This window comes from Rosa chinensis, chromosome 2 (genome assembly GCF_002994745.2).
Source record: "Rosa chinensis cultivar Old Blush chromosome 2, RchiOBHm-V2, whole genome shotgun sequence".
NCBI classification, from domain to species: Eukaryota; Viridiplantae; Streptophyta; class Magnoliopsida; order Rosales; family Rosaceae; genus Rosa; species Rosa chinensis.
Genome location: NC_037089.1, coordinates 73,185,428 through 73,248,733, shown reverse-complemented (window position 1 = coordinate 73,248,733; position 63,306 = coordinate 73,185,428). Strand labels below are relative to the sequence as shown.

General features: G+C 38.4%; 9 protein-coding genes across 16 annotated transcripts; 2 read left to right on the top strand and 7 right to left on the bottom strand.

Moving 5' to 3' along the window:
• Positions 1-8,106: 8,106 nt before the first annotated feature.
• On the bottom strand, positions 8,107-11,199 carry LOC112186915 (OBERON-like protein). Its single transcript, XM_024325479.2, has 3 exons — positions 11,052-11,199; positions 9,170-10,332; positions 8,107-8,900 (listed from the first exon to the last, which is right to left on the bottom strand). Exons 2-3 carry the CDS (start codon positions 10,302-10,304, stop codon positions 8,281-8,283), a joined length of 1,755 nt encoding a protein of 584 aa, XP_024181247.1. The 5' UTR covers positions 10,305-10,332; positions 11,052-11,199; the 3' UTR covers positions 8,107-8,280.
• Positions 11,200-12,588: 1,389 nt separating this feature from the next.
• LOC112190189 (heat shock protein 90-6, mitochondrial) lies at positions 12,589-18,082 on the bottom strand. The gene is made up of 20 exons (XM_024329609.2): positions 17,923-18,082; positions 17,386-17,577; positions 17,224-17,297; positions 16,909-17,034; positions 16,716-16,809; positions 16,548-16,631; positions 16,204-16,347; positions 15,973-16,086; positions 15,818-15,877; positions 15,613-15,687; positions 15,412-15,516; positions 14,975-15,115; positions 14,769-14,861; positions 14,591-14,668; positions 13,989-14,243; positions 13,787-13,889; positions 13,501-13,675; positions 13,303-13,408; positions 13,114-13,203; positions 12,589-12,947 (listed from the first exon to the last, which is right to left on the bottom strand). The coding sequence occupies exons 1-20, from the start codon at positions 18,013-18,015 to the stop codon at positions 12,759-12,761; spliced, it is 2,391 nt and encodes a 796-aa protein (XP_024185377.1). The 5' UTR covers positions 18,016-18,082; the 3' UTR covers positions 12,589-12,758.
• A 4,697-nt stretch (positions 18,083-22,779) lies between these two features.
• Positions 22,780-30,098, bottom strand: LOC112187582 (pentatricopeptide repeat-containing protein At5g65560). 3 transcript variants are annotated; one of them, XM_024326443.2, is made up of 3 exons: positions 26,939-30,098; positions 26,559-26,673; positions 22,780-26,152 (listed from the first exon to the last, which is right to left on the bottom strand). In XM_024326443.2, exon 1 carries the CDS (start codon positions 29,882-29,884, stop codon positions 27,104-27,106), a length of 2,781 nt encoding a protein of 926 aa, XP_024182211.1. In that variant the 5' UTR covers positions 29,885-30,098; the 3' UTR covers positions 22,780-26,152; positions 26,559-26,673; positions 26,939-27,103. The 3 variants fall into 3 exon arrangements, with proteins under 3 accessions (XP_024182211.1, XP_024182209.1, XP_024182208.1); XM_024326441.2 differs by lacking the exon at positions 26,559-26,673 and having other exon boundaries at positions 22,780-25,712; positions 26,089-26,152; XM_024326440.2 differs by lacking the exon at positions 26,559-26,673.
• Positions 30,099-30,973: 875 nt separating this feature from the next.
• LOC112187583 (pentatricopeptide repeat-containing protein At1g08070, chloroplastic) lies at positions 30,974-37,948 on the top strand. Its single transcript, XM_024326445.2, has 3 exons — positions 30,974-33,166; positions 34,062-34,990; positions 37,094-37,948. The coding sequence occupies exon 1, from the start codon at positions 31,004-31,006 to the stop codon at positions 33,062-33,064; it is 2,061 nt and encodes a 686-aa protein (XP_024182213.1). The 5' UTR covers positions 30,974-31,003; the 3' UTR covers positions 33,065-33,166; positions 34,062-34,990; positions 37,094-37,948.
• On the bottom strand, positions 34,083-35,469 carry LOC112187585 (chlorophyll a-b binding protein 151, chloroplastic). Its single transcript, XM_024326447.2, has 2 exons — positions 35,260-35,469; positions 34,083-34,931 (listed from the first exon to the last, which is right to left on the bottom strand). The coding sequence occupies exons 1-2, from the start codon at positions 35,403-35,405 to the stop codon at positions 34,280-34,282; spliced, it is 798 nt and encodes a 265-aa protein (XP_024182215.1). The 5' UTR covers positions 35,406-35,469; the 3' UTR covers positions 34,083-34,279.
• Positions 36,974-38,302, bottom strand: LOC112187584 (chlorophyll a-b binding protein 151, chloroplastic). Its single transcript, XM_024326446.2, has 2 exons — positions 38,067-38,302; positions 36,974-37,771 (listed from the first exon to the last, which is right to left on the bottom strand). Exons 1-2 carry the CDS (start codon positions 38,210-38,212, stop codon positions 37,120-37,122), a joined length of 798 nt encoding a protein of 265 aa, XP_024182214.1. The 5' UTR covers positions 38,213-38,302; the 3' UTR covers positions 36,974-37,119.
• Positions 38,303-39,891: 1,589 nt separating this feature from the next.
• LOC121048785 (chlorophyll a-b binding protein 151, chloroplastic) lies at positions 39,892-41,291 on the bottom strand. The gene is made up of 2 exons (XM_024326448.2): positions 41,078-41,291; positions 39,892-40,725 (listed from the first exon to the last, which is right to left on the bottom strand). Exons 1-2 carry the CDS (start codon positions 41,221-41,223, stop codon positions 40,074-40,076), a joined length of 798 nt encoding a protein of 265 aa, XP_024182216.2. The 5' UTR covers positions 41,224-41,291; the 3' UTR covers positions 39,892-40,073.
• Positions 41,292-52,803: 11,512 nt separating this feature from the next.
• LOC112187742 (cyclic nucleotide-gated ion channel 1) lies at positions 52,804-57,469 on the top strand. 6 transcript variants are annotated; one of them, XM_024326651.2, is made up of 10 exons: positions 52,804-52,900; positions 53,164-53,205; positions 53,310-53,448; positions 53,534-53,856; positions 53,977-54,171; positions 54,463-54,743; positions 54,884-54,995; positions 55,134-55,406; positions 55,562-56,032; positions 56,606-57,469. In XM_024326651.2, exons 3-10 carry the CDS (start codon positions 53,394-53,396, stop codon positions 57,212-57,214), a joined length of 2,319 nt encoding a protein of 772 aa, XP_024182419.1. In that variant the 5' UTR covers positions 52,804-52,900; positions 53,164-53,205; positions 53,310-53,393; the 3' UTR covers positions 57,215-57,469. The 6 variants fall into 6 exon arrangements, with proteins under 6 accessions (XP_024182419.1, XP_024182415.1, XP_024182416.1 ...); XM_024326647.2 differs by having other exon boundaries at positions 53,310-53,856; XM_024326648.2 differs by having other exon boundaries at positions 52,830-52,900; positions 53,144-53,205; positions 53,310-53,856.
• A 104-nt stretch (positions 57,470-57,573) lies between these two features.
• On the bottom strand, positions 57,574-61,559 carry LOC112187739 (putative calcium-transporting ATPase 13, plasma membrane-type). Its single transcript, XM_040515045.1, has 4 exons — positions 61,507-61,559; positions 60,790-61,026; positions 60,527-60,703; positions 57,574-60,424 (listed from the first exon to the last, which is right to left on the bottom strand). Exons 2-4 carry the CDS (start codon positions 61,015-61,017, stop codon positions 57,719-57,721), a joined length of 3,111 nt encoding a protein of 1,036 aa, XP_040370979.1. The 5' UTR covers positions 61,018-61,026; positions 61,507-61,559; the 3' UTR covers positions 57,574-57,718.
• Between the last annotated feature and the right edge of the window lie 1,747 nt (positions 61,560-63,306).

The window sequence follows — 63,306 nt, the reverse complement described above, 5'->3', positions numbered from 1 at the left end:
TTTCTTAAATTTAAAACATCCATTTTAAGCCATTATGTAATTTATAAATATTTTTTTCCATTTAATAAATGGTATATAAAATAAAATATCTAAAAAGGGGATATGAGATCAAAAGAGAAATTTAGAAAAATAGCCTCTTTTGGGACCTTGAATTGATTTATAACCCAACTTTCTTTATGACCTTTTTAAAGTGTCAAAAGACATAAATACTCCACAGTTCATCCTATGGTTTTATTTGGAACACTTTCGACTAATTTTTTTTTGAGAAATTTTGATGAATAACCATTATTTTGCTTCTGAATTGACTTTTGACCTCCAATTTTGAAAAGAATGAAAAATAACCTTCAATGGTAGAGAAAAGACATGAGTACCCTTAATCAATCACCAACTGTTAAAGCCTTGTCTTTTTCCGAATCCCCATTCAATTTCGCATTTGATTATCTTCAACTCTGAAACCCTTTCAAAACAACCCGCAGTCCTATGAGTTCTTTCTATCTCATTTTTATTTTTTTATTTTATTTATATATATTTTATTTAAGAATAAAAGATCATGTGATATTAGATCCTTGGAGGCACCATTGGTTATTGAAAGGGTAAGATTCTTTTTTATTTACCACATTGTTATCGAACTATTATAATTTTCTATCCAGTTTTGTTAATTAGCATTTACGTTATCCTTGCTTGACAGCTCAAATATTAACTTTATATCATATATCAGGTTGAAAAACTAAGTTAAGGAGGGTACAGATGTACATTGCTTTTGCATGGAATTTGTAGTTGTACTACCTAGATCTTCTACGAGCTTTCCGTTGCAATAACAAGTATCTAATTTTTTTTCCTATTTCGTTACAGGTTTTTTTGAAGGATTTAGCAAGCTTATCCCGTTCCCGTTTGACATGCATCATTTAAGTGTATCTCGTCAAGATATCTTGTTGGTAAAATTACAATAAAATTATAATTTCTATATGAGAAACTCGTTGACAAAAGGCTGAGGCGCGGGTATCTCGCTCTCTTTAAGGAGATTCAAGCCCTCTGCGGAACAATGCCGGTGCACCAGAAATCTCTTGACTTGTCCCCTCCAGGATACAACAGCCCAACAACAAGTTGTGTGGCTCACACCAATCTGCACAAATTGGAGGAACCCAAAGCTCCACCAAAAGAACACCTTTCTCTGGCCAAGAAACACACAAGACTTTTTTGGGGGATTTTGGAAAGAAAGTTGATGGGTGAATAGTTGAGTAAAAGTTTGATGTAAATTAGCATGCAACAAATGGTGCTATTTATAGGCTCTTAGGACACTCCCTACCATTAATAGGGTAGTAACCAAAAGCCATAGGTTACAAGAATTAAAACCCAAAATAAATCAAAATAAAACACCATGAGTTACAAAATAAAATTCAAAATAAAGTCTGAATTTAAACACACAAATAAATTCAGATTTTAAACACAAAATAAATTCACCCAAATTTAATTTCAATAATAAATAAAATATTAAAATGTAACAACATTCCCCTACTCATTTTAATATTTAAAAAAAATATCAACCAAAGTTACCGGCCAAAGACAAACCATTATGCATCATGAAGGTGTGCTCTGCATTGAACCTTCACTTAGTGAAACAGCAATCCCTACTCCAGAGTTGATAGTGGTCTCAGACTTGAACTACAACTGCTTAAGGGAAAATAAGAACTACTGCTCACACATAATAATTCTGGTGTTAATATGAGCTTTATTAGCCAGCACGTTACGGCCTTGTGCTTATCTCGGTTTTCATGAGTGTATTTCAAGAATAAGCCCAATTCTTATAGAGAGCGGCCCCACTCTCACACTCATATAGGTAAAATCCGTCAAGGATGCTCTTGTAACTATGACATCCCACTCATATGAGCTACAAATTTTATTAAGAGTTTTAAGTAAACTCAACCTTCATATACGTTACAAAATTAATGCACTTACATCATAGGGATGAGTAAGAAAATATAGTGCATTTTTCTTACGGCCACCTTATGATTCGTTTTTCCCATTGAACCCAGTTTTTCGGATCTCTAATCACCGGGTTGGGTGTCCTCATATATGGCTCATGATGATATGGGCTTCAATCCCATCCCCCTCGATGTATTCCAGACCTTTTCTCTTGCCAAGCCCTTAGTTAAAGGATCTGCAAGATTATCACATGATTTAACATAATTCACATTAATAATTCCATCACTCAAATATGATCTCACAGTACTGTGCTTTCTTCTTATAGGTCTGGATTTACCGTTATAATAAAGGTTATTTACTCTACCAATAGCTGCAGTGCTATCACAATGAATCAATATAGGTGGTATAGGTTTTTCCCACAAAGGAATTTCATGCAATAAATCTCTCAACCAATTTGCTTCTTCACTTGCTGAAGCTAGAGCAATAAGTTCAGCTTCCATGGTTGAATTAGAGATTATTGTTTGCTTCTTTGATTTCCAACAAATAGCACATCCACCTAATGTAAAAATATAACCAGTGGTAGAGAGAGAATCACCTGACAGAGTATTCCAATCGGCATCACAAAAGCCTTCAAGTACAGCAGGATATTTTTTATAAAATAATCCATAATTTTTAGTACCAAGCAAATATTTCATAACACGCTCAATTGCATGCCAATGTTCTTTACCTGGTTTACTTGTGAACCTGCTAAGTACTCCAACTGCATATGCAATGTCAGGTCTAGTGCAGTCAGTTGCATAGCGCAAACTGCCAATTATGCTAGCATATTCCTTTTGATTTATCACATCATTTTCACTTTCAACAGGAAATAAGTGAACACTAGAATCAAAAGGAGTAGACACATGCTTGTGGCCAACATAATCATATTTCTTCAAAATTTTCTCAACATAATGTGACTGATCAAGAAAAATATCATCACATGTTTTTGTTATTTTCATGCCCAAAATAACATTAGCCTTACCAAGATCTTTCATATCAAAATTGCTCTTAAGCATAATTTTTGTCTCATCAATTGCATGCAAATTTGAGCCAAAAATTAAAAGATCATCCACATAGAGACTAATAATAACATATGAATTTTTCCAAGATTTATAATATATGCATTTGTCACATTCATTTGATTTATAACCATTTCCAATCATGCAGGAATCAAATTTTTCATGCCACTGTTTAGGAGCCTGCTTTAAACCATAAAGGGATTTAGATAACTTACATACCTTGTGCTCTTGACCAGGTTCTATAAAACCTTCTGGTTGGTCCATATAGATCTGTTCATCTAAATCACCATTTAGAAAAGCTGTTTTCACATCCATTTGATGAATAATCAAATCATGAATTGCAGCAATAGCAATCAATAATCTAATTGATGTAATCCTTGTAACCGGAGAAAAAGTATCAAAAAAGTCTAGATCATGTTTTTGCTTAAAGCCTTTAGCAACAAGTCTAGCTTTATATTTATCTACACTTCCATCCGGTTTGAGCTTTTTTCTAAGGACCCATTTACACCCAATGGTTTTAAAACCTGTTGGTAAATCTACTAATTTCCAAGTATTATTAGAAATTAGAGACTCCATTTCATCATTCACAGCCTCCTTCCAAAAAATTGCATCTGGTGATGATAAAGCTTCATGTAAAGAAATAGGATTTTCCTCAACATTATAAGCATAATAGTCAGGGCCAAAATCTTTTTCAACTCTAGCTCTCTTACTTCTTCTAGGTTCATTTTTATTAGTTTGTTGTATATGTAAATTAGAAGAAGAAGAACTAGGTTGTGAAAAAATATTTTCTCTAGATTCTTGACCCCCACTATTTTTTTATTTAAAAGGAAATTTTTCTTCATGAAAAATTGCATCACCAGATTCAATCACAACATGATTTTCAACATCAAAAAATCTATAGGCTGTACTATTTAAAGCATATCCAATGAAAACACAAGTAGTAGCTCTAGCACCCAATTTTGGTCTTTTAGGATCAGTTAGCCTCGCAAAGGCTAGACAACCCCAAACTCTAAGATAACCCAAATTTGGTTTATGCCCCTTCCACACCTCAAAATGTGTAATTTTTGTATTTTTATGTGGCACTCTATTCAACACATAACAAGTAGTTAAAACTGCTTCACCCCAAAGATTAGAGGGAGCACCTGAATCAATCAACATGACATTTGTTAACTCAATCAAAGTTCTATTTTTTGTTTCTGCCACACCATTAGATGCAGGTGAATAAGGTGGAGTAACTTCATGAATCACTCCTAAAGATTGAACAAAAGAATTGAATTCAGAAGAATCATATTCTCTCCCTCTATCACTTCGGAGTCTTTTAATTTTTCTACCGAATTGATTTTCAACCTCAAGGAGGAACTCTTTAAATTTGGCAAAAGCATCACTTTTATTTTTCAACAAATAGACATGAGCATATTTAGAACAATCATCAATAAAAGTGATAAAATACCTGTTACCTTCACGAGTTAAAATTCCCTCAAATTCACACAAGTCTGTATGAATTAATTCCAATAGCTCGGTATTCCTTTCAACATTTTTGTGAGGCCTTCTAGTAATTTTTGCTTTACTACAAGTCTCACATTTTTCAAAATCTTTTTGCACTGAAGGAATTAAACCCAAGCTACTCATGATTCCCACATATCTACTATTTATATGACATAAACGTGCATGCCAAAAATTCAAAGAAGAGAGCATGTAAACTGAAGTAGATGCTTTATTATTATTCTCAACATTTAATTTGAACATGTCATCACAATCATAACCTTTGCCCACAACTAAACCTTTTTTGGTGATCACATATTGGTCAGATTCCATAGTTTGTTTAAAACCAGCCTTATTAAGAAGATAACTAGACATCAAATTTTTTCTCATGGAAGGTGTATGCAACACATCTTTCAAAGTTAGCACCCTACCAGAAGTAAATTTGAGTTCCACCTCACCAGTTCCAAGCACATGAGTAGTATGTGAATCTGTTTTGGGCTCCTTAAAATGAGTGTATTTCTTGAACCAATCTTTATCATAGCAGATATGCCTATTAGCACCACAATCTGCCCACCATCCTTCAACACTTTGAACCATATTTACATCAATTATCATTGCCACATATGGTTCTTCAGTGATGTGAGCTTGAGGAACAGCCTCACGCTTTCGGTAATTGCAATTTCAAGCAATATGCCCACTTTTGCCACAAACATAACAAGCATATTGTTGCTTATTTTCTGAAGGAGGATATTGGTTCTTATTCACATAGCTTGGTTTGCCTTTATTCTGTTGGTGAGGTTTACCAACTTTTTTCATATTTTTCTTCTTTGGCTGCATAAGAGAATTTGTATGAAAATGACCATTGGGCATATTATTATTGGAAGATACTAAATTTACCTTGGAGGTGTTATTGTTTGTATCTTTCGTAAGAACATCTTGACCTCTTACTTCCTCCTCAACTCGGATGCGAGTCGTCAAGGTCTCCAAGAAAATCTCCTTTTGTTTGTAACGCATGGATTTTTGGAACTCTCTCCATGTTGATCTACAATACCTCTCAACATTTCTTTGAATAACAGTGAGTAGTTCATTATAATCATAAACATTACATGAGAAATAAGTCAAGAGATGAAAAAGAATAGTTATACTCATCTTTCTCAAGTTGAGATTTCCCATATTGTCGAACGGTTTCTCTTGTGCATGCTCCATGTTGTTGAATCTCTTTAAAATTGTTGGAGAAATTACAATAAAATTATAATTTCTATATGAGAAACTCGTTGACAAAAGGCTGAGGCGCGGGTATCTCGCTCTCTTTAAGGAGATTCAAGCCCTCTGCGGAACAATGCCGGTGCACCAGAAATCTCTTGACTTGTCCCCTCCAGGATACAACAGCCCAACAACAAGTTGTGTGGCTCACACCAATCTGCACAAATTGGAGGAACCCAAAGCTCCACCAAAAGAACACCTTTCTCTGGCCAAGAAACACACAAGACTTTTTTGGGGGATTTTTGAAAGAAAGTTGATGGGTGAATAGTTGAGTAAAAGTTTGATGTAAATTAGCATGCAACAAATGGTGCTATTTATAGGCTCTTAGGACACTCCCTACCATTAATAGGGTAGTAACCAAAAGCCATAGGTTACAAGAATTAAAACCCAAAATAAATCAAAATAAAACACCATGAGTTACAAAATAAAATTCAAAATAAAGTCTGAATTTAAACACACAAATAAATTCAGATTTTAAACACAAAATAAATTCACCCAAATTTAATTTCAATAATAAATAAAATATTAAAATGTAACAACATATCTTATATTTTTTAATTGTCAATTCTTGGTGGCCAGCGGGAAAGAAGCGTTCTGACAAGATCCCCCGAGCACAGATTAGTCTCTGGACCTAGGAAGCTTTTCAGGGCACCGTGTAATTGAACAATAAATAAATAAATAAACAATTCTTGAGGGAATAGTTAAATTTTTGAACTACCATATATGCCCTCACATAATATATATATATATATATATATATATTAATAAATAAATTATTTCTATATGAGGATAAGATAGTCAATTGACTATATCATATTTCAAAAGATTGCAATACCTCCTATGAAAAAATGAGAAACTTTGTCAAAATGAAGAGATAAACTACTATAACTTTTTTTTTTAATTTAAAAAAATAAAAATAAAAGCCAATTGACATGTGCAGAGCACATGTTAAGAGGCTAACGAGACCAAATTCACCAAAACTCACTTCAACGTTTAGATTTGAGTGTAAATTAAGCCAATTCTTGAGGGAATGGTTAAAGTTTTGAACTACCATATATGCCCTCACATAATATATATATATATATATATATATATATATATATTAATAAATAAATTATTTCTATATAAGGATAAGATAATCAATTAACTATATGAGGATAAGATAATCAATTAATAAAAAGGAGAAACTTTGTCAAAATGAAGAGAGAAACTACTGTAACTTTTTTTAATTTAAAAAAATAAAAATAAAAGTCAATTGACATGTGCGGAGCACATGTTAAGGGGCTAGCATACCTGATGAGATTGGCCTCTTAAACTCACTTCAGCGTTTAGATTTGAGTGTAACTGTCAACATTGCACTATTGAAACTCAGGATCAGTCTTGATTTTGTGCAGTAGGTAGTAAAATAGGGTAAAACTAAGAAACCCAAATAAAGTTAGAAGTACTTCATCCTCAATTCCGCATGCTTAAACCACCTTCCAACTAAACCCCAGCCTGCACAAAATGCATGGAGCCAAACATTCCATCTATCCTCTTTGGTTGAGTTGATGGTAAAAAAAAGCATGAAAGGCAAACTAAGCTATATGTTACGCTGGTGGCTCAATGAGTTGAACTTATATTTGTACCAAATGGCTTTCTGGTTTTTCGCCCTATTACTATTTGCAGTTGGAGATTCTAAGCCTGCAAATCCAATCAACCAATCTCATCTGCAGTCAGCCATGGCTGACATGAGAAAGGGGTCTTACCACGGTTTTGTTCTCCTCCTGAAGATCGTAAACAGCAGCATCCCCGACTCGCTGGAGGAATTCAGACATAACTTTCTTCATGCCAAATGATGAGGAATTATCAGAAGCTACCATCACTTCAGACCATCTCCCAGAATTCATCTTCAGCCATTCAATGCCAACTGCACTGCACCTCACGCATTTGTTACATTTACCGAATGGAACTCTTGTTCCATCAAATATCCCAAGCAAGATCATCAACGTAACCAATTCCAAAAGATCAGGCCTGTTTGTAAACAACGCCAAAATTGTAACTCCAGATGTGTGTGGAAGCTTCACAATTAGGTGTCATGGTATTAGCACAGCTATGAGATTTGAGAATTTCATGGTTACCACAAAGAAATGTAACAGATTTGATCCACCTACCGACCTACAGATGACCCCAACACAGCATTGAGCCTGAAGCAAGTTCGCCCAGAAAAATGCTTGAAGAAGCTAAACTTACTGATCAATTCATCAGGTAATGAAGACGTCAACAATAATAAACAGAATAAAGTGCCTCATTCTGTCCACTACCAAATTTTCTTTAATAATAGAAAGATGTGCATGTGTGTGAAAGAAAACACCATCAAACATGTACTTTGATACACACAAGGGAAAGTAATCCGGTGCACTTTACTATAGCATTAGTAGATGGACAAAACACAAATGCTCGATCATATTAAACAAAAGTCCTCACATTCACACTAGTCTTCACCAATGAAAGTTACATTACTAGTTTGCTACTGTTGAGAAAAAATAATACAGAACATACTAGAAAAAAACATTCCTCAGGGATTTTTTCTGAAAGGATGGCGTTCATTTGGCAGGCAGTCCGTCTTGGGAGCACCACTGTAAAGAAGATCGTGCATTTTCGAATACATCAGCATCTGAGAAGGGTCAACACTACCACCACTGTTCTGGGATACCCGGGAACTTTCTTGGAGTTTGATCTTCTCAAACAGATACTGCTTCTCAGCCTCGGCTTCACTCAATCGTTGTTTCAAGTAACTACTAGCATATTCTTCCTCCGATTTATCTGACTTGGCAAGAGCAATCCTCTGGAGCCTGTCAGCCTCTCGTTTAGCCTCATTGGCCTTGAGTTGGAACATATCAGCCTCTGCGTTTTTGAGCCTCACAATTTTCTCCAGCTCTTCGACTTGTTGCTTCTTTTTTTGCCTCTCAAGCTTTAGTTCTTGAACTTCCCTGGCCTTGTCCTGGAGTTCCCTGTCACAAGCGTCTACAGCCATTCGGGCTTTCTTGTACATTCTCATTTTCTCATCAGCCACCATTTCCATCTTCCTTATGGCCTCCTGCACCACTTCAGCAATTCGATTACAAGCCTCCTGTGGCGCTATCAGCCGTCCACCTTCCCCATTTTCCAGGCTCTTTGGAGAGTCGACCTCAAGCTCTTCATTAAGAACATCAAATCAGGACAATAAAAGTAAAAAAAAAAAAAACATTAGAAAAGAAACAGAAAAAAAGATGTAAATTCAGTATGCAGACATTGGAAAACAAATCTAAGTTCACCAAAGAATTGGGGACTTTAATTAGTCCTTTAACCTGAATAATATTCCACAAGAGTTGAAAGGACCAGAACAGATGATGAATTACCCAGAAACCAAATCAAACTTCACCACATGCAGGAGGTGAACTAAAATGCTATAAACCAATAAGTACCTTGGAAAAACATCAATATTGCTCTGCAGGCTGCTGTTGAATCTGCAACTCCATTTTTTATATTTTCTTTGAGCTCCTCACATTTCCAGTAGAGTTTTCGCCCTCGGGGATCTTCACTTCCACGAAAAATTCTACTAACAAAATCAAGCTCCCTCATCAACGCCTCCCGTTCCCAAGCAGGTGCACAGTGTTGAAACACATCTTTGACCCAACCCAGTAGCTCAGATGTTCTATTACAAGCTCGGCACCTAAAAAGCATTTCAGTTGGCCCTGCTCCACTCTTAACAGAAGCACCCATGCTGATTAGTCCATCACGAATGGCACAGTCAGTGTGAGTCCAATGAGAACACAAATCACAACCAACCCAACGGCAAGTGTTCACTTCAAAATCAAACTTGTTACAGACTACACACATACAAAGGTTGCAGAAACCATTTCTTTTGGTGCATATCTCACAGGTGCAATCATCAGCTGGAATCTGGTTTTGGCATGCTATATTTCTGCATCTCTTGTACACGAAAACTTCAATAAGGGAAGTTTGCGAGAGACTGATATTCGGATGCAAGAATGCCAGAATCCCAGTATTTATAGCAACAAGAATTTCAAGCTGTACTCGATGTGCTCTAATCAATGTCTTGGCAGTTAAATCAGTTCTACTCTGAACAAGCTTTTGCAAGATAAAAAAATCCTCCCTTTGCTGTGAACCACCATTCCCATCAAGGATGGCTCTGAGGTTGTTCTTCAATTCTTCCAGAAACTCATCAGGTAGGTGATTCATCTTTTCACAGACTATATCAACTCCCTCTCTTGCTATGTCCCGAAGAGATATCTTATCAGCACTGGAAAGACGGCGAATGACCGATTGTTCAGGAAAATCATTTTCTACTTTCCCATTCTCCATCTTCTTAGCCATTATGGCCTCTGCAGTAGGCCAAGTTTCTCGAGAACTAGCACTCTCAGTTGGGGACTCGTGTATGTGATCAGAATTTGACCTGGGTTCTTCAGGGGATAGCCTAGCATCTGAAGAGACAAGGGAGAGTGATGTTTGTAATCCCCCAGCTCGTGGTTGCTGACGTGGAGGAAGCATTCTTGATGAAGGTTGTTGGTTTATATTGGAACCAGATGATGTACCCATCCACCAGTTCTGCCAATTCCTGCAGATGCTGAAAAAAAAAAAAAAAAAAAAGGTATCAACAACCAGTACTGTAACAACTACATTGTTCTGGAAGCTACCCTAAATAACAAACATTCTGAAATCCAAAAGATTCAACTTCTTCAAAACCAACTGGTCACAATCACATTACAAAGATCGGCTGGGAGGATTTCAGTCACATTAAAATAGCTGGAATTCGGAATCTGGTAACAGAAAAGATATCCACTAGTTGTCTACTGCATCTATTAAACACAGATGCTCATGCCAATTGACCTTAATGATAAATTCTCCGGAAGCATTACCATTTCTATTCAGAAAACGAAAATTAACAATACTATATAACCCAAAAGACTTACAATCACAGAAAGACCCAGTCTTTAAATGTATGGGTGCATCATGAAACTCCATAAATCTACGACTTTACTTTACCCTTTCTGTATCAATTTGAAGTTGAATCCTAACCTTTGCTATGGCCAATTACTCCCCAATCCTCAAACTACCGAAACAAAACCCCTAAACAAGGCAGAGATTTACTAATCAAACTATCAAAAAACCCAAAAAGATGTAAAATTTCGGTTGAATCTGGGTGATTAAATTGAGACAAGAAAACCTATTGACTTGGAAAACTATACCACACAGTGAATCACAGCAACACAAAATTCAATACTACCAAAAGTGAAATCTTTCATTTCCTAAAGTGAGAGAGAGAGAGAGAGAGAGAGAAGTCACCAGAGGAATCCGCAGAGGAGATTGACGGGAGCAGAGAGACAGCGGACAACGGAAATCGGAAGGCAGACGCGGGTGGGACTTGGCTTTTATTTTATTCATTTTTTATTTCCCTTCCGATTTTGCCCCTGGAGTCCGCAACGGGATTTTTACCGGGGCAACAAGTCAACAGCGGTGGAGACTCAGAAATGAGCTGCGGTGACGACCGGCTCAGCCGGTTTGGGTTGGGAATGGGACCCGGCTTTAGCACGTTTCTTCTGGTTTCTTTGCGTCGCTTGACCGGTTATGACGCGTACGACACGATGTGCTGACGAGGGTAAAACTGGTTTTTTGGACCAGGTCTGCTTTGACTCTAGGACCACGGCACCACGCCTTTTGACAAAATGTTGCGGCCGGCATGAAAAAAGATGAATGCTTAATCATGATTCATGAAATGAATCTTACTGCTCATAATTTTTTTTTTTAAATATAAGAGACCAGTGCATCTAATGCAAAAATTTTAATTGTTATAATTTCAAGATTTTCAGCATTTAAATTAATATATATGATTAAAATACACTTGTTTCTCATAATTTCTTAAAAGGGAAAAAGTTAGAAATGGTACTTATGATTTGGAGTGATACTCAAAATTAATCTTGTGGTTTCAAAATGTTTAATTTTACTCTTGTGATTGGCGAAATTGATCAAAGTTGGTCAAAAAGCTAAGTTTGACAAAAAATTTATCATGTGTGAGGATAAGTTTGTCATCTCAATAAATTTTTTTTTTAATTAATTAATTAAATTTTTGATAAGAAATGAAATTAAAAATAAATAAAAACCAAAATTCCACAACCTCCTATTTTTTGTTTCATTTTTCAAATAATATTCAATTTAATTTCTTTTATTATTTTAAATTAAAATGACAAATTTATCCTTGCACATGAGGGATTTTTGTCAAAAATAGCATTTGAACCAACATTAATTAGTTTCGCATACCACAGAGCTAAAATTAAATATTTTTAGGGATCGTCTATAGTATATTAATATATCGATACATTAAGTAGACTAGCTCAGTACATAAGTAGACATGCATGGAGTTAGTCTACCCTTGTACCGAGCTAATCTACTTATGTATTGAACCTAGTCTACTTAATGTATCAGTACATTAATGTATTAAAGTATTTTCCATATTTTTAAACCACAAGATTAATGTTGAGTATCACTCTAAACCACAAGGACTATTTATAACTTTTTACCCGTCTTAAAATTGTCCTCTTCTAGGTGAGCAAAACTAATGAAATGAATTGAACAATGTACAATTTTCGGATCTAGATTATACACAAAAAAGACAAAATTAGAAGAGAGAAATCGTTTCGCAATGAGCATATCAATGACCTAAGAGATAAAAACGTGTAGATCACAGTAGATGTGTAACCCATCGAAATTATCAAATTTTTAAGCTCTACAAAGGATGAATCATTGAATCTTGTTACCAATAACGGAAATGGTACGAGGATTTAGAAAATCCGATACTAGTCGTTCAGCCACCACTTCACCAGAAAGAAAGAAAGAACTAGTCAGAATAATAATTTATTATTAAATAAGGCCATGGCCATAGCAGTGCCTACTCTCGAGAAATACATCATGATACTCTTATCTCTCCAGACATAAGGAAAATTTCTTTGTGCACCCCTAAACTCTAACCAAAAACATTAAATTGCTTTGTGCTCCTCATTTTTGGCTACCAGCTTGGACTGGCTCAACCACCTCACCCTCTAATATCTCCGTGCTGTTGTGCTGTGGTGCGGCTTCTTGATGCTGAACCTCCTGGACCTCGGCAACAGGTGCAGACCATTTCCCCGAAAGAGCCAACCCCATCATCTCATAAATCTTTCCACCCAGCTCTGCTGGATTCTCAGGCTGCATCAACATGTCGAGTGTGTGTTAGAGGATCACAGACTGATTAAACAACATTTTTACTATTGACTACTATATTCTCTCTCTCTCTCTCTGCCCTAGATGGTCAAGTAACACTGAATGATTTTTAGAGCCTAAAAGCAGGTTTCAAATGAGAATGAATACTCACAGTAAAACCGCTAGAAACCAAAGCTGCATCATACAAAAGATCAATAGCTCTCATTGCATCTGCATCGTCTGGATTAACTCTACTTGCAGCCTGCAAAACAAGTCTCACAGAGTCATTGTACGTCCTATATAACTGTCAAGTTTCAGTGATTGGAAGAGTTGGGCAGCTAAATTTCTTTGCGCAACATACATTCAAGTTTTGAATGATTGGGTGCTCAGGATTAATCTCAAAGACCCTTCTGCCTCTCATGTACTCTAAGCTAGAAGTATCCCCAACAGTTTGTGCCTTCATCAACCTGCAAAAAGTTCAACCACATGTTTAGGCGGATGACAATCAGGTCCTGTTTATATCAATTCCTACATGTATTTAACAACAAAAGGACTGTACCTCTCCATGTTGGCAGACCAACCGAACTTCCCAGATACAAGAACGCAGGGTGATGTACTAAGACGGTTTGAAATCTGAACACTGGCAACTTTATCACCCAAACGCTTCTTGATCCAATCACATGTTTGGCCAAACTCCTGCTTAATCTCCTTTTCTTTTTCCTCATTCTTATCCCCTGCAGAAATGCATAAAATCTCGGTATCAGCTACGCCATGTAAGATATATAGTATCCATCCACCTTCGGTGGAACAGAAAGTTCAACTTAGATAGAACTCAATAAACTAACCTAAATTCAGATCTTCCTTGCTAATATCAACAAAATTCTTTTCCTTGTATGATTTTAGGTTTGTAATGGCAACCTCATCAATAGGATCAACTAAATACAGTACCTGCAAGAATGGCACACCACAAAACGCTCATCAACACATTAGAAGAGAACCTAAATAGAACACATCAAGGACATTACTTATGTAATACTATACACATACTTCAAGATCCTTCTGAAGAAGTTTCTCCAGGAATGGCGTATTACTTGCGCTTGTCACACTGTCAGCAGCAATGAAATAGATATCCTTCTGCTCAGGTTTCATGTTCTCAACATATTCATCCAAGCTGATCATAACATCCTCACTTTGGGAAGAGAAAAATCTAAGCAATGGGGCAAGACGTTTATGATTTTCACGATCTTCAATGCAACCCAGTTTCAAGTGTTTGCCAAAATTTTCCCAGAACTTTTCATAATCCTGCATCAACCAACAAGGATAAGTTTAAAGAACATAGGCGATGATCAGGTTCAGGAGGCAGATGTGATTTCCAAGAGGATGAATGCCTGAATCTATTATGAAGTACATCAATGCATGCATGAGGTAGGGCTTGAAGTCTATTATGAAGTACAGCGGAATTTAATCTAACTTCAAGGAGGGAGGGAGCGAGGGAGGGAGAGGGAGAGAGCGAGCTTAGTTCAAGAGCTGCACTAGAGGTTGTCATAATCCTTGTGAGGAGTAATGTCCAAGTCCTTTTGACAATATGTCTAAGAGAATACAAATTAGACAAGACAAAGCAGAACAAGAATAGACAAGCAGAAACATACCTCTCTGTTTTCACTCATGGATATTCCCAGAATCATGTCAAAGGCCTTTCGAACTAAACGCTTCCTCATAATCCGCACCTTCAAGTAGAGCAGAGGAACAATAGTTTATTAAAATAACTAAATTAAACTAACTGCAACCTGAGATAGTTAAAAAGACAAGTGTGCTGTCTGTACGTACAATGCGACTCTCCTGAAGAATTTCACGTGAGACGTTGAGGGGAAGATCATTTGAATCCACAACACCTTTGATGAAGCTCAAGTATCGTGGGAACTATTCAGGCCAATGCAAAAACAATTAAACCCGATAAGCTCGTGTATAAGACAGCAATGCTTACTGTGGCACCAAATAAAAAAATTAAAAAAACGTTTCACTATTTTGTTTACCAGTTCTCCATCAAAGTCATCTGAAATGAACACCCGTTTCACATAAAGCCTTATATTTTTTGTCTTGGGATTGATCATGTCATCCTTTCCCATAGGAGTAACAGCTGGGACATATAATATAGACCTGAATTCTACTTCACCCTGCGAAATAATAACCACTCAAGCTTAGATACAAAATCTCACATTCTATCTAAACTGTAGGGTATTAATACCGTTCTTTTAATTGCCAGTTAATTTAGAATTGTAACAAAACTTAATCAGATATGCTGACAATAGTCAGGATACATGATTTAAAGCGATGAAAATACTACCCAAAAAAAAAATGATTATGAAACTTAGGTGCTATTATTTTAAAAGCAGAAATCATGTCAAGATTTACATGCAAAAGTATTGGGAGGGACTTAAGGTTATAACAAGGGAGTAATAGTCGTGAATACCTCTGTTGTAAAGTGTGAAGAAGCCAGTGGATCCAAGTATTCATTAAAAGTATTCTTGTAGAACTCATTGTAATCCTCTGTAGTGACTTCTTTAGGATTGCGAAGCTGCAGATACCAATTTGGAATAATGTATGATCACTACAAGAGTAGCTAAGGTACAAAGTACAGCACATAACTTAATAAGAAACTTCTGAGACTCACCCATATTGGTTGTGTTTCATTAGTGAGATCCCAATCCCAGTATTTCTCAACAACTGTCTTAGTTTTCTTCTTCTTCTGTTACAGTTAATTCATACATCGGGCATCAGTCATACATAAAGAGCTATACTGAAAATTTGCTAGCAGAGGGAACAACACTAGTGAATGGTTGATAGAGATCAAAAGATATTGAAAAGCATAGAAGTACCTCAGTCTTGTTATCTTGCTCATCTTTTTTGGATTCAGCTGGATCCTCATCAACCTCAACCTGAAATGGAATAGTCTCAGTATGTCTTCAAACTCATACATTCCAAACTTATGACAAACACAGAAGCGGTGAGAAGATAGGATAAGAACCCTTACCTCTTTAGTGTATCCCTTTTCCTGCCACGTGTATATAGGAAAAGAAACAAACTGTGAATAGTTTTTCACAAGCTTCTGAATACGTTCTGGATGAGCAAAACCTTTGTCGTCACGCTGCAAGTAGGCACATAGGTAAAAAACAGAGAAACAAAAAAACTTGATCAGCTTGGAAATTAGGAGTCATAGCAACTTCTGATAAGTTACAATATGTATATACATATACTAACTGACCTTCAGATACAAGGTCAAGCGGGTTCCCCTAGGGAGAATCTTCTCAGGGTCAGTCTCCTCCTGAATCGTATAAGAGCTAGCATTTGCCTCTCCTTGCCATACATATTGTTTGTCAGATTTCGGAGACTTTGTAGAGACAACAACCTACACCCAACACGAGATACATAACAATCAACTGATCAAGAACTAAACTGATGAATTGTAAGTTGTTCGTGGGGCTGGTGGACCATCACCCCTCCTAACTAAGGGATATGTCACCATTATTTAAGGAAAATGTAACTCTTCAACTCTCCATAGATAAGTAGTACTATAAAAGAGTGGAGACCCCAAGGTTAAGGGCTTACCCGATCTGCAACCAGGAATGCGGAGTAAAAGCCAACACCAAACTGACCAATTAAATTGCTGTCACCACCAGCATCTTTAGTATCCTGCTTATACAAACTTTGTCAGCATATAACATAACTAAATGCAGTTTTTGGAATAAAAAATTTATGATTTAACTATTTTTAGACCTTTAATGCCTTCAAGAACTTTGAAGTCCCACTTTGTGCAATTGTTCCCAAACAATCCACAAGCTCTTCCCGAGTCATTCCAATGCCAGAATCACTTCACAGAAAAGGAAAGGCAAACCCATGATATGAGTAACAAGAACTATTAAGGAAATGGACAGAGGGAAAACAAATGGTAAAAAGCAGTAAAGCTTACGTGATATTTATGATTCCATTGTCAGTATCAGTCTGGATACGGATATCAAGCTCACCTCCACCCTTCAAAAGGTCAGGTTCTGTAACACTAAGAAACCGGAGCTTGTCCAAGGCATCACTCGCATTGCTGCAGAGAGACACATAGTTTAATCAAGCCATACCATCAAAACCATAACTTAGTGCCACCAAAACTTCAAAGTAAAATCAATTTATCGTGTGCCATTGTCTGTTGGTGAACATTATATAATATGAAAGTTTGCGCAAGCACCATTGATGCATCAATATTACATATAACATTAGATACGACGAATAGTACCTGACAAGCTCTCGAAGGAACACCTCCTTGTTGCTGTACAAGCTGTTAACAATGAGGTCCATAAGGCGACTAACCTGGCATCATAAAGAAACAGGAGAAAACTTTAACAAAAACAAAACCTCATACTTCAAACTTAAAAAGCCACAAGTTCGAATGACATACCTCAGCTTGATACTCGTATTTCTCAACAGGTGGTGCGGCTGTTGCATCCGAGGCTGCAGCAGTGGACTCATACCGGTTGCCGAAATAGAGGCCATTTTTCAAGTTTATTTGAGTTGTGGATTTGGCAGGGTTACACTTCCCACCGACTAACACCGAGTGCCATCTGACTTTGGTATCCGTCTCTCCCACCACCTAAAATTCAATGCAAAATAACAAAGCTCGAAACTCAGTCTCTCCCACTCACTCACCTAAGAAATAAATTAACTTTCACCTAAGGATTTACAGTCTCTAATATCACACATGAACCCAAAGTTAAACCAGTAAAGGCCATCCAGAAACGAAAAGTGCATCGAGAATTGACAGTAAAAATGAAAATTGACAGCACCCAGAAATTTGAAATTTAAAAAAAAAGTATTGAAATTAAGATTCATAAGTGAAAACCCACTAACATAAAGAAGAATTTCAACGACGAAAAGCATAAAGATTCAAACTTTTCAACTCCATTTTGTACTAAAGCATGGGGTTATGAAAGCTCACCGAGGCGGAGTGAGAGATTGGGGCGGCGGAGCTCCGGTAAGGTGCGGCGTGGCGGAGGAGAGCGGAGAGAGATCGGCGAGAGATCCTGTGCATGGTGGCTGAGATTGATCGAGAGAGAGTGATCAACTGTGACTGAGGAACAAGGGCTGGGGTTTTAGTAGGGTTTCTGATAAAAGAGAGAGAAGGATGGGTTGGGAAGCTTCTGGAGAGGTATAGGGGCATTTTTGAGATTACAATATGAGCCCAAATAGCAATTTGGGCCCAGCATTTTTGTGATTGGATACATTTTTCATGTCAGAAAGTTGCCTCTGATTTGTACAACAACGGAGAAATACGATGCTGTTGTAAATATTATTATTTATATGGTTGTCCACGTAAATACTCATTAGTTGTGTACTTTGATGTAAACTCTACCTCTATATAAAGGAGGCTAATGAAACTGAATGATACACTTCTATTTCCTCCCAACTATTTTCTCTTCATCTTCTCTCTACTTTATAACAAGTTATCAGCACGCTTGCTCTTGCTCTTATTTTTTCTCAAAACCCTATGATGATTTATGAGTTTTTTGGTGCAACTTTGTTGTTTTTGACCATAACTTATAATCTACGGGTTAGAATATTTAAGGTTCTATATGATGACACAACCACTATAGTTTCATCAAATACCTTGATTATTTATTTTTATTGATTTGGATCTCTTTATATGCTGCACCTATAATCCATTTTTTCTATTGTTCCATATACCTTGTTCATACAACGATTTCGTTGCCAAGCATATGTTTAATCATACATGCAAGTTGAATGATTCATATTTATATCCAATTTCTAATTAAATATTATTGATTTATTATTCTATTTGTTTGTTTCATTAATAGCTATACCATAGTTACATAATCATGGAACTTACAAATTCGTTTTGAGATTAGTTTTCCTCTGATCATAAGCCCCAGAAGCTCACGCATGTCTGGGCATAATTGATTTTCGCAGTTTATTTTAATCTCAAGTCTGTGACTGTACACACACTTATGCCGGTGAAATTTTTTTTTTTTTGATCTGCACCATAACTTTAGGCTTATCTCTGTTGACACCAATTTTTTCTATTGTTTTTCACCAAGTATAAACTTTGGGTAATCCAGGTTATAAGAATTTCCAAAAATCCAGTCTTTCAATTGAAAGAATTTCAGGTATGTATTTATCTATTTTGACCATTTGATTCACCTTCTTCTTTCATTCAATTTGGAAAATTTATATGGTGAACTCACACCTATATCTACTTGTGAATTTTCTAATCAAAGCAGATTGAGACCTGACATCTCTTGATTCGATTATAGAGGGCCTGAAGTTCCTCAAGAGTTGCATATTCAAAATTGTGACATGAAATTTTCTCAAAGCTTCACAAGGGTCAAAAGTTCCTTAGAATTATACAATGATCAAAATCGCATGTTGCTTGATCCCTGATCATATGGGGACCTGAAGTTCCTCTAATATCACGAAATGTAAATTGGAAAATTGTGACATGAAGCTTTTCAGAACTTATGCAATTATGAGGGCCAGAAGATTCTCAGAGCTATATAATAAAGTATATGAACTCAAATGTTTCTTAATCCCCAATTATCAGAGGGCCTGAAGTTCCTTTAATTTTTTTTTTTGGTATTGGGGTTCCCTCCTTCGTACCACAATGTGAATTTGAAGTTCAATTTTGAACACTTGGCTAAAACTAGAAGCCACGTTCTCCACAAGATAAAATTATGTTCTTGTGTGATTAGAAAAGAGAAAAAAGATGATCATTTTGTGAAGTTAAGCAGACCAGAAGTTCTGTGTAATTTCTTCATTAATGGAACCAGAAGTTTCCACAGTTAATTTTATTGCATAGTTTATCTATTTATTTTTCTTCCCTGCAATTTTTCTATTTTGTTATGTACTTTCATTACAGTACTGCTGGTCCGTATAATTCATTTGGATTATATTACACAACAATAAGAGGCATATATGGTTATGAACCCAAAGTTCACCAAGCCAGATACATTAATTTGGCATGACCAAATTGGTCATTCATGTTGTGTAAGATTACCAACAAGTTCCAATGAGATTTATTGTCGAGTTCAAATATTATTGTGTTAAACAATAGTAATTGCAAAATTTGCTAATGAGGAATTTTGTCAATGAGTAGTATTGCACATATGATTTGTCACTTCAATGAGACAATATTCTTGCCGTTAGGGGGAGAAAAGAGTGTCTTTAATGAACGGCGTGAATTAATCGTTTCTCGTATTAGTCCTCGTACCTGAAGTACGACGGATAATTCATCATTCATGCCTGAGCATGAATCAGTAAATTTATCATGTCTCAAATTGAGCCTCGTACATAAAGTACGAAGGATTTATTAATCACTACTTCTGAAGTGAATTGGTTTACAAGTGACAAAATCATGTGCTAAATACAATCCTCATACTAGGGATAAAAATTCCCTAAAGAAAAAATATTGTACAAGCAATCTAGACCACACTCGAATTATGGAAAACGTGTTGGTCCAAATGGCATGATTCTCCTGATAAGACTGCCATACTAAAATGTTAGCGCTCCTAACGAGGCTGCACAAATAAAGCTTGCAAAAGCTATTATAAATGATGTCATGGTTGGACATTTCATCAAATATGTCAATCGCCTGAAGCGTGACATATCTATAGGTTCCAAAGTTGTAACTACTGTGAAGTAGAGGTCATAAAGCCCTATATCACTCTAACGCTCTAGATGAGGTTATGAGTAAAAGATCCACATTCTCTAAATAAGTTCATCCATGTGATATGACTGCCCTGTAAGAGATACAAGTCTATTGAGAAAGGATGAAAGCCCCATAAGAGGCATGGGTACCCAATATTAATAAGCTATATGGATAGCTAATGCATGCATATGAGAATAGTGGGATCACAAAATGGATGATCATCGATGATTGATATTATCTATGGTAGCTACCAAAATTATCATGGGCTATGATGACATTGAATCACGTTCTCATACAAAATTCGACATTATTATTGGCCAAATTGGAAAGAGGCAATTCCAATGAAATTGAATATTTGAAACGTGATGAAATACTTGGACCTTTAACCCTACATGGTACAAAAAGGTATTTATCAAAAGTGAAGATAAATCACTATGACACAATGTCTATTTATAGAGACATGAGATTATGAATATCTTCCCTTATATGAATGACAATTTTCTATAAGTATAGTGTTGCATATAACTGTTATATTGACGAGAGATTTATGGCACTTTGTCATCGTATATTATGAAGACACATTGCTAAAAGCAAAATCTCAAAAGCAAAGTGTCATAATAAGTGTATTTCTTATCAAATCCTCAAGGGATTCAAATACATGAATGATTCAAATGCAAGTCCATGAAAGGTTGAAAGAGCCTGAAGCTCACTCATGGAATCAAAAAATCTAAAGCTAGCTCATATGTACTCATTTCGTTATAGTCAACGAGATCTAAATTTCCTTAATGAGTACTATGAAGAGACTACTATCAAATTCGAATTATGAATATAATGTTGCAACATATTCTAACTTTCACAAAGTTATGAATTACTTAGAGCTCTTGAAGAGCTTATATGGACATATCAATACGCAAAGATATTGATGAGTATGGCTAGGTATGTCATGATGATTTTTCAATGTTTTAAACTATACAAAGTTAAATGTGTCAATTTCTTTATATTGTTTAGCTATTACTTTGTGTATGAATTTGAGCATATGAGATTATTTCTAACCTTATCATATGAGGTAAGGCTTATTGAAAATCGTCTAGCTTTGTTGGTATTGCTTAACCTTTTCAGGTATGAAAATTTGTGATGAGCCCCTATATGCAAAGCACACGTGGTCTCACTTCAGTGATAGACACATCAAACCACTATACATGGTACATGTAGCTTATCGCACACATAATTAAGGCTTGCAACAATCAGGGGGAGATTCTCATCAGGGGGAGCATCCAGAAGCATGCTACCTAGGACATATGCGCGTTGTGCTCTTTTTGTCCTTCGACCAGGGTTATATTTGTCCCACTGAGTTTTTGTTACCTGGCAAGGTTTTTAACGAGGCAACAATAAGCGCGTCCAATATCATCATTCATTGGTGGACATCCAAGGGGGCGTGTTGTAAATATTATTATCTATATGGCTATCCACGTAAATACTCATTAGTTGTGTATTTTGATGTAAACCCTACCTTTATATAAGTGAGGCTAATGAGACTGAATGATACACTTCTACTTCCTCCAAACTATTTTCTCTCCATCTTCTCTCTACTTTATAACATATGCTTTATTTTTACAATAAATCAGTAAAGTTTTTTCATTTTTGTGGAATTTCTTTAAAAACAGTACATCTAAAACTCTAAAAAAGTTGATACATGACATGAAATGATTGTTGGGGCTGCGCTCTTCATGAGTCATGACTGCAGCACCAATATTGACACTCCACTAAAGCATGTAGGGTTTATGCGGTGATTATGACTACTGGTCACTGTATATTATGTTTAGCAGATGAATTAGTGTGAAAATTATGGAAGCACGTGGAGAATTAGCGACATCTTTGTAAATAGTGACATTTTACATGAAATATTAAAATCATTTGTATGAACAATCAATGATCTTAAGTCTATGAAACCATTGCACCTACTTTTTGTATTTTTCAGTGGAATGATGAGGAAGAATCTAGTAGCCTTTTGATGGCTTGTTATTCATGATCAATCATTCAATCGTTATGAACTAATAATCATGTTTGCTCAAACAAAGACCTTCATAATAAGACATATTTGGAGGTAGAAATCCATCTCCTGCAATCCATTTCTTGATTGTAAATCTTTCTAAAGTCTTATTATTTCTTAATTTGGTCAAGCAAAACCATTAAAGGGCCAAAAATGGAGAGAAGGGCAACAGACTGCTCCTCCATTCCTTCTTTTATTTCTTCCATTATTTAGATGAATAAACCTCAGTCATATTTAGTTACATACTCTAATATTACATACAAAGAACAAAGAAAAAGAAAGGAAAAAAGATAACATGGAGAAGCCATAAAGATCGTGGAGGCAGGATGATCTGTTTACAGATGAAGAGAGGTATCAAGCTCTGAATTGTCATATTTTCTTGAAGCACTTGTTGTGGTTGATGAGGTTGAGAATGGATGTGCAGTCTTCATGACACAATAATCAACTTGTTTAGGCTGCAAATTGAGCCCCAGAGAGAGTGATGAGTCTGCTGCAGGAGTACACGGCCTGAGAGGAAGCACCATATCGGATTGGAAAGAGGGCCTTGCAGGCTCAAAATGCCTCGTTGAGGGTGCAACCCTTTCTGTCTCGGACAAAAACTGCAGAAGCTGTTGCTCCTCCCTCCTCTCCTTCACTTTCTGCAACTGTCTGAACCTCTCTTGCAAGAGAGCAATGGAAGAACTAACCATAATCGGATCAGAGCTGTGCCTACCCATTGAAGAAGAAGAGTTTGAAGAGTAAAGGGTGGGTGGTCTTTTGTTTGGTTTAGGCTATGATTGGTAGTGAAGGGCTTAAATGAACTCAAAGTGTTTATATAGAAAATGGGTTGTGTTGTGTTTAGCACTTAAATACGCAAAATGGGACTTTCCAAGTGATTTTATGATGATGTAATACAAAAACGAATCAGCTGCTGTGCTGCAAAATTCCAAGGAGAAAGGGCTGAAAGGCTAATCTAGAGAAGGCTGGGTTGGTGGATGGTTAGGCAAAAGGACTTTATGAAAGAGGAAGAGAGCAAGAGAGTGAGTCCAAATCGAAAATGGAAGTAGCATTTGGAAGAGAGTTTAGAGGAATCAATAATTAGGTAATGCTTTGTGTCTTATTGTCTTTTAAGACTGTGTTGGCATCGATGGCTCTGATTTATCTCTGGGGGGCCTCTGGGTGAATATTGATTCTTTTGTACCTTTCTATTCTCTGGCTTTTGAAGATGGAGTTCATGAAGTGAGAGGTTTGGGGTTTATATAGAAAAGACAAGACAAGGGTGAGAAGGAATATATTTGGAGGGATGATGTTTTTGATTGAGACTCTTGCACATGGCAAAATGGAAAGGAATCCTTGATGAGTTTGCACATTTCATGCACTTTGTATATGCAGCTGGGTAAGAAAGGCTAGCACTAAAATATGAAGCACACGAAACATCTCTGTTTGTCTTTTAGATCTTTAAGTATACTCAATCACTTCAAAACTGAGAGAAGTAATTGAGTAAATTTCAAAAAAAAAAAAAAAATTGAGTAAATCTTTCATGTTGATTCTACTTTTTGGGTCTATGGGACAGGTAATCAGTAAAACAGTATGCAGGTAAAAAAGAAAATTACACAGAATCTATACACAAAACAATACAGCCCTGTGGGCAAAAACTGGAGAAAATCTTCGATATAACTGGTAGTATACAACTATAATTTTTAATTCTAAAAAAAAAAAATACAACTATAATTTTTTACTTCCTCATCATGCAACCTAGTATGTGATTGGACAGATACAACCAGTTTGTATCTACGAATGTCTCTGAAAATGAGAAAAATCTTCCCTACAATTGGCTGTGGCAAGTGTAACAGAAAATTCTATCCAGTCAATACATTGACGTGCGCAAGGCCTTGATTGTTTTGGTACAAGTAACCAAACAAGTTGAGTAAGATATCTATCATCAATGATTTTGCATAACTAAATAAACATTATATTACATTTTGATCATGTTGTTTCAGAAGAAAAGACCGAAATTTTTCTTTGCTACAAAGAGAAAAAACAAACTTGAGAGAGACTAGCTACTGTGGAAATTATAATAGTGTGGGTTGTTATAGTCTTGAGCAACCCATGGACAATCAACAAAAGAAATACATTTGCCATAGTGGTTGGCATTCTTTGTTTCTTCCTTTGAAACCAAACACTTGAACCCAAGACACCAATAATATAAGAGTAATGGTTATTCTGTTGAGAAAAACATCTGTTTTATAAGACTTCAATCACTGCAGGTTCAATTAGAATTGCAGAAATAAATTTTCAATTACATGATAGAATTAATACTGTTGGGAAAGAAAGCCGCTCATACAAGACCAAATGGCTTCTCGTCCTTCTGTGATCAGAGTTTCAGACTAGGCAAACAATATCAAGCAGCATAAGAGACTGACCAATCAAAAGCCACCAATATTAAGCCAAAAAAAATATATTATATCATAAATTAATGGAATTACAAGGACTCTAGACAAAATAAGGAGGAACAGAAAGAGCTCCAACTACATATCAATTGCGAATTAGAAAAGAAAAACAAAGAATGCCCAGAGTCACAAAGATTCAAGAGGCCACTGACACGATAAGAAAAGGAGAAAACTTCATCCAATTGTGGAATACAGTATATGGGAAATTATGCTTTTAGCTAGGTGGTAGTCAAAAAGCCAACACCATCGCAGGACGTAGTGACCTTTGTATTATGTTCATTGGGAACTTTAACTTTCTCTTATTGATGTAGGTAATTTTTCCCCTTTACTTACAGAGACTACTGAACTTGAGCTCATCTTGACCCAAGAATTCGATGTACATCGAGCAGTAGTTCTCAACCTTAGCAATATTAGAACAACTTGAGGCAAGCTCAAAAAGTGGTAAGCTTGTTCAGTAATATGGAACTTGGCATTTCATTCTAAAAAGTCTTGGTGCAAATTGAGCTTTATATAAATGACCTCACTAACTATGTCTACTTTAATGAATATCCTCATGTCAACTATTAATGATCAGCATCTGGGAATCCCTGAATCATAAAAACTATCAGTTTAAATCAGGTTGCAACTGTAAACAACTTTTGTTGATGATTTATAACAAACTGGTAATATCGACAACACAATTGAGCAGTAGCCAATGATCCAAAGGATTATTTAATATTTAGTTTCCTTTTATTTTATAAGAATAATATGAGAGAGGAGAGAAGTGTTAAGGGAAATATATAGAATGCAAATTAAAATTAAAAGAAACGAAAACAAAAATTGTTACTAAATCAGGCCTCAACATATACTACTGTAACCTGAGTATATTTTATTAATGAATCTTGGTGTAAAGAATACAATGAATCAATTCTGTGAGTTATATGACTACGAAATAATCCAGTGTAGGAGTCAAACAAGGTGTACCTTAACATCTTCTTGTCATAAGTTATTAGGAAGCTTTCCAATGAGAACATCCAAGCTGCATCACCTGCAAGTACATAATGCCATGACTAACCCTCAGTCCATTTTATTATGCCAGCAGAAATATGGTGCAAGCATGTAAAATGGTAACAAACCAGAAAGATGATCATATACATCCATGTTTCAACTATATAATCTTCCCTTAAGTAACAAATGTACATTTTGATTATACAAAAGACTTTAAGCAGATGGGTCATGAGATGACCATTTTTTTCATTTCTTTGGTTTCTGCTTTGAGAGCAGGACCACCACCACCATACAAGCTTCCAAAGCCTTGGCCACAAAGTTATAGACCAGTATGAGATGACTACTTTGACACTTAGAAATCCAAACTATGGGGTAGAGTAATCATTTCAATTCTAGATATAACTATGTTTCATGTATATGTAATTGGAAGATTCTTGCACATCCACCTTTCTTTATCGTGCCACGTGGCGAAGCCGTAATTTTGACACTTTGCTATGCACAGAACACCCTAAGCCAACCACCAGAAATACCCGATTGGTGCATGGTGCACCCAACCATCAACTGCACACCAAAAGCAATTAATAAAAGGTGTATACTTTACCTAACTAAACTGTATGTCTACCTCAGGAAGCCACTTCATGCAGACCCAATTTTCAATCTATCTCAAACCAAACATCCCCGACTATTTTTTTTTTTGGTGAGCATTGACAAATATTGCCATCAAAATCAATCAAAAGCTAACAGAACTGAAGCATGCACATAGTTACCATACAGAGTAATGGAAAGAAGCAGATGTTAATAATGTTAGGAAATGCCATCTACTTACCATTTATGTATGAGCAAGCTGCAAACTGGTCACAGATGAAGAATATCAACAGCTCAGGCGGAAAAAGGTTTCATTTGGATTTGTTGGCAATGGATCTCATTTACCAGATCTCCTCCTGAAGACCACAGAATGCTTTGTGTCTTCATGTGTATAATGAAACCATGATCAATGTACTTCTAAATCTATCGCTCTGTCAGCAATTTGAGAAGTCGCCATAGTTTTGTTTACTTGAGAAAGTTCTCTGGCCAAGATAGCATATGTCTCGACCCAGAGACTGCAGTTTTGAGATTCAATAACATGAAGAAGCTGCATGCATGGATCTGACTGCCCTTTTTTCAGTAACCCATCGATTAATACAGTCCAAACAATCTCATCAGCATTCCACTGGCATTCTAGCATACTTTTCAACAACGTTTCAGCTTCTTCCATCCGATTTGCCCTGCAGAGAGCACAAATAAGTGCTGTATAGGTTGAAAAGTTAACCTTAAAGCCTCTATCTGCCATCAAGCCAAAGATTTCCAGAGCAGAGTCCAGTTTTAAGTTTATGCAATAAGCAAAGAATAGAGGCCTGTAAAACTCTTCACTGGGATACAGGCCTTTCTCTTTCATATGCTCCACCAACTGATCTACTTCATCATATTTGCGATCTTCACACAAGCCTCTCACTAAAATACTGTAGGTATCAATAGTTGGTTCACATCCATTCTCTGACATCCTAGCTAGGAGATTACATAATATCTCAAAAAAGTTGAATCTCTTGTCAGAGCTGGAACCACAGTGTGCTTCATGTTGCGCGACAAGGCCCACAACCTTTTCTGTGAGTAACTGACTTTCCCTTTGCAACCCTTTGACCAACACAGTAAAAGTAAAATAGTTGGGTTTGCAGCCAACATCAACCATTCGCTTAAGAAGTAAGAGTGCATGATCTAGCCTACCAAGCATAACAAAACCATTAATGAGCGTGGTAAATGTTACCACATCAGGAACCAATCCTTCCCTCTCCATTTCTTCAAGTAACCTCTCAGCATCATCAGCCTTGCCTTCTTGACATAACCCAAAAACAAGTGAACTATAAGTGTACAAGTTCGGCAAGCAATCTCTTTCTCTCATTTGATGGAAAATCCTGAACGCAAGGTCAGTACTACCATTCTTACAGAGGCCATCAATTAAAGATGTGTAGGTAATGACATTCGGAAGCAGTCCTTGATCCACCATCTTTTTACACAGTAGCTTGGCTTTAGCAAACTGACTGTCTTTTGACAAACGATGTATAATGGCATTGTAGCTTTCAATATCTGGAGAGCAACCATTCTCTTCCATTTGCTTGAAAAATGACGAGGCAGCATCTACCTTCCGCTCATTACAGCATCCAACAATCAAAACGTTGTAAGTGACCTGATTTGGGCTAATGCCCTGTTTTAACATATCATGGAAAAGATTAAATGCAAATTCAGACTTGTGCGCCTTGCAACACCCAGAAATAACTTCGGTATACGTCCACTCATCTAGTTTACATCCTCTCCCTTTCATCAACTCTAATAACCTCAGAGCATTGTTTAGATTACCTCTATTGAGGTATCCATTGATCAATGTGTTATATGTAATCACATTTGGAGACGGTCCCACTTTAAGCATTTTGCTTAAAAGAGCCATCGCATTGTGAATCTTACCCATCAAGCATAAGCCCTTGATGATATGATTGTGTGTTCGGGTATTTTCCGAGATACCATAACCATGTCTCTCCATCCAATAAATAATCTTCAGACCCATGTCATATCTTCCTGCCTCAATTGTTTCATTCATAATTGTGTTGAAGGTAACCATGCTTGGAACCATACCATCCTTCAACAGTTTGTGATAGAGTCCAATAGCAACTTCGAGTTTCCCTGTCCGAGACAACCCACTGATCAATGCTGTATAAGTATGAATATTCGGACAGCAACCCCTCTTCGTCATACTTCCGAAAAGCCTAATTGCTTCCAATGGTCGATTTGCCTCACAAAGTGAAGTAATTGGGACAGTGTAAGTATAAACTGTGGGTTCAATCCCCTTCCCTATCATTTCATCAAGCATATCCAGTGCCTCATCCACCCTCCCCTCATTGCATAACCCATTAATAAGTGTTGAGTACGTAACTGAATTCGGGTCACAACCCGCCTTCACCATCCGATCATATACCTCAAATGCCAAATTTAAGTTACCACTTCTACAATGCCCGAGAACCAACGATGTATAAGTAAAAACATCCGGCAACATTTCATACTGCATAATCCTGCTCAAAATCAACTCTGCTTCCTGAACCTTGCCCTTCTTGCACAATATATTGATCATAGTATTAAATGTCAACAAACTCGGCTTAACCTCACTACTTAGTATCTCATTATACACATTTTGAGCTTCGCTAACCATCTCAAACTTGCCCAACTGAATCAAAAGCGTATTGAAACTATACAATGTAAACCCAAAACCAGTTCTTTTCTTTTCATTCAAATACCCAATCACCCATTTAAGCTCTTCCTCATTCCTACAAGCTTTAACAAGCAAAAGCCTTACATGGTCTGCCGGCCCGAAAAGCTTCTCCCTCACAAGCCTATCCAGCATTGAAACAAAGCAGCTCATGTCATGCTTGTAAGGTTTTCTCCTCGAAACCCAGAAGAAGAATCTCAAAGCCGAGTCTGTGTTCCTGTGAGTCTGAATAATCTTCAACATGTGATAGGTTCTGAGATTTTGGATCAGACCCAAAAGCTCTGAGCTTTTTTCCCATTTGGGGTCACTCAAAATGTCACGGATTTTGGAGACCAAGTTTGGGAAAGGGTTTGGGAAGGAGTGACAGGGATGGGTGAAAAGCTTGGTTCTTGATGAAAGTTTGGGAAAATGGTGAGGACCCAATAGAGATTGGAAGGTTCTGAGGTGAAGGAGAGTTGGGGTTTTGATGGGGTTTAACATTTTGGGCTATGTGGAGGTCATTAGGGATTGTGGAAGATGGTAAAGATGGGTTCTTTAGTGGGTTTTGAGGGATCTGGGAATTGAGAGGGGTTGGTTGGTAGGGGAGAGTGAGTCGACTCGCCGAGTTGGTGAACGTGGTCATTGGAGAACCATAGGGTTAGGCTGCTTGCTGGTTTTGCTTTGTGAAACTGTGAAAGTGGGAAGAGGATGAGAGGTCCGTTAAGACTGTTGAGTAAAACTAGGGTTATTTTCTTCCGGGAAAAAGGATAAAAGGTAAAAGTAAAAGCTCTTTTTTCGGTGTGAAGAAGTAAAAACTCAAAAAAACAAAAAGTCCTTTCTCAAGGAAGAAAAAAAGAAGAAGGGATAAAATCTTTAACATTTTAGTCTCAACTATTTGATCCAGTTGTCTCTTATACCACTTCAACGACTATCATTTTTTTTTATTTTTTATAAATGTAATAATTATCATTTAGGTAAGGAGAATAAACTTCTAATTAGTTTTCTTTTGCTGTTGAAAACTCAAGAAAAAACAACGAGAAAATGCATTGTTTAGTATATCTTTTTTTATTTAGAAGAAAAGACTATTACAAAATTAGAAACAAAAGCTCCTTAGGCATCCAGAACCAAACAAATAGAATTTAAATGCTGGTAGAGCCAATAATGGTGATCCATTATCCCAAACTCGACCGGCTTGCAATGAATGACTGACTTCCGCATCCGCATCCACTATAAAATTAGCTTCTTTCAAGATATGGTCAAAAGAGATATATGAGAAATTATCTTTCATGTTGATGATGTCTCTAAATTACCAAAGGAACATCACACTTTCCTAATCAATTACCAATTTGGAGTCACCTTCAACTCTGATAAACTGATATCATTTTTCAGGTGACTTCTAGAAGACTATTCCGCGTAGCAGTAGCCAGACACTGTGCTGCAATGCATAGTTGGATCATTTCAAATGCGCTGAAGTGATTTATCTTGTGTTTAGGAAGACTTTGAGTTCCCTTTGACAAAGTCAAAAAAAAAAAAAAAAACCTTTATCAGTAAACCATGGACTGACCCCATGGTCCTCTGTTCACTATCTAATCCACTTGTAAACTCCTGAAACCGAAAGCAATGCTGCAGCTCACACCCTCTCACTTCCTCCCTCCACCACCACCACCACTCTCTCCCCAAAACCTCTCCTTTTCTCTCCTCCAGAGCTGCAAAACCCTACAAGAAGCAACCCAGCTCCACGCCCTGTCCCTCAAGACTGGAGCTTTCACCAACCCTTTAATCGCTTCCCGCCTCTTCTCTCTCTACGCCGACCCCAAAATCAACCACCTCACCTACGCCCGCTCCGTCTTCACCCAAATCCAAGACCCCAACTTGGTCTCCTGGAACGTCCTCATCAAATCCCACGTCACCAACCAACGCTCCCACGACGCCGTCGTTTTGTTCCGCGACTTGGTCCGCCACCACGCGCCGGATAACTTCACGTTGCCGTGTGTGATCAAGGGCTGTGCGAGGCTGAATGCGGTGGAGGAAGGGAGGCAGATTCACGGGCTGGGCTTGAAAATTGGGCTGGGATTGGATAAGTTTGTGCAGAGCAGCTTGGTGAGTATGTACTCCAAATGTGGAGAGATTGAGTTTGCGCGCAAGGTGTTCGATGAAATGCGTGAGAGGGATTTGGTGGCGTGGAATTCTTTGATTGATGGGTACGCTAGATGTGGGAGAGTTGATGTTGCGGTGGAGTTGTTTGATCAGATGGAGGAGAGGGATTCGTTTTCGTGGACGGTTTTGGTTGATGGCTTGTCGAAATGTGGGAATGTAGAGAAGGCTAGGGAGGTTTTTGATAGGATGCCGGATAAAAATTTGGTTTCCTGGAATGCCATGATCAATGGGTACATGAAAGCTAGGGACTTTGAGACGGCGAGGGAGTTGTTTAGTCAGATGTTGACTAGAGATGTGATAACATGGAATTCGATGATTGCTGGTTATGAGTTTAATGGGAGGTTTGCGGAAGCGTTGGAGTTGTTTCGAGAGATTTTGGAAGAGGATCTTAGGCCTACTCCTGCTACATTGGTCAGTGTGCTTTCTGCTGTTTCGGGATTAGCCGCTTTAAGTAAGGGGAGATTGGTTCATTGTGTGATGGTGAAACATGGGTTTGAATTGGATGGTGTGCTTGGTACGTCATTAATAGAAATGTATTATAAGTGTGGAAGCATTGACAGTGCAATGGCTGTGTTTCGAGGTATACAGAGGAAGAAAGTGGGGCATTGGACGGCTATAATTGTTGGTTTAGGAATGCATGGTATGGCTGACCAGGTTCTTCAGCTGTTTCTGGAAATGCGCAAAAATGGGATGGAGCCTCATGCTATAACTTTTGTTGGAATCTTGAATGCATGTAGCCATGCTGGATTGGTCGATCTTGGACGTTACTATTTCAATATGATGATAAAGGATTATGGAATTGAACCCACAATTGAGCACTATGGTTGCTTTGTAGACATTTTATGTCGAGCTGGCTGTTTGGACGAGGCAAAGAATGTCATTGGGAGTATGCCAATGAAACCAAACAAAGTTATTTGGATGAGTTTACTTAGCGGTGCCCGGATCCATGGAAATGTTGAAATTGGTGATTATGCAGCTCAACATTTGATAGAGGTGTCTCCAGATACTATTGGATGCTACGTTGTGCTCTCTAACATGTATGCTGCAGCTGATCAGTGGGAGAAAGTTTCACAGGTAAGAGAAATGATGAAAAAGAGAGGTGTCAAAAAGGACCCAGGATGCAGTACCATAGAGCACAGAGGTATGCTTCATGAGTTTATTGTCGGTGACAAATCCCATCCTCAGACAAAAGAGATATATTCCAAGTTGAGTGAGGTGAGAGAGAAACTAAAATCTGCAGGACATGTTCCTGACACAAGCCAAGTTTTATTGTGTCTTGAGGATGAAAAGGAGAAGGAAGCTGAACTGGAAAACCATAGTGAGAGATTGGCCATTGCATTTGGTCTAATTAATTTGGAACCTAGGAGTCCTATTCGCATCATAAAGAATCTTCGTGTCTGTAATGATTGCCATTCTGTCACTAAACTCCTTTCCAAGATCTATAATCGTGAGATTGTTGTCAGAGATAATAGCCGTTTCCATCACTTCGCCAATGGGTCATGTTCTTGCAAAGATTTTTGGTGACTGACTTCCTAACCAGCTGGCTTTCATGCCTGTGATAATTTCCTCAAGCAAGAAGCAGCTTACCTATATATGCTTGCACTCTTAAAATTGGAGCAGCAAATGGTATAATTTTTACTGATCTTAGACATTTCTTTTGTGTTTGTTTTAGATATGTTTAGTAGTATGGGCAGTCTTGATGTAATGATCTTACCGTCCCAACTGACTTGGTGGTCATACGTTGAGTCATGAAAAACAGCCTCTTTTGTGACACAGATATGATTGCCCTCAGATTTAATTTGTGTTCCTCCTACTCAGGTTGTATTGAGAGATAATAGCATTTGCCATATTTTCTTTCATCTGCATAGGTGGAAGTTTGTTTACTGGGTACCCCCAGTATCATAGGCAATCTTCATTATACTTAGATTAAACAGGAGATAATAACTATTCCATTTTCAAGGTTTTTTTTTTTTTTTTTTTTGAGAAGAAACATGAATTATTCTTTCATATATTCTTACTGAACTGATTGAATTTAATGTGCTGAACCCAATTCTATGCTCATCTTTGCAATTTGGGGTAGACACTGCTATCACTTTAATTATAAATTTATAAGCATTTCTGTATGTGTTCATTTTATAAATATAGTATAGGCTATTCTTAGGGCGTGTGTTGATGTGACAGTATGACTTGTTCCAATGCCATAAGACCCTCCTTGAATTAGGGACGTGCGGTGTGCCTTGCCCTCCTATAATTTTGTATTGGCTAGAAACTTGTGCATTGGCCTTAGCAATACAGACAATCTTTAACTAACATTAAAGTGAGAGGTGATTTCCATCAGTTCAAAAAATTAAGTTGGTTGCAGTTTTATTGTTTTACTCTCTTTATGTGTAGTCATTGACCTGAGTGTGCTTAAGCAGAAGGGAAAATTATAAATATCTTCCATATATCTCATTTATGGCTTAAATTTACCTTATATTGCAGCAAACCATGCATCTGTTCATGATAACTCTTGAATGTGCAGGACATATAGATAGATAAGGAGTTCAACCACAAATGAGCTTGGTATTTTTACTGGATAAAGTGATTCTGATACAAGCAGTTTCTACTAAGAAATTACATCAGAACTTGTTTTGGAAAATAGATTTTACATCAGAACTAATGGGGTCCCAGAGAAACAACCACAACAACATCAAGAAGTTTGGGTAGTTTTACAGATCAAAAGCATCGACTTAAGCTTGTTCACTTTCCAGGGACGAAGTTTGTGGCATAAGCCCATGCATTGTTAGCCACTGGATCAGCAACATGGTCATAGAGGTTCTCAACAGGACCCTTTCCAGTGACAATAGCCTGAACAAAGAATCCAAACATTGAGGTCATTGCCAGCCGCCCATTTTTGAGTTCCTTCACCTTCAGTTCAGCAAAGGCTTCAGGATCATCAGCAAGTCCAAGTGGGTCAAATGATCCTCCAGGGTAAAGTGGATCCAGACCTTCGCCAAGTGGTCCTCCACCGACTCTGTATCCCTCAACAAATCCCATGAGGACAACTTGGACAGCCCAGATTGCTAAAATGCTCTGGGCATGGACAAGGTTTGGGTTGCCAAGATAGTCAAGGCCGCCCTCTGAAAAGATTTGGGACCCGGCCTTGAACCAAACAGCCTCACCGAACTTGACACCATTCTTGGACAAGACTTCTGGGAAGACGCAGCCCAATGCACCAAGCATTGCCCATCGGCTGTGGATCACCTCAAGCTCACGGTTTTTGGCAAAGGTCTCGGGGTCTGCAGATAGTCCAGCAGTGTCCCATCCGTAGTCGCCTGGGAATTCACCAGTCAAGTAGGATGGAGTTTGCTCGGAGAATGGTCCCAAGTATTTTGGACGGTCAGGGCCATACCTGTTTTGTCATTTGCAGTCGAAGTGTGTCAGCATAAGCTCAAGCTCTTGACTTCAAAGGTATGATGTATACTTAGTAATGCAAATATATGAACATTTTGGTCTTGTACTTTTAAGTACTAAACTAGTATATACTGCTAAAAGACTCTACCATTGTACATTGATCGATTAATATTGCAATGCAAAGAGTTGTTTGCTACTGAGTACTGACTATATTGAATTTTGTGCTCTGATCCTAACCTTTATTACTTACTGTTATATTGGAAGTTATAGTAAGAATATTTTCGAGAAAATAACTTTTAGTCACAGGCTGTAGCCAAGTTACTCACCATATGCTTTCGGGGGCACTCTTAACAGTGCGCCTCATCGTGATACGGCCACCACCAAGGCCTCCAATCTTTTGGATGAGCTCATTTGATTGCTTCAATGCGGTCTGGCCGGCAAATGCTGACTGCTGGATTTGAGAGGTTGCCATTACTATTTTTCTGTTTGAGGATGGGTGGTGTTGAGTGGGCTATGAATTGGGATGTTTAGAACTAGGAGAGAGTGGGGTTTATATAATGGGAATGGGAGATGATGTGGATTAGGGTATCTACACATCAGCAGAATTCTATTGTTTCTTGATTGGATATAGATTTCCTTACTAAATCTTACAGGGAGGTAGATGTTATCCAGTAGCCATGTGGCAGAAGGCTGCAATGTGTGTGGTTGGTGAATACCAGCCACAAAAGCTTCTGCTTTGGAAGTTCTTGCCTTCCTGGCAGCTCTAATTAAAAGGACAAATATTTTATAGCCCCACTGATATGCTCATTAAAAGCACAAACTGGGTACTTTTTATCTGTAGATTGACGGTAAAAAAAACTCCCACCTCTGGTTCAATCTATTCATTGAGTTCTGTTATAGGGTTACATTGCCCCAGTAGCTTTTAAGACTTGGTTCATGATCACATGTGGAGTCTATTCGACGTAATGCAGTATCATCAACTGAACCGTCCTTTTTCTAAGTCTCTATTGAACAGTAATCACTTCAAAATGATCACCAAAGACCGAAAGCTGTTTGTGTTGGAACAAGAGCATTCTAGTTTATTTGACACTGTATGGGGCAACTGCAAAAGATGTATTCTGGTCAATTGCCGGGAGGTTCTTATGAATCCCTTGCATTAAGAGCAGTTGTTCAGCTTGATCAGTCAACTTCTTTGCTCAAGTGTTTTTCACTCTTCTGACATTACATAATCTCCATCTGGTTACGCATTTCTTCCGTAGTTCTTTCAATGCAGATGACTGTTATGAAGCCCATAATGACATAATTTAATAGATTCTGAAGATCTGCCTGATTATGGAGCACTCTCTCCTTCAACTGGTAAAATGCAAGTGAAATCAACAAAACAAAAGGCATTCCATTTTGTATCGCTATTACCACAGTAGCTATTACCACTTACTAAAGTGGAAACCCTTCCTTGAGTTTCAGGGAAAAAAAAAAATACACTCAATGTTTGCATCATCAAGTTCATTGACAATTACCTTTCAGTTCTGGCCTGTTATTGTTGCTGTCATGCTCTCAGAAGGGTAGAGGCATGTGAGCACCAAAAGAGCAACCAGAATAGAGACAGATTGCAAATTTATGCATACAAGTATTTGGTTTTTACGTCAAAGCTTGTAACAGGGTCTTCCTATTTGGATTATCATCATCAGTCACCAATCTCAGGCATTATGCTGAGACTACACTGGAACATGTTAGCCTCTTCCATCATGTCATTGACAGTTTGACACTGTATGGGCTGAAGGCATGTAGACTAGGTGCTCCTTGTCTTTTTGTTTCATGCATAATGCATTCCAGCTTAGTTTGCCTAATGTGGATGGAAAGATGGGGAACTTTATAAATGTGATAATAACATGGTTTTGAATTTTTATTCACTTCTGTTTTGACATTTAGAAGCAGTCTGCTTAATTTATTCTGGTTTAGATATACCTAAATTGCAGTAAAGCATGCATCTGTTGACATGAGCACCTGAATGTGCACCGCATTTAGACAAATAAACAGTTCTCTTTTTTCTTGTATTCTTTTCTTTTCTTTTGGCCAATAAACAAAGAAGTTGTTCAAGCAAAAAGAAGCTGCATCTTTTTACTGGATACAGAAAAATAACAACTTTGGATAATGTTGCAGATGAAATGCCAGCAATTTAGGTTTCTTCACTTCCCGGGGACAAAGTTGGTAGCGTATGCCCATGCATTGTTGGCCACGGGATCAGCAACGTGGTCATAGAGGTTCTCAACTGGCCCTTTTCCAGTTACAATAGCCTGAACAAAGAATCCAAACATTGAGGTCATTGCCAACCGCCCATTCTTGACTTCCTTCACCTTCAGTTCAGCAAAGGCTTCAGGATCGTCAGCAAGTCCAAGTGGGTCAAATGATCCTCCAGGGTAAAGTGGATCCAGACCTTCCCCAAGTGGTCCTCCACCAACTCTGTATCCTTCAACAAATCCCATGAGCACAACCTGGACAGCCCAGATTGCCAGGATGCTCTGGGCATGGACGAGGTTTGGGTTGCCTAGGTAGTCCAGGCCGCCCTCGGAGAAGATTTGAGACCCGGCCTTGAACCAAACAGCTTCGCCAAACTTGACACCGTTCTTTGACAGGACTTCTGGGAAGACACAGCCCAATGCACCAAGCATGGCCCACCGGCTGTGGATCACCTCAAGCTCGCGGTTCTTGGCGAAGGTCTCGGGGTCTGCGGATAGTCCAGCAGTGTCCCATCCATAGTCACCTGGAAATTCACCGGTCAAGTAGGATGGAGTTTGCTCGGAGAATGGTCCCAAGTATTTTGGGCGGTCAGGGCCATACCTGTTTAGTCAAGGACAGTTGAATGTGTCAGCATTCAAAGGTTTACATCATACTTCCTAATGCCAGATATGAATATTTTGGTCAACAATATAACCTTATGCATTGAGCTACAATACAGTGTTATAGTAATTGTATATTATTCGTAATATCATTTCAATGATAAGAGTTGTTTTACTAGTGATTACATCTAAGTTGGTGGCTTTGTGCACTGATCATAAGCCAACTGCTATGAAGTCTTATTAAGAGTTGTTTGTAGAAACTAACTTGTACTCAAGGCTGTAGCCAAGGTACTTACCATATGCTTTCAGGAGCACTTTTAACGGTGCGCCTCATGGTGATGCGGCCGTCACCAAGGCCGCCAATCTTTTGGATGAGCTTATTCGATTGCTTCAGAACAGTCTGGCCGGCAAATGCTGACTGGTGGATTGAAGAGGTTGCCATGACTGTTTTTCTGTTTGAAGTAGGGTGGTCTTGAGCAGGTGCTAGCTATGAAATGAAGATGTTTAGAACTAGGAGAGAGTCGGCTGTATATAATGGGAAGGTGATGATGATGTGGATTAGGATATCTACACATCAGCAGCAATCTATTGTTTCTGGATTGGACTTAGATTTCCTTATTGATTCTTAGAGGGAGGGGTAGGTTCCCTTGGCCCTGTGGGAGGCAATATGCTGCAATATGTGTGGTTGGTCAATACAGACCACAGAAACTTGTAATTTGGAAGTTCATGGTAGCTCTGACCAAACGGACAAACATATAAGGTCCACTTATATTTCCGTTGGGTGCTTTTTATCTGTAGATAGATTTATGGTAAAAGTTAAAGACTAACCTCTGGTTTGATCTATTACTCGAATGCTTTCTCATTAAGGTGTTACATTACCCCAGCATTGAAGAACAAATTGTTTCCGACGTAGTTTTGAAGAATTAGCTAGCTTGACGAATTTACATTGCGCAGATAGTTTTGACGACTTATACGAGCATCACATGCTTTTGAGTCTGTTCTGTTCTGAGTAATGCAATCCCAAAGTCTAGCTCAACCGTATGCTTTCGTGTGAAAACTACTTTTGGACCTTTGGTATGCAGCAGGATCCGCAATGGCACCTGTTTTTTTTCTTCTTTTTTTTCCCTTCTTTTGATGCTGTGCTTTAAGAGCAAATTGTTCAGTTGATCTTGTGTGAAACTGTTATAACCAGGAATGTTACTTCCTAATTGTTTTCTCTGTCTTTGTTCTTTGGGCCTTTTGGCCCCCATATATCAAAAAAAAAAAAAAAAGGTTCAGTTGATCAGAGTCCACCTAAATTGCATTGTTGCCGTCAATCCCTATGGAAGCTAGGGCAAAGCACAACGGAAAATGTGGTTTCACCATATAATAATGTCCCAAACTCGTTTAAACTGGCCACGGAATTTTGAATAAAAAAAATTGTCAAAAATCATGAATTCTCAATAAAAATTTTAGAACAATTTTTGTTTAAAAATCCTAACTTAATTATTTTTTTTTAATTTTCCATAGTCGGAAATCTGAAAACATTTTATAAGAAAATGGGTAAGTACTTTTAGGTTTTGTTACTTGAAACAACTTCAAAAAATAATGTTTCACCAACTGTAGACTTAAGATAATTTTAAGAAAATATAGTGTTGACAAAATTTTCATGTTTTAGGCTTTTAGCATGACACGACACCTCCAAACACACTCTAAGCATACACACTCCAACCTATTGCATCTTTACCTGGTTAATATACCATGTCCGTATGCTTTATACATAGCACAGTGTTTTACTTGCACATGAGCAAATCACATAGCCACTGATAACTAATATTAGCTTATCATATAAAGGATTCAGTTTTAGCTTATGATATAAAGGAATGGATTTTCAAATGAAAACTTGTTCTGTTTCATAGCATTCTACATTCCTACTTTTAGTTGCCTTTTTCCTAATGTAGAGAGGAAAAAGGATGAGGAAACCTATCGATGTGGATAGCTTTCAATTTTTATTTCCTTTAGATTTTGGTAGTTAGAAGCAGTCCATTTAATTTCTTATGATTTAGATTTTCCTATATATTGCAGTAAAAAGTTTCGTCTGTTAACATGCAGAGGAGAATGTGCAGCACATTGTAGACAAAATAAGGAGTTCAAGCACAAGAGCTGGGTATTTTTACTGGACACAGTGATTTCCGTACAAGGAATTTGTACTAGTAAATTACAGAACTAGTAATGGAGTCCACAGAAAGACAACCTCAACAAAGCTAACAAATTTGGGTAATGTTACAGATGAAAACAACCATTGATCATTCCAGGTTTCCTCTTCACTTTCCGGGGACGAAGTTGGTGGCGTATGCCCATGCATTGTTGGCCACGGGATCAGCAACGTGGTCATAGAGGTTCTCAATTGGCCCCTTTCCGGTAACAATTGCCTGAACAAAGAAACCGAACATGGAGGTCATTGCCAGTCTTCCATTCTTGATTTCCTTCACCTTAAGCTCAGCAAAGGCTTCTGGGTCATCAGCCAATCCAAGTGGGTCAAAGGCACCTCCTGGGTAAAGTGGGTCAAGACCCTCACCCAGTGGGCCTCCACCAATTCTGTATCCCTCAATGAAGCCCATGAGGACAACCTGGACGGCCCAGATTGCCAGGATGCTCTGCGCGTGGACGAGGTTTGGGTTGCCGAGGTAGTCCAGGCCACCCTCGGAGAAGATTTGAGACCCGGCCTTGAACCAAACAGCCTCGCCGAACTTGACACCGTTCTTGGACAAGACTTCTGGGAAGACGCAGCCCAATGCACCAAGCATGGCCCATCGGCAGTGGATCACCTCGAGCTCACGGTTCTTAGCAAAGGTTTCGGGGTCTGCCGATAGCCCAGCAGTGTCCCATCCGTAGTCACCGGGGAATTCTCCGGTCAAGTAGGAAGGAGTTTGCTCGGAGAATGGTCCCAAGTATTTTGGGCGGTCTGGACCGTACCTATTTTGTTAAGCACATGTAAGTATGTCGGCATTGAAAGAAAGATATGGATGTGAGATTCAATTATTAACCTTGGTCTTATGTAATTTGATTATTAGAATAGACTAGAGGATTCATATGCAATCTCTTAAATCCATACTTGTCAGGTGATCTCATAGATCGAAACAATAATCAAATTATAGTCATTTCAATTATAACTTTGGATGTTAGATCATAGCATAGTTCGATTATAGTCATTTCAATGAAGTTTTACTAGTGACTATAATTTCACGCAATTATATTTAGCCAAAGATCACATTTACTAGGGAGTAGTGACCAAGTCAAATGTATGCAATTTCAGAAATGTACTTACCATATGCTTTCTGGGGCACTTTTGACGGTGCGCCTCATGGAGATACGGCCACCACCAAGGCCGCCAATCTTTCGGACGAGCTCATTCGATGGCTTCAAAGCAGTCTGGCCGGCAAAGGCGGATTGCTGGATAGCAGAGGTTGCCATGACTATGTGTTTCTCTCTGAGATGAGGGTGGTGTTGTTTAGGCTATGAAATGAAGATGTCTAGAACAAGGAGAGAGTGGGGATGTTATAATGGGAATGAGGAGATGATGTGGATTAGGATATCTACACATCAGCAGCATCCTATTGGTTCTCATTTGGATTTAGATTTCCTTACTGATTCTTCCGTAGAGAGGCAGAGGTCTTCCCTTAGCCATGTGGCAGGGAATTAAGATGCTGCAATATGTGTGGTTGGTGATTACAGGCCACAGAAGTTTGCATTATTCAAGTTCATGCATGTAGCTCTAACTAAAAGGACAAACAACTTGCCATACTTACTTGATTGCATGAATGTGAATTTGCTAGCAATACAAGTTAACAATTACAACATATAATTGAACTTGACAAAAATCAAGAGACAATTGTTATTGAATGTACAACTACAAAATTAAAAAATAATAATTAACCAATTAAAAATCTTGTGGTGTTGAAAGAAGTTGATATCATGTGTGTCTCTTCAAACTGTGGTTTAGTTCTAGAGTTATAAAAGGAGAAGGTTTTAGATTTCCTAATTGTATTCAGATTCTATTACCTTGTATGTACTCTGTAAATCCCTATATAAAAGGCTCCTATTATCAATAATAGAACACACAATTCTCTGCATCCCAATTTCCTTAAACACGTTATCAGTACGTACCCTAACTTTAGCCGAAAAAAAGAAAAGAAAAAAACCTAAAAAAAAAACCCTAATCACCAAAACTGCCGCAAGCCTGCAGCCTCCCTACCGCAAGCCTGCAGCCCTCCTGCCGCACGCACTGCAGCCCCTGCATCCTGCTACACGCCTGCATCAATACGCGCTTGTATAAAGAATCGTGAAGCAAATCTTCAAATTACCAAGTAAGTTTTTACGATTAAAGTTCCTGCTTTCTTGTCTTTTAAATTCCTTTATTTTGCTGCAAGATTTGTATAATATGAATATGGTTTCAAGTATTTAATAAGCGGAATTGTGGGGATTCACGCTTAACGAACTGAGAGCGTTCGTAACCAATGAACTAAGAGTGTTCACAATAAACGAACTAAGAGCGTTCGTAATCAATGAACTAAGAGTGTTCATAATATTCGGACTAAGAGCGTCCATTTGTGACCATATTAAAACATCATTGTTTGGTCTAATCCAATTATTCTTGGAAATTGATTTCTTGGTAGCATAGCTCGGAAATCTTATTATTATTAGTTTTTGTGGAAGTTTAGCTCCAAAACTAATTCGGTTTTGTTTCACCCTTTTTCAGGATGTCAAACTCGAACATACTCCATTTTGTTCCATTGGATTATGCAGGCAAAATATACCTATTGTGGGCTCAGGACGTTGAGCTCCATCTTATTTCCCGTGATATATTGCACACAATCGAAGAGCTTTGTTATGAAGGAACTGCTCCAGACCCTCAAACTGAGATTGACAATTCCAGGGCACTTGCCCTAATGATGCGTCATATGGATAAAGACCTCCAGTTTGAGTTCATGAATGAGGATAGCAACATAAAGGTTTGGCAAGCGCTTCATGAATGTTATGGCAATGTTTGTGACTCCATCCTTCTGAATTTAGAAGCAGAATGGAATGATCTTCGCTTCTCTAACTTTGATACAGTCATACAATTTTATTCGGAAGCTCTCCGCATCACAGGAATGATGACCTTTTGTGGCAAGACAATCACAGAAGAACAATTAATTGAGAAAACCCTCAATACCTTCCCTGTCTATGCAATGAGGTCCTGTGATTTATTTCGGACTCATATAAATGCAAGACAGATCACAAACTTTCAAAAGCTTATTGAAGCTATGGAAATTGCTGAAAGGCAAGACAACGAGCTTGTGAGAAGAGAAATGGATAGGTTTCGAGATAGCTATCCAGAGCATCGTCCCATGGCTAGAGAAAGTCACCATAGATGTCATGATCCATATGATCGAAATGCTCATGAAGGTAGTCGCCAAAGGCGACAATCACACCACCGTATGAGCCATGATTTTGAGGGACTAAGGCTTGGAAACCATAGAGCCAACATTGGCCATGGTCATAATCTTCCAACACCTCAAGTCCTAGGGACCATGCACATTGCGCCAATGCGCCTCAATCAAGGGAGAATCCTCTTCATGGTATGGAACGTCTGATCAATGGGCATGAGTTTGCAATGTACCTAAGAAGGTAGCTGCCTCACAGTGATCAAGACATCGAGTTCAAAAAGACTTTAAATATGGCGATGAAGACAAAATGCCGCAGATTTTTTTGTAGAGTAGTCTTTTATTTCCAAGGATTATGTAATGGCAATCTTTGGATTAGATTTTGGTTAAGAAACTTTGATGTAATCATTGACTATTAATAAAGTGTCGATTGTTTTACTTAATATCTTGGACATACCTTAATTCTAACTTTATTTGAAAGATATAAGAGCCAATGGTTTTCATGTGGAAACACATTGTGAGAATGGACAAGAGTTCCTTTGCATCACCTCTAATGACTACGGACATAAACGAGTATTAGAGAAACTAATGTGTTGCTCTAGTGAGTTGTATGCAACCACTATTCGAGTCATTGAATCCAACCATGTCATGAGAGATGATTTATGGGATTCTGACACATATAGGCTTTGGTATGACCATTTGGGACACCCAGATCGTGACATGATGATCCGTGTATTAAAGACTTCACACGGACATCCATTTTTTAAAACGAAAAGAAGTAAGAACCAAGAATTGGTTCAAGGAGCTGCACATGCGCCTCATGGAGCCATGATTGTGCAAGACTGGCCACACATGGCCAGCATCGCCTACCCCCCGCGGCCAATACATGGCATTGACGCCATGTATGGAGACTTGGCTTATCTCTCTACTTCTCGAAGTAAATTGTGATATTCTGGCTCAACCACAGCCTTCATCGGTTGATTATACAGCCAATCTTTCATTCTGTAAAGCCTGTTTTTTAAGGATGACGACCATCCTATGCAAAGGACACTAAATGAATAATTTCATTCTTACAAAGAATCCAAAGGGATTATGTGGATCGACTCAACCAACTTACGGATTGATTAGATGTTTTATGTTGTTGGTTGATATGTGGACACGCTGGTCACGTGTCGCACTATCGTCCACTCGTAATACTGCTTAAGATGCACTCCTAGCCTAAATCATATGGCTCCGGGCTCACCACCCGGATCATCCCGTTCAGTCAATTCGACTTGAAAATGCTAGAGAGTTTACATCGAAAATTTTTGATGACTATTGCATATAATTGGGTATTGATATCAAGTATCATATTCCCATGTACACACCCAATTGGTCTCTCGGAAAAGCCACCATTAAACTACTACGATGGTAGCTCGGATATTGGTAATGCGCACCAATATTTCTGCTTGGGTTATGCCATATCACAATATCGCATGCAACTATGCTAATTCGTCTACGAATCATAACAGCCACTAAACTTTGATTTGCGTTACAGCTAGTGACTGGGTTTAAGTATATCTCGTACTTATGCATATTTGAGTGTGTGGTTTATGTGCCAATTGCGCCGCCACAGTGCATCAACATGAGTCATTGCAACGAATGCACATATATATATATATATATATATATATATATTTGTGTTGGACATAAGTCTCCAACCATAAGTCCGCTATGTAAAACCCTTGAGAGGCGATCTCTTTTTCGCTGGATTTGCGAATATTCAATTTGATGAAATAGTATTCCCGTCGTTAGGGGGAGATTACAACGTCTATGTTCAATAGGAATGACATTAATTGTCGTGGTCTGTCCCCACTATGTCTTATCTTGATCCCCTAAAAGTGACGAGATCACATATACCTGCTGCAAACATGCCTGCAAGGATAGATGTCCCCTCAAGAGGACATGGCGCCATCTAGAAGAGATGGGCATGGCACCACTACCATGGATGGTAGTATGGTGACGTCACAAGGTGGCATAATGGCGTCATAGGCCATGGGTTCTGCTAGAGAATGTAGGAGACCCATAGGTTCGATGGATTCTCGCCCTAGGAAGAGAGCGAGTTTGGCACAACTTGATCCATTGATCATTGATACTCAAAATCTGTCTCATGAGAATATTCTAGATTGTGGTTATGTCCAAGGGACATCATTGGGGGACGCCTCAATGTTAGAACCAATTCCTGAGAATATAGAGATCTCTACAAATTACACTAGTGTACATGAGGACGTGAGATTATTGAGACCAATGACATTGAACCTTACTCCGTTGAAGGAATGCCAATGTAGAGAAAATTGGCCTAAATGGAAAAATGCGATCCAGGTTGAATTGGATTCACTAACGAAGAGGAAGGGTTTCGGGCCTGAGATGCCAACACCTCCTAACATAAAACTTGTTGACATTAATAGGTCTTCGTTAGATAGTGAGATGAGAAAAAGATATGATAATCTCGTCTTATGGCGCAAGGCTTCTCACAAAACGCCCTGAAATAGACCACGAGAAGACTTATTCTCTCGTAATGGATGTCATTGCACTCCACTACCTTGTCAGTTTGGTAGTTTCCAAATAACTGAACATGCAGCTTACGAATGTGGTCACTACGTATCTCTATGGGGATCTAGATACGGAATATAATGAAGGTTCTTGTGGACTTCATTTACCCAAATCAAGTGGCTCTTGACCACGGAGTGCTTTTGCAATGAGGGTGAAACGCTCACTAAAGTGACTACTTGATTGGAAAGGGATACGATGAACTATGCCCACTACGCCAATAATGGCGTCAGACAACATGCTTCAGACAACTGCAGAATTTTTAACTGTTGTCTGATACTTTGGGACAACAGCAAAAATTATTCTGTCGTCTGAAATTTTGAATCAGACAACAGTTGTTACATTGCTGTTGTGCAATTATAAAATAGACCATGATTGTTTTTCTGATGTTGTCTGAATCAATCAATTCAGACAATAGTTATTTCATTGATGTTGTCCAAGGTTGATTAGCACAACAGTTGAGAAAATATGTTGTCTGGTTGTTTTTAATCACACAATAGTTATTACTTCTCTATTGTGCAACTATTAATCAGACAATGGTGGCATTTTGATGTTGTCTGAGTAATTTAATTTAGACAATAGTTTTTCTGTGTCTGTTGTGCGATTATTATTCAAATAATGTTAGTATTTGATGTTGTTTGACTGAATCTTCAGACAATAGTTTTTTATTGTGTCTGTTGTGCGATTATTATTTATATAATGTTAGTATTTGATGTTATCTGACTATATATTTAGATAACAATTTTTCTATGTCTGTTGTGCAACTCTGCTCTAAACAATGACTTTGTCTGTTTCTGTTGTCTAAGTTTTTAAACGCTGCTGCCCTAATTGAATTCCCACACTTCGCCAAAATTCAATTTTTGACTCCCTCCATTTCGATGAATAACACGAGGTCGTTTTAATACTTCGTGTGTATATACAAGATAGCCAAACACCAAAAGTCCAAAACCCTCTCTCTATTTCAACCTTTTCACCAAAATCCCTCTCTCACAGTCAAGAGTCTCAGAGTGAGAGAGAGAAGATGGAGGGGAAATCGTACCAGGGTGAAAATCCGTTAAATGAGGGCACGACTACCTCAAGTTTGAGCTCCGCGACACCGACGCGAGCGTGGCCAATGCGCTCCGGCGCTGATGATCGCCGAGGTCCCACGGTAGCCATCGACTTCGTCGAGATCGAAATCAACTCCTCTGCCTCAGCCTCATCCCCTTAACTACGGCCTCGGCCTCATCCACACCATCGTCCCCGTCAATTTCTCCGGCGCCTCCGGTTATGAAGCTTCCAAATAGAGGTATCCCCTCTCTCTCTCTGCGCTCAAATTTTTAGGGTGCCCTTTGTTAGGGTTTAAATTTGGTTCCATTTACTTTGATTTCAGTTGCAAGTGTAAACTTTTGTGTTGAATTTTGAGGCCATGTGATTAGTGTATGTTGAAATTGGGACTTTTGTATGGTGTAGAGGGATTATCATTATGAAGTTGCGAAGGGGGCCTCACTGCCTGCAAGGTTGATTCTAATGTTGCTCGGCAAACGACGTCGTCTGTTCGCTCCAATCCAACGTCTTCTTCCACTTCACAGCGCTCTGTCACTCCCACTTCTCGGATTCCGACCTCCAATTCCGAGTTTTAGCAGGGTATGTATCTGTTAGTTTGGTTTTAATTGAATTTTTTTTGGTTAAGATTTAGATAAAAAATTTGGAGTTTTTGAGATTTTTTTTTATATATATATATATATATATTTTTATACAGATGCTGGAAGAGTGAGTGGTTGCTATTAGAGTTCGGCCAAGAAATGATGAGGATCGAATTTCTGATTCAGATTATGGCGACAGTGTTGAGGTCTAGCCAGAGGTGATTATTCGACTCTGCTATTTCCCGGCTGCTTTTATGAATTATGATTCTTAGAACTTGAAGCACTTTTAGCAAGAAATTAACAAGTTGCATTCTTTTTGTTTTTTTGTTTTAACAAGTGGTAGCAAAGCCTGTAGTTGAGGTAAATTCTCAATCTCTGGTTTAGTTATGTACATTGCTTTTGATTTTGTAGAGTGTATTGAATGGAAATAATGGGACAGTCATGGCTTACGGTCAAATTGGTACAGGGAAGATTTACACACTTGGCAGGCTGGGTTGTGATGATGCATCGGAGCGTGGTATTATGGCTAGAGCTTTGCAGGACATTATTTTGAGTACGGCTCCGGAGTCTGATACAGTGGAAGTTTCATACTTGCAGGTGGGGTAGTCTATTGTAGCCATGTTAACGTCTATATTTGCGTTTCTTGTTTTGTTCTGATTTCAACTTATTTGGTGTTCAAATGTGTACGTCATTGCTCACAATAGTAGACTTTAATGTTCAATGGTTGCATATTCCACATTGGGGATGGTTTTTTTCACTACCCCATGTTAAAAGACTTAAAACTTAATTGACAATGTTTTGTTTCTTGAGTCGCAATTCTAGTCTGCTAAAAGTATGGAATGAAAGAGAAACATTGCAAGTCTTATAACAATTTTTGGAAGTTATGGAAAATCTGGAAATGTAAACTATCAGAAGATTAGTTGAAAGTGTATTCATGTTACTTTTATGCTGGATGATTGCTCTTTTCATTAAGACTTGTTTCTTGCTCCAGCTGTACATGGAATCTATACAAGATTTGCTTGCACTAGAAAAGACTAATATTCCCATTCACGAGGACCCTAAGGCCAGTGAGGTGTCACTTCCTGGTGCTTCGGTAGTAAGAATCAAAGACCTTCTTTAATATAATCTCTGCAATTGTCAGTTTTAAGATTTTGATGTTCTATGTTGGTTTGATGGCACTATTATTCCTACATCTCATGTCTAATTTAATTTAAGATTTCTTCATTTTGATGTTACGTAGATAGTTTTGTTTGTTTAAGAATGGGGAGCAGAACCTTAAGAAATAAGAAGTACTCTTTTGTAATTGTTTGGTTCTGATGCTTTTGTGTTATCTTTTTGGCTTTCTTTATGGTGCATTATGAATTCTGCTGCTCTTGTTACTAAGGATTATCTCAAAGGGAAAGTCTTACGCGGTTGAGGAACGTAACTGAAATTTCTGGAAGGTTCACATGGTCTCAAGGTTAAAATTCATTTATCTACTTTCATGGAAAGCTGGTCACTAGTTGGCAGAGTCAATACAAAGACAACTATGACCCTATATGTCCTAGATGCTCCTGTAGTATTGAGTTTCTGAGGGCAGGTTTGAATTATGTGTTAACAGATTCTCTTGCTGCTAGTATTCCAAATATTCAATGAATTTAAATAAAGCTACACCATTTTCATCTGTAGGAGTTAGTTGTGCATGAAGCTTCTATTCATTTTTGAAAACTTGAGGTTGATTGTTTTTGTTGTGTAAATGGTCACTGGAAAGTAAAGTTGTTTAATTTCAGTATCTATGCTTAATTGCATACATATTCTTGCTACTATCAATAGTATTAATGAATTTGTACTTTAGATTTGTGTATATCGTATTCGCATGGGCTAACAGTGAGCTATTTTTATCTATGTTGCAATAGCACATTGATCTATTATATGAACTTTTGTTAAGTTCTCTTGTTAGGATGTTTTTGCTGTAACATGAAGACTTTCATGTTCATGTGAATACCACATTGAATGTTTATTTTGTGTTGTAGGTAATCTGGTGAGCCTCTTAGCAAGGATACAAAGATTTGGGAGTCTCAAGTTGGAGGATCATTCACAGTGACTAGGGACTCTAGCGAGCCTCTTGGCATGGGTACAAAACTATCGTCACTTGACCTCAAGGAGGACTAGCTTAAGTACCTTGAAGAGCACAGGCTCAAGGATTTTATCAAGATTGCGCTCAAGAATTTATTCAAGAAGCACTTTGTGTATTGAATAGCTACCCAATTTGCAGCATTTTGTTATGTTTTATTGTTTTCTTTTGATGCTATTGCATCTCCCATGTACTCCTTAGTTTGATTTAATAAAGATTGTTGTTCTTCCATATGAGAAAATGCACGACAAAAGAGTCACTTTCAAACCACTCTCAACTAAGTAAAAATAGTTGTCCGAGAGAGTTAAACACAACTAAAGTGATAGCAAAAACTGTTGTTGGAGCCATCTTAGCGCAACAAGACTACATCAAAAACCATTGTCCAATGAAAACTCAAACAACAGTTATATAGAGAAAACTATAGTATCAAAAGTGCACAGCCAACGCTATTTTAAGCAGCCTGTTGTGTTGTTTAAATTCAGTCAACAGAAAAAACTAGTGCTTTGATGTAGAAGCTTCACATAGACAACAGTAAGCATATATGGCGCTGTTGTTCTTTCTGGTATTCAGACAACAGTCATCTAAGCAACTGCTCTTGTGTAAAATTTACTCAGACGACAGTTTTTTGCTGTTGTCTGATGATTCCATCAGACGGCACAGGCTTTCACAACAGCAGACAAGGTTATCAGACGACAGTCCAAAACTGTCGTCTGAAGCTATTATTGTTGTAGTGGCCCCTGAGTTTTCATGACAAGTTATGGATTTGCAATTGTCACGGTTTATGTTGATAAACATAATTGGAACCCTTGAGAGTTAAGGGAAACCGTTGAATACCTGAAATCCGAGTTTGAGATGAAGGACCTTAGGAGAACACGGTTTTGTCTAGATTTAGAACTTGTATACCGTGTCAATAAATGCTTTGCATTTTGATAAAGTCAAAGATGCACTCCCATGGTCGTCCGTAGTCTTGACCCTAAGAGGGATACGTTTCGTCCTAGGGATGATGACGAAGACGTGTTAATTGGCAGAAGTGTCTTATCTAAGTGCAATAGGCGCATTATTGTACTTAACACAATACAAGACAGGACACCTCATTTGTTATGAACTTGTTGGCTAGATGTAGCCCTGTGCCAACGCAACGCCATTGGACTGGTATAAAGACAATCTTTCGTTACTTAAAATGTACGATAGATATTGGCTTGTTCTATCCCTGCAGAGAGAAAAGAATGATGGAATAATGAGAACGGATCTCATTAGCCCAAGTGGCATCGTCCAAGACGCCGTGATCGGCAAAGCCGCCGTCCACCCATCCTCCTCCCTTAGATCAAAACGATGATGATGTTTTGATGGATTTTGCTGATGTAGGGTATCTCTCTGACCCTCGCAAATGTCGTTCCCAAACCGGTTATGTCTTTACCATGGGAAGTACTGTGATATCTTGGAGGTCTACAAAGCAGACCCTTGTTGTTACTTCCTCAAATCATACAGAGATTATTGCTCTACATGAAGCCGTGCGAGAATGCATATGGCTAAGGTCTGTGATTAGACATATTTGAGGAACTTGTGGTTTGAAGTCTACCATAGATGAACCTACATGCATTCATGAATTGAGCAAATGAAATTAGGTTTCATCAAGGGCAACAACACCAAGCATATATCGCCTAAGTTCTTTTACAATCAGCAACAACATTAATCACTTCTAAAGATTGAAGTAAATTAAATCCGATTAGAGGATAATGTAGCGGACTTATTTGCTAAGTCGTTACCTAAATCCACCTTTGAGAAACATGTGAAGAGCATCGGATTGAGAAAATTATCCAAACTCCCATGATTGTAGCAATCAGGGGGAGATATTGACATCAGGGGGAGGCATGATGTCTACATGTTCAATCTCGAAGAGTGAAGGACGTGTTGTACTCTTTTTGTCCTGCGACCAGGGTTATTTTTGTCTTACAAGGTTTTTGTTACCTGGCAAGGTTTTTAGTGTGGCAACGATCAAACCGTCATCACCAAGTTTGAGCAGCACAAGGGGGAGTGTTGAAGGAAGTCGACATCATGTGTGCCTCTTCAAACTAGGGTTTAGTTCTAGAGTTATAATAGGAGAATGTTCTAGATTTCCTAATTGTATTCAGATTCTATTACCTTGTATGTACTCTGTAAATCCCTATATACAGGGCTCCTATTATCAATAATAGAACACACAGGCCGTGTTTGTTAGGGGGGATTGTGTTACCCCAGCTTAATTTCTTTTAGAGTCTTCCACTCTTCAAGCCATGCTATGCTATAGAGTGCCTTGACCCATGTTTGGTGCCAGAGGGATTAAATATAGAACCAACCTGCAAAACCACCAACCTGCAAAGCTCCACCAACCCTCTCCGTCTTCTACCTCACCATCTTCAGCACCAGCCCCCTCAAGCCCATCACCGACCTCAATCCCAGCGTCGTCATCTTCCCCGAGAGCCCCACTCCATCCACACTGAGGTACACCTTCATCCCCACTCCATCCGGAGCCAGCCATGTCTGACCAGGAGCACCACATGGAAAGCCATCCGCGGTAGCCCAGCCAGAGTCCGCCACCAACCTCCCACTCCGGACCGAATCCACTTCGCGAAAGCCATCCACGGCAGCCCAGCCAGAGCCCGCCACCAACCTCCCACTCCGGACCGAATCCACTTCGCGAACCAGTATCGTCCGCGATCGTCGAAATCCTTATCGGAATCCATATCAGAATCCACTTCTTGTTCAATTCTGTTGTTTTGCTGTTTGTAGATTTCGATTTGTGGTTGTTGAATTGGCTAAAGTTGACGATTATGGGATCTGGGTCGTTGAAATTTGTTGGGTTTTAATGGCAGCTTTTATGGGTTGAGGTTGAATTGCAGGTTGAGAATGATGAGAGAACGACGAACGGAAGGGAAGAGTAGATCGAGTGAGAGAGGATTCCACAATCCCATGGTTTTTGGTGGGTTTGTGGTAGACGGTGTCGGGGTGGTTTTTGGGACTCTGGAGTCTCATTAAAAAGAGTCCCCTTGCTGCCAAACATGGGATAACTGGGATTGGACTAGATAAGAATGTCCAATCCAGTTCAATCCCGTGTAACAAACACAGCCACAATTCTCTGCATCCCAATTTCCTTAAACATGTGGCTGGATATTGGAGCAATTCAAGTCTTTTCTTTCTTCATTTTCCCAAAAAAAAAAAAAGACAAAAAGACAAAACAAAACAAAAAGTCCTCGCTTGTGGATCGGTATTGGAGTGATTCATTCTATTCTTCCTTCTTTGTTGTCCACAAAAGTTTCTTTAATTTCTGATAACAAGTGTTGAGGTACTGTACGTATATACAGTACGCCTCTTTCTCTTCTCTTGATTCTTAAGTCACTTGAGTTGACATAGCACACTAGGTACGTATTACCAAGATAGTACAAGCTTTAGTTACTGTAGTAAATACTATGCTATCTCTCCTTCCCCTCAAACTTTCTATCATCTGCATCTGCATATGCATAGAAAACAAAATTTGTAAAACTTGGGCGCAATCCGTCATCATCTACGTTGTTATCATTGATTTGTTGTATTTCTCATGAAAAGTGATAGGACTCTCTGAAAGTCTGAAGGGTAAAACCTTTTTACTGATCTGATATCTACAGTGGCTCTCCTATATTTTCAGCACCAATAACGTTATGGATATCGAGGAGGTCCCAGACTTCAGGTTAGTTTCTTTCTATATATTTGAGGAGTACGTATACAGTATATATTAATCAAGCACGATCTGTACTAATTTACAGTTTCCTTTCTCTTTCTTTTTCTAATCAGCGTTACAACACCGGATTACATTTCACAGGGTAGTTTAGGGCAAAATCCGATTTCTGTAACTCCAGTAACTCCAATGAGGAAAGCATGGTCAAAAGTTACTCTAATTTGGGATATATATTCAGCAGGAACAACTATAATGGTGAAGATAATATTTTCAAGAGTAATTCGCTCTATACATGAAATTCTAAGTTGGAAATGGATATTTGTGGTATCATGCATTGCAGTCTCATTGGATCCTTTGTTCCTTTACATTCCGATCATCGAGGGAAACAAGTGCCTTGGAACCGACAGAAATTTGAGGATAGTAACTCTAGTTCTCCGATCACTTATAGATATCACTTTCATAACTCACATTATTGGTCTAATTTCTGATTGGAAATACTCTGACGGCCCCCAAAGGCACGTCTCCTACTTCGACTCTCACTTTGAGCCAGCATCAGGCTTGCTTTGGAAACTAAAGTTCCTTAAACAAGCCATAGCTAAGAGGATGCCATGGTTATCTGGTACTGTCATGATCCACTTTCTTGCTATTCTTCCTATCCCACAGGTATGTGAACTGTCTAGGACAAATATAGTCACATTTTTATTTTCCCATTAATATTGCATATGCTTGTATAAGTGGATTTTGCCGGATGATCGACTGGTTCTAACTATTGATTTTGTCCAGGTGGCAATAGTATATGTCTTTGCTCGAATTGGAAGCTCTGAATTTTTTCTCAAAACTGCGATTATCAACTTATTTCTTGTCTTCCAATATTTCCCGAGGGTTTGCCAAATCTACCTATCAAGTAAGAAACTCAACATGACCGGAACATGGGTTAAAGGTGGATTCAATTTGTTTTTGTATATCCTTGCAAGTCATGTAAGTTGCATCTCTACTTCGTAATTATTCTTCTTTATCTTTGTTTCTTTTAATTCAGTAACTACTATTTTTAGCTTCACTTAGTTAAAAAATTTACAAAAAAAAACTAACTTACTAATTAAGGATTAGGGTATAATTCTGAGGTTGAGAACCTAGCAAGAGCCTTGTGTCTGTGTATGATTTACGTTCTACTTTTAAATACATTTCTATTTCATGGAATGTCTTTTTTTCTTTCTTTCTCATCTCTATGCAACTTTTATTGAATTACTGACTAATCTAGTGGTGTTTCAGGTTATTGCAGCCTACTGGTATTTTTTTGCAATTCAGAGAGAGATCTCATGTTGGCACCAGGCGTGTGAAAAAAGTGCAGGATGCCTAGCAACTTATGTTTGTGGTGGCAGTACTTCAATGAATATCACATTCCAAAATGAGCTATGCCCAATATTTTCACCAAATACTACATTATTTGATTTTGGAATATTTCTTGATATTCTTCAGTCTGGTAATGCAGGATCAGTAAATTTCTTGACAAAATTCTGTTACTCTCTATGGTGGGGACTAAAAAATCTAAGGTTTGCATTTATATACAAGCATATGCTATTTTTTATATTAATGTTTCTACTCATCAATAAATATTAAAAGAAAATAAAACTGCATTGTGCCATTAGATATCTCATGGTTTATATCACTGATTTAATTTCAATTTTTGCAGTAGTTTTGGCACAAATCTCGAAACAAGTAGCTATTGGTGGGAAAATTGTTTTGCAATTCTTATTTGTGTTGTTGGCTTGGTATTATTTTTGCACCTCGTTGGAAATGTACAGGTTGGTAATGAATTTCCGTATTAGTTTCAGGATTAAATTATCAAGGCTCCTAAGTACATATACAATTCCCCCAGTTATGTGTAAAGATTTTCAAATGGAGATTGATACTCTTTTCTGTTCTTTTTCCTTCTGAGATAGACATATATGCAGTTTCAAACTACAAAATCTGCGAGCATTGCTGATTCAAGACGGACTAGGATTAAAGCGAAGTATCGAGATATTAATAAGTGGATGTCAAAGCATGGTCTCCCTGCAGATATGAAGACAGCAATCAGGAAAGACATAAAAGAATGGAACATAGCCGGGAGATACATAGATCATGATGTGGATGTTCGATTTGTCAATAACATTTGTGGAGGAAACATCGTATTAGTCCTGTCGGAATTTTTCCGGCTAAATGCTCTAAAGAAAGTATGTTTCTCAACCAGCATTGTGCTTTGATCTGTCTAAATATATCTAATTTGGTACCATGCATGGTGGTTGGTAATTAGTTAAGTAGTAACTTAATTAGTATATACGTTAATGAATCTTGTTTCTTAACGAAAGCAACATGTATACCTACCTAGGTACCCATGCTTCAAAATGTGCCAGAGTTCGGGTTGATACTTATCAGCCAATATCTCTATCTAGAAACCTACGATGAGAATGCAGTTGTTGCCCGAGCAGGAAAACCGATTGATTCGATGTTCTTCATTATAGATGGCGTGATTGATTGGACTGACGAGACTAACATGGATACCGATGCTGAAACCACGGGTTCTTCTTCCTCATCTAATAGCAGCAAGCTTAAGAACGGTGATTATTTTGGACAAGAACTTTTGAGTTGGGCAGCATTTAACTATGGGAGCTCTTATTTTAGCCCTGTTCCTACTTCGACTCGAGATGCCAAATGTCGAACAAAAGTAGAAGTCCTGCAGCTGAGTAGGGGGACCTTAGTAAATACAGAAGTCTGCGATTACATGCCTCAGAGTGATTCTCTGGCGCACTTGGAGGAGTTGGCAGTTCCCCATAACCACATTGATCAGATAATAGACGAGGTTTGAAACTTCATATCCAACATTATTTATTATCTTTTCATATAGATGAAGCATTCATTATTTTCTTTCCTTCATTTAATTTTTCATCTTGACGTTGCATTTAATTTAACAAATATACACTTTTATCTAAAATATATGTTTTCTAACCGTGAATTACAAACAACTCTAAAGTTAAGTTTTGGCTAGTTTTGATGTAAATAATTGCAAAAGTTAGCGAAACTAGAAAAAGCCTCGTATAGTCCTAAATTCGAGTCCAATTCTTCTCATTTGGCTAGAGTTGAAATTAAGAAGGATGAAGAAAAAAAACATTTAGGAGATGTGTGATGTAACTGTTCTTTCAGCAAAAGTTCAAGATGAATGAACCAGCACTCAATTTGATTAATTACTAATTAGTTATAGATATATTGCATTGTCATAACCCTGTTCTAAAATGACAGTGAAAGGTTTATTTCATTTTTAGATAGAAGGAAAATTAAAGGCTAAATAATTGTGTCTGAAGCTTTAATCAGTTAAATGTTAGTGAATGCTATTAAGTTGTTAATTTTTTCAAAAATAATTGGCATATATATGCAGTATCCAGTTCCTAAGGTGAAATGGAAATGTCCTTACCGTGGGTGGCTGAAAGTGAACTGTAGTGCTGTGTGGGAACGTGAATCAAGAGTGGCAGGCATGGCTTGGGTTTGCAGGAAAGATGAAGGAGCTTTCGTGGCCGCTGGAAGTCTTGGTGGGATAAGATGCATGGACAGGTTTTTCGCTGAAGCTCTCAGCATCGCTAAGGCTATCGAGTTTTGTACCACTATTATTAGTGATGTTTCTGGCGACAACGTCGGCCGCATAATTGTGGAGTCTGATAACCAGGATCTCATGGATTGCTTGCTTCAGCTGCATGACGAGGACCTAGTTGTACCGAAAACATACTTGAACAACTCTAGCTTGGAACCGAATAACCGTATTGGCGAAAACCTTCGACCAATCCTTGGGGATATTTTCATCCGCTTGGCTCCAGGGTTTAAGGCTATTACTTACGTGCATTGTGATAGCCAATGTAATGCAGCTGCTCATTGCGTAGCATCTCATGCTATGGATGATGCTACTGATTCTTCATCTTGGTATGGTCCCGATCCGGCCCCTAGATGGCTAATTCCTGCTCTCACGAAGGATAGCCCACATTTGTACACATGATCGATAGATCCTACATGAGCATATGATCAAGCAGCTAGCTTCTGTAGATTGATTTAAGCAAGTCCTCAGCAGTGGACACAGCTTGTTGTACTTTACGAGTTTAAGCTAGGATAGAATGCATAATCCATACATGCATGTGTGCGCAAACTCCAACTGTGTAACGGTAGGAAACCAAGGTTTGAGGCATGTTCTTGATTTCTATCTACTGTTGTTTGATTTTTAGGTCGAAGTTAAGCGATTCCAACTTCTGATCATAGTCTTCGTTTCCTTAATGCTGAAAAAAAAGTTACTTTGCCTCCCTACTTTTGGAGTAGAATTGACTTGAATCAAATTGAACATACAATCAAGCATTGAAATTGGCAGGAAAAAAAAAAGGTTTTATTCACATTTACAACTGACAGTGTGAAGTTCCCAATTACATGTACAATTATACAGAGGCCTTGGAATACATTGAGACCTAAAGATATATATGGTTTGTTTACCATTTGGAAACTAACTTAACTGCTATGTTGTGTGTGCATAATCTGATTCGAAACAATATGATACAGAGAAAATGAGGAACAACGAAGCACAAATGTAAAATCTTGACATCCCCATAGGTGCTCTCCTCAATGCCAAATTTTCTCTTCGAAACTGCGAAGTTATGGCCCAATCAAACGGCCATGAAAGAGCAGCAAGAAGGAAGCAGGATGCCCACTGTATTGCATCCAACCTCACACCACTGGCTAGTCCTTTCCCAAACTCAACAATCACCACCTGCATGACCATAACAGCCCCCAAGGCCATCAAAAAGCAATAGCTGTGAAGAACAACATTTAGGACTTCCTTGTTCACTAGGTCCATGGCCCTGAACAGATTAAGGACCTGACACAAGGTGTAAATATTGAAAACCATGGTACCCCGGATGCCTTGGTTCATGCTCGCTATTGCATTTCCCATGAAATGCAAGACCAGCAAGATGGAAGCCTGGTATGAAACTTGAATGGCTATGTTTCCCCAGATGGCTTGGGTTATAAGTGGCTGAGTCCTTGGCGCCGGTTCTTGAGTCCTTGGCGCTGGTTCTTGAGCAAGTGGCTCCTGGCGTTCTAACTCCATTACCATCATTTGGCTGCCTAGAAGGCACATTATCAAGTTCACCCAAATCAAGTGAATTGCAGTCAATGGAGAGTCCCCTGAATGCATCGTTGCTACTAACGTTACTAGCAACCCGGATATGATCATCGTGAGCTGAATTTGACAGAAGTTCTGAATGTTGTGGTAAGCACATTTCCCAGACTTCAAGTTCGGGAACCATAAGCAGCCATCCTTAACTATAAAATCAGCATTGTCTCTGGCCATTTCAGTGCTCCGTATATCCTCTGTGATTCCAATATCTGCTTCTATCAAAGTACGAGTGTCTTTTATGGTTAGCCCTCCATAGAACGCTACTATGTGACCCTTTTTCTTTAAGTGCTCCACCATGAGAAGCTTGTCCTTTGGGAGGGCACTTCCCATCACGGATATCAAATCCACCTTATTTAGTCTTTCCATGGAGTTGAGTCTTCTGAAAGCTTCGCCCGCAATTTCCATATCATCACCACGATCAGGGTTAAAGATTCCAAGATCAGAAGCTCGCGCAGTCACTATTGAGGGCTCATCCTCGGAAATCAGCTTGATTTCTTTTCCAGCATTTCTGAAAGCTTCCACTGCAATTTTAAGCTCTTCTTGATATGGGCGTCTGACTCCCACTAGTGCCAACAATGTCAACCCATTTTCTGTAAACTCTTTCACATTTGTTTTCTTATAAGCATACGCAATTGGTCTTCGACCCTTCTCCTCCATGTTCTTAATGACCTGCTTAAGCTTTCTCTTCTGAATTTCCATAATAGAATGTGAACACATGTCTAAGATTGTTGACGCATCTCCATTTATATGCAGCTGCATATCTTCTGCGCTGCTCTCTGTTTTCCTCACTAAGATGCCACTACATTTCTCATCAGAACTCAATTTTCTCTCTTCCAGAGTTATAAATGTGCGATCCAATACCTCCATGTCAGTGACATCCCATCTGTTCTTGATCAAATAAATGAACAAATTATTTTCTGAGGTAGCAGAAACCTCTTGATGTAGTCCTCTCAGAGCAAATTGTTCAATTTGATCAGACTCCACTTCATTGGTTAAATCCTTTTCACGTATCCAAAAGTCCATAACCTCCATCTTGTTACGAATTTTCTCACCAGTTGTTTCAATGCAGATGACCGTTACGAGGCCCATGGTGACACAAGCTGAAAGATTCTGAGGATCTGCCCGATTTTGGACCACCTTCTTATTCCATTGACAAATTGCAAGCGAAATCACAAAGGGCATTCCATGTTGTATCCCTATTACCACAGTAGCAAGAACACTCACCAAAGTGGAGACGGTTCCTTGAGTTTTCAAGTATATTTTCTCAAAAATCTTCATCAGCAAGTTCATTGAAACCTCCCCTTTCAGGTCTGGCCTGTCATTGTACTTGTCATGCTTCCTGAAAAGTACTAACCGTATTAGCACCACGACAGCTACTAGCACCGAGACACAACACGCAAGATACTCCATATAAGTATATGGTTCGTCCATCAAAGCTTGTAACAGAGTCTTCCTATTTGGATTATGATCCTCAGTCACCAAGCTCAGCATCTCTCCACAAGCTGTATCGACACCAACAGATGCCACAATCATTCGACCCTGGCCCTCAATAACTTTTGAACCAGACAACACAAATGGGTTGTTTTCAAAATCAATTGTGGGGCTCAATACCTCATCCAAGACCAGTTTCGCACCATGATCTATGAACAAGCCATCAGCAGGAGCATGGTCTCCCTTCTTCAAATGAACTATATCACCCACCGAAACATGAGATATCATAACCGCCCTAGATTCTCCATTTCTTTCAACATTCACCCGAAATTTGTTCCTCTCCATCAACTGCTTCACCATCTTCCACTCATTGCGATAGTTCCTAACTGAAGGGAAAGCAACGAGTAGGAACACAGTAACAAGTATGGCAACACCGTCATGCCACCCTTGTTTGACTCCTTGCTCCATAAATTCAATAGCAAATTGCAACCCAGCTGAGCCTAGGAGGAAAAAGATTGTGTACTGATTGCAAGCCTTCAACAAGAAGTGAAAGAAAACAGGCTTGGTAGTCTTGAATGATAGTTGTGGAACTTGACCACCATCATCAGCATGATTCTGTGATTTCGTGAATCAAATGACTTAGTAAAAGTATATGATCATTCTATATCAAGTAAAGCTTAAAGAACCGGAGTTGTTTGCTACTTAATTGGTTGCTACCTCAGAGTGAGACTTGAGAAGTGTTGAAACAGCATCAACACCACCGCGTGCTCGCAGTGCATTCAAGTCCTTCTCTCTCACAATGAGAGCAACCTCGTCAATCTCATGATTTGAGGCAGCGGCTGGCGGCGTTGTTGGTGTTGTTGGCGCTAACAAAGGTATATAGGCAGCACGATCCTGTGATATAGTGGATGAGACGACTTAATAAATTAAAAGTACAAACATAATCTATAGAAATGGTTAAGCTAGCTGTTAATTTCTACCTTGAAGTAGGATCTGAGGTCCTGTCTCACATCAAGGCGAGCAAACTTTTTCAGAAACCGTTGATGATAAGGGGCCTTTGCTCTGCGGAGGCGTGGCTTGGTTCCGGAGCGCCAGATGAAAACCACAATAACATAGTATCTATACCAGCGGCTCTGCTTAAGTTCAGTAGTAAGAGTCGGGTTGCTGATGCCTTCAGAGGCCTCATCACCATTGGTACTGTTTGGCATGTTTCTTTGCTACAGGAAAATTAGAGACAAAAAGGAAAAGTTAATTCTAGCGCGAAACTTTGCAGCTATAGAACGCTAAGACAAGCTTGGTAAGATTTGGGCTCCTAGAAGGCCATGATCAGTACTGAGTCTGGCTGCTAGAGTACACAATCTAATGCAGAAAATGAAAGAACAACACGACTGACGCCGGCTCCTTGGTAGAGGTAAAAGTCCAGCAAATACACTGCAAAACACCGATAAGTCTTTGCTCCTAGCTTTGCTTAAATTAATGTAAAGATATATGGCTAGGTGAGATCTCAATGAGTTATTAAGTGCTTCTATCGGCTCTACAAAAAACTACATGCTCTCCTAATGATGCATTGCAGAGAAAGCCAATAACGTGTTGGATATATCAAGAAAGACACCAAGTAAGAAAACAAAAGGTAATAGAACAAGTTTTTCGTCAACCAGATAGGGAAAGGGAAGCAATTAATGGGTTTGGGTACGTACGATTTCCCCAAATGTATGTAACAGAACAAAAATGCAGTACAAGAGTAAAGAGAAGAGGGGGTGGAAAAGTTGTGAGTTGAGAAGAGAATAGCTAGAGTGATGAATTTATAGGGGCTACGTTAGCTGGAGGAACCAGTCAGGAAGCTTCATCTGGAAGTCTCGCGGTTTGCTTCCGTTTTTTTTTTTTTTTTTTTACTGTTCCTAGTCCACATTGCTGAAATTACTCAGAAACTATATCGTATATACCCAGAAAAGTTGCCTTGGAGATAAGTTTCATGACCAATGGGGCTTGTAAAAAGTAGCTGTTCTTCGTTTGTGTAGTAGACCAGCACCATGCATCCACTACCATTGTTTAGGAACTGGTTATGTGTCCGCGTTTTGTACGCGTTTCTGTGGAAATGGAAGAAGAAGACCGACTTTATATGAAACTCCAAGAGAGAAAAACGAATGTGTTGGAATCTATCTCTCTTCAGGCGCCTACAATTAATAACTCTCCAGAACTATATTGAAGTAAAGAGGAAAGATGTTGATGAGAAAACTATATTAGGTGGTATGTGTTAACAGAGTAGCAAAAATTACTGTTTTACCTTATTACTGCAGCTTGCTTAAGTGGTTAGTGGCATACATCTATTGTACACGTGTCAATTTCTTATGTAATCTGGGCAAGTATATAGCTGCTGCACTTCCCTCATTTTCATTTGAAACGGATTTGCCTGATTGATATAACAAAAACTCTCTCTGTTTTCTCTCTGCTTCCTCTATTTTCTGTGTTCATAGACTCAAGCTTTCATGGTATCAAAGCCAGGTTCGATCAAGATTCGGTATCGGAGCTCTAGCTGCTTGTGTTTCATGAAGCTTCTCCATCTTCTTGCTTCAGATTCTTACCTATCAGAAATTGATTCAAGTTTGAGATTGATTCAGATAAGTTCATCTTTCTAGCTCTGGAAAATTTGGGAAATTTCGTCAAGATTGTAAAATTTGTTGATAAATTTTAGTTTCGAAGCCTCGGATTTGAATTTGATGTATTATGATTCAGTTTTAGTACAAGATTCATAGTGATTGTTCAAAGTTGAAAGAAGAAGATTGAAACCCTAACTGTGATACAAGTAGTTCAAGATTCAGTTTTTCAGATTTAATCTTTTCAGCAAGTGATAATTGTTCTTGTTCATACTCGGAGTTGTTCGTGTTCATGCTCTCTTATCCATCCTGTTCACTTTTGGATACTTCTTGAAGTTTACTCATTCATTCTTGGTCTTTCTATGGCTCTACCTACTGCTTCTGCTGCTCAAATCACTACACGTATCTAGAATACACTTTGCATAAGCTGAAAGTTGTGTTGGAAGTGTTGCAGCTTGATTGTTACTATCAACAGTCAAGACATTATTTTGTGTTGTCTATTTGTTGTTGCAGCTCGTTGTTGATATCCACAGTCAGGCATCATGAATAACAATTTTAACTTGAGCAATCTTATACTATCCAATTTCTACAATCTGATTCCAGTCCGGTTAGATAACTCTAACTATGTCACATGGAAATTTTTATTAGAAACAATGCTAAAAGGTTGTGGCCTAATGAAGTATGTCGATGGATCATTCCCTTGTCCTTCACAATACATGATCACAGAAGAAGGTGGTGTCTCATCTGAAATGACAACAGAGTACTATACTTGGAAGCAAAACGATTATGCTGTTATGACTTTGCTTTCTGCTACTCTATCTAGTGATGTTCTCTCTTTTGTTGTTGGAAGTAATACTTCTAGAGAACTTTGGTGTTCACTCAAGGAGAGGTTTGCTTCTACTT

Coding starts and splice junctions, on each gene's coding strand:
- LOC112186915 (XM_024325479.2), bottom strand. CDS start 10,304: ATGGGTACATCATCTGGTTCCAATATAAACCAACAACCTTCATCAAGA. Junction 8,901..9,169: donor AATATTGATGTTTTTCCAAG/GTACTTATTGGT, acceptor TTCTTAATGAAG/AGCTTGAGGTCGACTCTCCA.
- LOC112190189 (XM_024329609.2), bottom strand. CDS start 18,015: ATGCACAGGATCTCTCGCCGATCTCTCTCCGCTCTCCTCCGCCACGCC. Junction 17,298..17,385: donor AATACGAGTATCAAGCTGAG/GTATGTCATTCG, acceptor TTATGATGCCAG/GTTAGTCGCCTTATGGACCT. Junction 14,244..14,590: donor CCATGAGTGAAAACAGAGAG/GTATGTTTCTGC, acceptor TGGTTGATGCAG/GATTATGAAAAGTTCTGGGA.
- LOC112187582 (XM_024326443.2), bottom strand. CDS start 29,884: ATGTTAAACCCCATCAAAACCCCAACTCTCCTTCACCTCAGAACCTTC.
- LOC112187583 (XM_024326445.2), top strand. CDS start 31,004: ATGCTGCAGCTCACACCCTCTCACTTCCTCCCTCCACCACCACCACCA.
- LOC112187585 (XM_024326447.2), bottom strand. CDS start 35,405: ATGGCAACCTCTCAAATCCAGCAGTCAGCATTTGCCGGCCAGACCGCA. Junction 34,932..35,259: donor AGTGCCCCCGAAAGCATATG/GTGAGTAACTTG, acceptor ATGACAAAACAG/GTATGGCCCTGACCGTCCAA.
- LOC112187584 (XM_024326446.2), bottom strand. CDS start 38,212: ATGGCAACCTCTTCAATCCACCAGTCAGCATTTGCCGGCCAGACTGTT. Junction 37,772..38,066: donor AGTGCTCCTGAAAGCATATG/GTAAGTACCTTG, acceptor TTGACTAAACAG/GTATGGCCCTGACCGCCCAA.
- LOC121048785 (XM_024326448.2), bottom strand. CDS start 41,223: ATGGCAACCTCTGCTATCCAGCAATCCGCCTTTGCCGGCCAGACTGCT. Junction 40,726..41,077: donor AGTGCCCCAGAAAGCATATG/GTAAGTACATTT, acceptor TTAACAAAATAG/GTACGGTCCAGACCGCCCAA.
- LOC112187742 (XM_024326647.2), top strand. CDS start 53,177: ATGGATATCGAGGAGGTCCCAGACTTCAG. Junction 54,172..54,462: donor TGTATATCCTTGCAAGTCAT/GTAAGTTGCATC, acceptor GTGGTGTTTCAG/GTTATTGCAGCCTACTGGTA. Junction 54,996..55,133: donor ACCTCGTTGGAAATGTACAG/GTTGGTAATGAA, acceptor CTTCTGAGATAG/ACATATATGCAGTTTCAAAC.
- LOC112187739 (XM_040515045.1), bottom strand. CDS start 61,017: ATGCCAAACAGTACCAATGGTGATGAGGCCTCTGAAGGCATCAGCAAC. Junction 60,704..60,789: donor ACCTCAGATCCTACTTCAAG/GTAGAAATTAAC, acceptor ACTATATCACAG/GATCGTGCTGCCTATATACC. Junction 60,425..60,526: donor TTCTCAAGTCTCACTCTGAG/GTAGCAACCAAT, acceptor ACGAAATCACAG/AATCATGCTGATGATGGTGG.